The sequence below is a fragment of the Spinacia oleracea genome, chromosome 3, assembly GCF_020520425.1.
Source record: "Spinacia oleracea cultivar Varoflay chromosome 3, BTI_SOV_V1, whole genome shotgun sequence".
Classification (NCBI taxonomy): Eukaryota; Viridiplantae; Streptophyta; class Magnoliopsida; order Caryophyllales; family Amaranthaceae; genus Spinacia; species Spinacia oleracea.
In genome coordinates this window covers 124,701,339-124,764,891 of record NC_079489.1, presented here as the reverse complement: position 1 = coordinate 124,764,891, position 63,553 = coordinate 124,701,339, and the positions used below count along the sequence as shown (strand labels likewise).

Below are 63,553 nucleotides of genomic sequence, written 5' to 3'. Positions count from 1 at the left end.
TGTGAACACAATTTCATGTTTGATGGTTTTTATCCTTAAAACAAACTTGCAACCAATAGGTGTGAAACTATTCTTGCAAATCAACTAAATTTCAATTTTGTCATCAAAACATTGGGTATGTTTTATGGCCTCTAACCATTTAAAACATTTGAGTCTATATATGGCGTCTAACCATTTTAGGGAATCTGGGTTTCGTCATAGTTTTCTTACAGGTCACAAACTCATTAATCTACATGATAATAGTTTGACTGCAAGTTGTAGGTTTCTTCGCTATCTAATAGAAGAATTGCATAGTTTCAGTGACTTGAACTCTATGCCTACTTGGGTATAGAACATCAAACAATAGAATATCAATAGCCACTTAAAAGTCCTTTGAATATTCTGTTCTCCTTGAAGCACTTGTAAAGTCTTCTAAGAGATGTCTATTCTTTAAAGCCACTTCTAAAGTCCTTAAAGAATACGTGTTCGGATTTTCTAAAGAACTTCGAAAAGCCTCCGGAATGTCCGTTTATGTTTGTTGTTCGCCTCGAAGACTTTCGAGGTCTATTTTCTCCCACTTGTCATTTTGGAAACGAATCTCCAAAAGGACATTATTTCGAGCAAACAAACATTATGTTCTCAAAAATTCGTGGTAGAAACAATACCCTTGAGCCTCATTTGAATAAATCACAATGAAACATATATCTATACTTGGGCCTTAGTTTGTTGAATAACAAACACTAAGCTCCCACTGAGTTTAGAAACTCTTTAGATATATTATGAAAAGATATTCTGAAATTACTTTTCAATGGTTTTGACGAATTTGGTTTAGTTTGGTGGTAGTTGAGCATTTTGTTTTAGAAATTATAGGAAAAGTCTTTATGATCCATCATTGATCGAATCAAGTATTAATCGACTTCGATCATTCCAACTTAGATATGCCATATCTTATGGAGCTAGATTGTGAATTTTACTACACACAATCATTGATGATCATTCTTGACTTAAGTAATCATCAACATGATCTAACCTAGATCTTTGTGATTTCTTGCCAAGTGGGATTTATACTTCTGAATCTTTAAACTAGCCAAACAGATTCAAACTTATATCACTTTGAGTAAATAAATCTATATTCACTCAAATCCATGTGAAATAATAAAGTCATAAAATCTTTCTTTAGCTTTGAACTCTATTGTCTAGGCGTTCTAACAATAGTTCATATCTTTTGTTACTTTCAACAAGTAAGACTAGCTTGTCTTGAATGATCTAGAAATCAATCAACTTTCAAAAGTCCATCAAAATAGAGCTTTTGAATGTTAACTTGTTGATATGGTCTAAGAAACAATGCCAAAGATTAGTGGAACTCAAATCAAGGGGTTGATTTGAACCTAATAAAGTTCTTTAAAGAGTTGTTTGTTTTAATCAAGCATATTGACTCAACCCGTAATTGACCATTTCATTCAAATAAACAAACAAACATTGTTTTTGTTTTTCTTGAATGTGAGTCTTTCTGTGTTTGAAAACAGAAATTTAGGTATGCTGATTATGGAACAAAATAGCCATTAAGTTCCAGCCTTTGAAAGGACTTAAAACAAACTAGATGACCCTACAACTAATGTAGCATTGCCATGCTTCATTTCCCACTTGTAGGCCATTAGTGTAGCCTAGCTTCCATTGTTTGAGTTATTACCGAAGTAAGAACCTCAAGCGGTATATGATACCAAGGAAGTTTGATTGCTAGGTCACTTCTCTTTAAACATAAACTTATAGGTAGAAACGGAATCGTAAATTCCTTTCATTTGTTCCTTGTTTTCCTATTTCTTGTACCCTTTCTTATAGTCTTAAGAATTGAATTCTCTAGTGTTGACTTTTATACTTTGTTAGACATGTCCAATGTCATTTTATCAAAGTTCTTACCATTTATGTTGAATATTCTGTTTCAACTAGATGATCTTACCAGAAGCTTCTAAAGTTCTCTAAGCATCGATCTATTCGAATGTCCAGGGACTAGACTCATTCGAGAATTAAATGGAAAAAGGATTTTAGGTTGTTAACCATTGGTAAAGCTGAGCTTTTAAACTCAATGCTTTATGATCTCAAAACTACATTGTATTTTGAATTCACAAGCACCAATCGGTTCGCCATTCGACTTTGATACTCGAAAACAACCATAAAAGTCGCTAAAAGAAACGTACATTTTAAATTGCTCATTTTCTCTCATTTCCGTGAATCGTTCTTGGATTCACTACCAATCGAGGAAATTTACTGTTACCTTTCTAAAAGGATTTATTGCAGTGCAAGATATTTAATTATAAACAATAATTAAAACATACATTGAAGCATGCAAAGTCTAAACGTTTATCATGAGTAATAACTTGAAAAGCAATCATGCAAATTAGATAAGTTATTAGCATTTTATTCGAATTTATTGTTCCGGCAGGTGTGAATAAAATGATTCCAAGACCCTAAAATCATTGAAGAATTAAGCACAGTTTGTCGACTCAATCCTAAAACATTTTAGGTAAGCAAAAACCTTTTGCTAATAGTCTAGAAACTATTCTTGGTTGATAGGTACGTCTAAGAACTTATTAGGTAAACCTATCGATTTTGCCACGACATAAAATGACTCCTTACTTATATCGTTGAGTTTCACCAAAACTAACATGTACTCACAATTATTTGTGTACCTTGCCCCTTTAGGACCAATAAGTAACACCTACCTGAGCGAAAACTATTACTAGATTGATGTAAAGGATATCCAAGCAAGTGTATATTTTGGCATGACACCTTTTAACTCAATTTTTAAGTTTGGAACTTAAGGCTCTTACTATGTTGGTTAGATTTTAAGTGAACTAAAATCCTTAATCATGAAACATAATCAAGCCACAATCTCATGCATAATTAAGACATATTTAAAGCAATAAATAACTTAAAACATGCATAAGATAAATGTGATCTAGTATGGCCCGACTTCATCTTGAAGCTTCAACTTCAAAGTCCGTATCGAAAATCTCCGTGGGAGGCACCATTTTCTTCAAATAGGATAAGCTATAATTAAACTAATTACAACTATTTGATGGTACGCATACCATATTTGAATTGAAAAACAATTTTGGTACTTTAGACCAATTACATTCAAATTAATGGTACGCAGACCATATTTTCTATCCTATTTGGGCCATACTAGTCACTTCATAACCTGCAAAACAGTACATATACAATATATACCATTCACCCATTCATTATCATGAATGGCCCACATAGCTGGTTAGTAAAACACGTTATGCATCACATAAATATTTGCAGCAATTAATCAAGGGCACCAATAATCTACAAATTATTCAGTCCTTATTAATTCTAATCAAGTTGTTTTAACCTTAAGGATTTGTAGACCTAATCAAGAGTTTATGACTAAAAGGGCTCCCACTTAAACCAATAAATTCATATGCTTTACTAATTTTAAACATAAAAATGTATTTCTAGTCTAACCGGAAACATACAAATTTAATTAAAATTTAAAGCTCATATAAATTTATAATTGAATCCACAAATTTAATTTTATTTTCAGTCGTATTTAAATTAATTCATGAGTTTAATTTTAGTAAAATAATTAGAATAAATGAAATTTATTATAATTACAATATTCAAAATTAAAATCCAAGAAAATAATTTAAATTATTAATCTTAAAATTAATTTAAAATTACGTAAACTGAAAATTTCAAATTAAAATTTTAAGAACGATCTAATCGTGACGCAACATCACCACGCAACGCACAGCCATAGGCCACACGCACGCAGCCATCGCTGGCCATGTGCGCGCAGCCCATGCGCTGCGTCGCATCTGCTACTGCATTCCATCGCAAGGCATTCGAGGCACGCTTGGCCTCTGGCTCGCTGCGCGCCTGCCCTCGTCGCACGCGAGCTTGCGCTCAACGCACGAGGCAGTAGCATGCGAGCAGGCGCTCGCTGCGCGCGAGCGATCGATGCTGGGCGTAGCGCTCGTGGCACGCGAGCTTGCGCTCGCTGCGCGCGAGGCTTCGCACGCTTGCGCGAGGCAGTGCGTGCTGTGGTGCAGCTCGCTTGCTGCCCACACGCGACTGCTCGTGCCTTGCTTTCGCCCTTTCCCATTCGCCCATCGCACACAGCCCACGACACAAGGCAGGGCTGCTGCCTTGTGCTCGTGCACCATGCCCTTGCTCGCTGCATTTGTACCGCATGGGCGACGAGCTCCCTTGCTCGTCGTCGCATGCCCACACTATACAACACCCCTTAAGGGTAACACGTAGCGTCCATTGCTTTGTGCGTGCAAGTTATATGAGCGAATCGCATAAAAATTAAAAATTTTATTTTCAAAATTAATGACAAATTAATAAATCATATTAATTTCATAATTTTAGGGCGAAAATCGAAAATTTATTAATTTATTGATTTCCGATTAACATGGATTCAAGTCTAGGTCATAAAAATTTAGAATTTAACATAAATTTACAATTTTATGGTGGTTTTTAATCATAGGTATCTAATTAAATTATAACTAATTATGAAAATCAAATTAATTCTAAATTATTCCAATTTTCAACAAATTAATCATAATTACAAATTAGATTGCATAATTAACAAGGCTAGGCATTCAAACTTGTTAAACATATACAGTAGGTCAATCAAAAATTCAAGATTTAACAACAAGAATCGCAAATATTTAATTTAACATCTTAAATTTACGAAATTTTGCGTTCGAAAAACTAAAACCTCCAAAACGTCATAGTTAGGCTTCGAATTTGAGAATTCTGGGTTCGGCCGAAAAATACTTTTTTGTCAAAATTTTAGAATGCCTTTTACATGCGGAATTGACACAAAAATCACTCGATTTGGATGAGTAACGAAGAAACTGCCGAAAAACTGCGTACATATAATTAAATAAACGCAATTTGCAATTAATTAACAATTACGAAAATTAATCACCCCTTTTAATTCTTGCAAATTTGTAATATTTAACCATGTTTATGCAATTTAGATTATGAAAATAGTAAGAGGCTCTGATACCACTGTTAGGTTATGATACATATGACAATTCATAAATCATGCGGAAAAACCATAAAGCCAGGAAAGCATATTATTTACACATAATCATTTAGCATAGAATAGATGCATACATGTTGTAGCGTGCCTTCCCTAGCTGCGCCCGAACCGAACAAGAACAAGTCTTTAGGACTCCAAATGTCGTCCCTCCGTAGATAGTCCACAGTACGTCCGGATCCGCCTCAAGTTAGACCAACTAGAATCGCCCTTAAGGTGCTTAGGAATTTCGGCTATGTGTTTGCAAGTGTATGGCTGATTTTTCTTTCAAAAACTTACCCTTTGAATACTTCAATCGTTCCCATAAATTGTGACCCTAGGCACCTATTTATAGGGGTATGGAAAAGGAATTGTAATCCTACTAGGATGTGGATTTGCTAGTTAGACTCTTATTAGGACTCTAAATAACAAAATCAATCTATTAGGATTAGGATTTAATCTTTGCACGAATTCTAATAGGATTAGGATTCCCGCACAAACGTTGCACGAGCCGTGCACCCGCGCAAGCCTTGCGGCCCACGACAGGCGCACAGCGCTCGACCCACGCTGATGTGCTCGCGCGCGCGCCCTTGGCTGGGCCTGGCCTTGCGCTGGGCCTGGTCGAGGCGTGCGTTGGTGCGTGCGGCTCGATGGGCGATGGCCTGGCTTCGTGCTGGGCCTTCGTCTAGCGGGCCTCGTCCGATGCTAATTCGTACGATACGCTTCCGATTAAATTCCTGATTCCGGAATTTATTTCCGATACGAACAATATTTAATATTTCCGATTCCGGAATTAATTTCCGTTTCGAACAAATATTTAATATTTCCGTTTCCGGAATTATTTTCCGATTCCGATAATATTTCCGATTCTGACAATATTTCCGTTTCCGGCAATATTTCCGATTCTGGCAATATTTCCATTTCCGATAATATTTTCCGATACGTACCATGTTTCCGTTTCCGGCAACATCTACGACTTGGATAATATTTATATTTCCGATACGATCCATATTTCCGTTTCCGGCAATATCATCGTTTCCGGAGTATTCATTTCTTGCTTGTGACGATCTTAGCTCCCACTGAAACCAAGATCCGTCGATTCCGAATATCCATAGATAGAGTATTTAATGCCATTAAATACTTGATCCGTTTACGTACTATTTGTGTGACCCTACGGGTTCAGTCAAGAGTAAGCTGTGGATTAATATCATTAATTCCACTTGAACTGAAGCGGCCTCTAGCTAGGCATTCAGCTCACTTGATCTCACTGAATTATTAACTTGTTAATTAATACTGAACCGCATTTATTAGACTTAACATAGAATGCATACTTGGACCAAGGGCATTATTTCCTTGAACATGTGTCCGCTATATTGGAGACTTGATTTAGACTTGGTGGGCTTCTTAAGCGTTTTGGCCTTTTCAGAGTATAGTTGCTCAGGACCTTCCTGAGCAAATGGGCCTCATGACCTACTGATGGGTTTTGGACATGGAGGTGTATGCGAGTTTATGAGGCGATTCGTGGTATGCCCGCTGGTGGGATTTTGGGCCTTCTTTCTGGGATTTCATAATACAACCAGGTGGCGCTCTCTAGGCCACATCAAATGACATGTTACTTCTATAAACTATTGCAATCCACTTAGGCCAAACTAATAGATTAACAAGAGTTAGAGTTATACCCTTAAGAGAGATCAAGAGGCAGAGAAGTGGAAACACAAGAGGCCAAGACTAGGATCAACAACAACCACAACAACAACAACAACAACTACTACTGCAGCCACGACTCCGCGAGCCACATAGCTCCGACAGGAAAAAGAGGAGAGTAAGCAGGGCAGGGGAGGTAGATGAGAGGGAAGCATAGGAGGAAGACGCCATCAACAAGAACAACATCAACGACAAGGAACCACCCGACGGTCGTCAGTGAGGGTGGCGAGCAAACAGAGGCGGCGGTACAACCTTTCGCCGGAGGGGAGTGGGAAAAAAATCAAATAAAAAGAGAAAATTAGGGTTTTATAATTTAGGAATTACAAAACTTCTAATTCAATATATCAATTGATAACAAGATTGAGAGATTACCAATTGAGTGGTGGAATGTCGACGGTGGCCATTCAAGGCCACCACCGGTGGCTGCATCGCATAAGAACGAGAGAGGGAAGAGAGACGAGAGAGAACGACATCAACAAAATCGGCATAACAACAACCAACATCATCAACAACAATACCAACACTGCCGACGAGAAGGGAAAGGTCGGCGAGGCCGGCGGTGCGGCGACGCAAGGAATCAGATAAGAGGAGAGAGAACTCGAAGATGAAGGGAGAGAGAGAGAGAGAGAGAGAGAGAGGTGTTGATGCGTGAGTGAGTGAAGGGCTTCCAATTTTTTTCCTTAGAAACTGACTTTTCCTAAAACAACTGTCTTGATTTTGTGATGACTCATCAACAAGCACTTGGCATGACATGCAACTTGCCACGTAGGACAAGGAGGGAAAGAAATAAGCATTGACTTCGGGTCAATGAGGGATTTTGGTCATCTTGAAAATGATAAAATAATTAGACTCTTATGTTTTAAATAATTACAATAGATTTAAGGATTTTTTGTCATTTAACACCTTAAAAAAACTAGTTTTTGTAATTTAACACCTTACTTACTTTTTATTGTTTTTAAACACCTTAAAAAACAAAAAAATTTAGAAATCAACACCACTTGACGATTTTTGTTAGAAAAAACATTAGTTTTTAACTATGCTAAAGTTCCCAAGGCATGATATGGTGGTAAACAACTCCTTCTACCATCAAATTATGCTTTGGAAGCTATAACATGGTTAAAATCAACGTTTTTTTCTTATGGAAATCGTTAAGCGGTGTTGATTTATAAATTTTTAGATTTTTAAGGTGTTTAAATATAATAAAAAATAAGTAAGGTGTTTAATTACAAAAACTAATTTTTTTAAGGTGTTAAATGACAAAAAAATCCTAGATTTAATCGATTAATTAAATCTTCATCAAATTCTAATTTTAGAAAATATTCATTTAAAGGAAAGAAATTAACGAAATCAATATATTGTCACCAATTCATTTATTAAAAACTTAGGCGCGTAATTTCATAATAATTCTCGAATTTAAACAAGTCTTTGGATAACAAAATCTCTTAACGAACGAATGCACAAAACATTAACTTGTAATAAAATCCAAGAAAAGTTTTTTTAAAGTCTAGTTTTAAGAGAGAAAATTTTAAATTACTCACCAATTGGTTTAATTCCCCATTAACAAATTTCAAATTTGTTTTAGCGGAATAAAATTTATGAACAAGTTTAAGACGACACTCACTCTTAACACCAAATTAAGAGCTTCTTTAAATCCGGGATATTACAAAACGAGTTCTAATTTTTCTTAGATGAATTTTGTGAATAGATTTGCTTGACAATTGTTTGTGGTGATTATTTGTAACAACCCAATTCCAATTTTTTATATATATATAATATCGCACGCATCACGTGTATATAAGACTAGTACAATATATGCATAGTATGTATTGTACTACATGTTTTTTAAAGGGGAATTTATGTTTTACCACCTAAACTAATAATAATTCAAATTCCTGTTTTACCACTTAAAAGTCTTAAACTTTTATCGAAAAATAACACGGAGTAATAAAATAACGTTTTACCATAGATTTGGATTTTGTTTAGGTGAAGAAAACAAGTCTCGCTCACTCAGAGCTCCGCACAACCAATCTCGCTTATTTGCAAGCAAAGACTATCAAGGAGTATTTTCGTAAATAAACTGTCAAAATATACTGTCTCAATACTAAATATATATACAATGTCTTTTATAATAAAATTATTTTTTTTTACTTTTTTTTTAAAAAAATATTAATATTTCTTCAATTCTTATTTACATGACACAATTGTATTTTGGACACTATTCACACAAGCTCCTCTGATTTTCTTTTGTGATTTATACTTAAGAAAAAACATAATTGTGCGGGGTCTTGTTAGATTCGTCCCAATAAATATTTTTAAATATTAACTTTTTAAAATATTTTCTTACCTATAATTGAAGGTATTAATGTCTGAAATCGTGCATTAGTAAACGTAATAAAATAATTGTGTCATAAAATTAAAAACATAATGTATATGCAATTTGTAGATTTATAATTTTATTTTATTTAATCCAAACTTATTTGACATATTTCGCCAATAAAGGGGATTGTTTTAGAAATTATCAATCATGCGTTAACTGATTTAGGTCAGAAGGAGAAAAACCAATTGGTAAATGGTACACCCGGTTGTATGTAGCTCTACATGCAACCGGGTATTATGATTTTTAACCCCTTAAAAAGCACAATTTTATAGTTTAAAGCACATTTTTACAGGTTAAAGTACATTTTTTATAGCTTAAAAGCAGATACATTTCAAAATAACACATTGTTAGTACAAAAGAACATACGAGCGCGAAGAATTTGAGAGGATATGTAAACTGATGTTGGTTGCTCACCTTTTAAGTTTAGGTTTTTTCCCAATTGGAAGAAATTCAAAATCATAATATTTGAAAAACAGATGTGCATTAAAATTGTAAAAATGTGATTTTAAACTGAAAAATGTGCTTTTAAACTGAAAATGTGTTTTTAAACTGAAAAATATGCTTTTTTTTTTGATGGATTAAAAAATACTAAACGATTCGGTTACATACAACCGGGTGTACCTAATAATTTGCGGAGAAAAACTAAACCACAAAGCGCGGGGTTTAGCTTCCTAAATTTAACCTACGAAATTTGAAGTTTGGAGAAGCTTCAAGAAGTGAATACCCGATAACAATGGAGGAATCACACCCCCATTTCGAAAACTTCGACGACCCTTTCTCTACCAAACATTCCCGTCTACCAGACGACACCGTATTCTACTCCATCTACCCCGACTTTTCTCTCTCCTCAACCTCTTCAGCCGCCGTCTCCGACCACCTCCAATCTCTGCACCTCCAAATCCTCACCACTCTCTCTCCTCTCACCGCCGACTACATTTGGCAACATGAACCTTTCTCCCTTTCTCTCTCCGCCGCAGACGAACTCCCTCACCTCCACGGCAAGCTTAGATATGGCGACAATCTGGACGATGAATGGTTCGTCGTCTTCCTCCTCTTCCATCTTTCTCTCTCCTTTCCTTCTCTATCTATCCGTGTTTGGGACTCCGACGGTGAGTTTCTTCTCATTGAAGCCGCCTTTCACCTCCCTCGCTGGATCAATCCCGAAAATTCCGCTAATCGCGTTTTTATTCGAAAAAATGAGGTTCATATTATCCCTAAAAAGAAGTTTCCCTCTCTCCCTTCTTTGAAAGATGCACTCAAGTTGTTAACTGAGCATTCCGAGCTTACTAGAGCTTCGGATTCAGTTCAATCGGCGATTAAGGGTCGGATTTCGGATTATCCCGAGAGAGCGCGGCGAAATGTTCATCGTGTTAGGGTTAGGGTTCCGGTTTCAGTTGCTCAGGTGCTTAATTAAACGTATCTTTGTTGTATTTATTTATTTATCTATTTATAATTGTTGATTTTATGTTAACCTATTGCATTTTTTTACTGTATTTTCAGTTTAATTTGAATTAGTGATTATTAGTGCGTTGGTAGTATAAATTTATATGGGGTATGTTAAAGAGTGAATAGATAGTTTGGAAGTCACCAAGTGTGTATTGTGCTCTAATGCTACCTAATTTAAGCTTGCAAGTCTAACCATGGCGCTTTGGCGATAATATTTTATGCTAATGATTTATGATGTGTTAGTATGTGATGAAGGTTTGATAGTACCTCAAATGATTGATGATACTATTATCAAGCGTAAATGATGGTTCAACTATTGAGTATACGTTAGGCTTTAAGTTGTTAAACTCATGTAATTACGGATGTATAATTAAATTATCGTCTTTACATTTGGCGAGAGAAGATGATGGTTTAACTTTGGAAGTAACTAGTTCAATAGGACGCGTTGTCTAAAAGAATTACTGAAAGAGGTTATAAGTATAAAATAGTAAAGAGATTGAAGTTGATGAGTAATTTTCGAACCATAGATGTTAAGTTAAGCCAAGGAAAGGCATAGGAGTGGACCATGATTTTTTCATTACTTATAGGCTGCATAAACGATTTATATGGGGAGTTTAATGTGTTTATGGTATTCACATTCAAATCAGTATAATCAACCCAAATTAATTAGGATTATTTTTGAAATATTAGAAGTTAACTACTTTCAAAGTAATGATGGATAGTGAACTGGTAACCTGTTTTTAGAATATCAAAAATATGCAAGGGAGTATTACAGGTCGAGGCATATGTCATAGAGTGACTGAGTGAGACTTGTTTGATATTTTTCATAGCGTTCGGTATTATACTCCATTTGGTTGCCTTGTGCAGGCTTAAGTTTTTTATAGGCCACTTTTCATATTGATAGGCTTCATTTCCCTGTATAAGAAAGCATGTGGCCTTTATGTTGCCAATTTTCTCTGAGTTATAATGTGTAAATTTTTCATGAAATTAACGTGGTATAGCTTTTAGCCTCTTGCTAAAGATAAACTGATGGAGAATAATGGTTAATATTGATAAAGATTGACCACAAAGTTCAATTGTGGCCTATTACTATGAATGACGGGGGTACAAAATGAAGGATTGGATATTACTTTTGCTTTTGAGAGTTGTTAGATAGGCAGAATTTTTTGTTTGCTTCCATGGTCAGATTGCTTACGTTTTGCATTTTCCTAGATCTCATCGGGTTGTTTTACTTTTTATTGTAGGTGTTGAGGCATGAGCCCTGTCTAATATCCTTGGCGGTTGAGGGGTTTTATGATCGTGATATTGATACCATGAAATATGCGGCAAACATGGAGAAGTTTTTGCCTAAGGGGCGTGAGGAGGAGCTGGTGCTGGTATCTCTGAAAACGTCCAGGGCAATGTATGCTCAATTGTTGCAGCAGAAGTTTCAGGCTCCTAAATGTTATCCAATGCCACCAATGCCACCCAGGACAGATCAGACTACATACATGGAGGCTGAGCTGGGGATGAAGATTGCTTGTGGGTTTGAGATGATGTATCAGCATAGGAAGAGAGAGGGAAAGGAAGGGAAAGGAAGTACTTGGGAGGCATTTAGGGAGAGCTTGGAGAGGAGTGGGTATTTTCAGGGACTGCTTCCAGGATCTAAAGAGCACAAGAGGTTGATGGAGAAGGCGGAGGAATACTACACAAAAAGTTCCTTGCATTATAAGGCCAGGTATTATAATGTTTATAACAAACGTTGACCTTTGTTGATGTCACTTTGCACTGCCTGTCTCTGTTTTTTAAGTTGGTTGTTGAATTTTGCTTCGGTAATTCTTGTTGAATATGTAAACATTTTCTCGTTTGAGTCGTATCTATTTTTTCTGAGAAACAGATGTTATATTACCACAAAACGACGCAGCTGATCGTGGCTAGATTGCCTTGTTTGTACCAATTTGCACGATTTCCTCCGTCTTAGTTAATTTTGATGCTCATGCTTTTGTTGTTTGAAAATGACAACAATAATTTTGTATTTGTATCTCAAGTTTTTCCCCCCTTCTTCAGCGAAATGCTAAGTGCTCCAGTGAAGCGCATAGACGAGATTCTGTCTTCATCACACTCCCCAGAGGATTTCAAGGATCAAGAAGTGCCTTTGTCTGATAATGATTCTTGGCTTTATGGCGGGGAAGAAGAGTTGAAATCTGTTCTTGAGGAGAGACAAAGGGAGATGGAAAATTACGAGCAACGCCAGAAAAGGAAACAGAAAGGAAAAGATAAGGTCAATGATGATGATTCATCCAACCAAAATAAGAATGATTTTGATTTAGGGGATGTAGCAAAGTCCATGAAGTCATTTGTACAAAAAGTATCAAGTTATCAAGGAGCAGAAGTACCTGAAGACAGGTTTTACATACTTCTCAACTATCTTTGATATTTCTTATAGAATCTGATTTCTATTATCTTCTATTTGCCATGTTTCGTGCTAGCTTTACTCTTTTTCTTTCTTTCAGCTGGATTGTTCATAATTTTACTCTGTACTTCGGTGTAGTTTAAGTATCCTGTTGATAGGTGTTCGGAAAGTGGAAACTGTAGACTTGATACTCTATCTGATTGTGCATTGTGTTCCCACTTTGCTCTGATCTTTACTTGTTCGGGCTTTTATGCTGGTTGATGCTGTAACAGAGTTTGTCAGTTCTGACGCTTTTTTTGGGCCACTTGATAACTCTTGATGCCTTATCTAAGTTAGTTAAACCTTAACTCTTAGAAGAGTGATCCCATGATATTTCAGTCTCCCCTCTGATTGCTAGTAAGTTCGATGTTAAGTCTCTGTTCATAATTCCCATCATACGGAGTATGAATACTGCCTCCATCCCAATTTTCATTTCTTCACTCTGTTTGGATCTCTTTTTGCATTTTTTTCGAGTATGGTATATATAATTGTGGCATATGTGTTTGGGCACTGTTATTGAACTTGACTTAATTCCATTGGTTTCAAGAAAAACATATCTTGCAAATTTTTAAAAATGATATAATATTTCACTTGGACTCTTAATCCCATCTCTTATGAGTACGGTCACTTAGCACTTATTGTGAACCAAAAACATGGAAACCTTTCATAAAATACTTGAGTCCGACACTTGGAAATGCATTTGAAGTGCCCAGGTCTGAGTAAAATTAAGTATGAAATTCCGGAATAGGAGGCATTTGTTTTGAAAAACGTCTTGAGTACAGTACTACAGTCACTGTCTTACAGTTTCTTTTTCTTTTTTACCGCTTTTACAAGAAGTTCAAAGTTATCTGAGTATGGAAGAGATTGATTAAACCTACATGGTTCAACTTCAGGAAGTGAAAATTTTGTGAGTTGAAGAAAGTGTTGGTTTTCTTGTGCATGGTTCCTCTTTAGATTAGCTTGATGAAATGCTGTTATGCGCTTGCATTTCTGAAATGTTAGACAATCAACATAACTAGTGTCATTAGTCTCATTGCTCGTTAGGGGAGGAATTGAAATATCATGTTTGATATAAATTCCCCTGGAAAAAGATGTTTATTCTAATTGTGTTACCGTAAGTTTGATTTATTTTGTTCTTTCTTGTCCCAGGGACCTAACTGATGTGGAATTTGACATGGACCGCTTCATGAAAGAGCTTGAATCCGCAACAAGGGCTCCTGGTGGCAAAGACGGTGGTAGTGATGTTGATGCCGAGGAGGGATCTTCCTCTGACATGGATTTCGGTATATTCTATCAGGATATTTATTTGTTAGCTAGGAGTATTTCTAATTCTGGTACCCCAAACTGCCCCCTCCGCTCATAACATGCCAGTCAGGCTATAGCCTAGCTTAATGTCAATTATTTAACCGTTGCACTCCCTCACTCCAAGACGACGTGGTCATAGGTTCAAATTAGAAGTGCCTGTAATGAATTTTTAGCTTGTTGACCTTTGGCAGCTTCAACGATTCCTGATGACATCAAAACCCTCTTTAAGTTAATAAGTTTTGAAGTATTCAACAGTTAGTAAGAGAATTTGTGGACGTCTATTGTTGTGTACTTGAATGGATTTACTACAGTATCCAAACATGGACGATTCTGTTCATCCTCACTGTAAATGGACGTCTAGCATTTAGACAGGCCAAATAGCAGTGTTTTGAATTAACTTTCTATAATCTACAATTCCCATTTGCTTGTTTTGACTGGCGATAAAATTGTGCAGATGAGTCTGAGGAAGAGGACGAGAGTGATATGGAAGAATCTGAGGAGCATAGTGAAGATAAGCAGAAGAATTTTATGAATGCTTATACAGAGGTTCTTAACGAAGAGCTGAAAAGCACCACTCTTAAGAAAAGCTTTGTGCGTGCAACTGATCAATCTCCAAAGGAAGATAAGGTGGTTTCTCCATTCTAGTTCAGGGTACTTCAGTTCTAGCTTTTGTTGTAAATATTTTCCTAGAGTTGATTTTGGTGCTTGACTTTGGTGTACAGGGCGCGCCAAATGTTACAGAAGAAGACATGGACGAAGAGTTAACTCCGGTGGATGTAGATCTGAACCTTGTGAAGAGCTTGCTCGAATCGTTTTCTTCTCAGCAAGGTCTCCCTGGTCCTGCTTCCAACTTGCTTGGTCTTATGGGAAAGCAACTCCCTCATGACGATGCTGGTGAAGGCAAAGGCAAAGACCGATGAAAAAACATCTTCATTTGCTGCTATTGAGTCTCTTGTTAAACATTTCAGGAGTTTAGCGGGTGAATGTTGTTTGTACAGTGAAAATTGTAATTCGTTGTATGTTGGTAATGTTGTATTACGGAGTATATCAACACCCTTCTATCTATGTACCTTACCTGAGTTGCTACAGTTTCCTAGTTGTTTCAACAGAAGCATCCTTGTGGTTCTGGTGTTTCAGAGGAGCTAGGGAAAACTAGATTTATGAAAGGACAGTGTTGGCTAATTTGCTACTGTATTCATGGGCTCTGCGCCGGCCATGGCTCATGACTTCATGAGTGACTCATGAGTCTCATGAATCAGAATATGTTATGATGATTGATGACTCATGAGTCATGAGATTTTGGTTGACAAAGAGGTTACCAAGTTTGCCGTTATACGGAGTAACCAACACATGAATGGAGAGTACTTTAATGGGGAAAAGTCAACCAAATTTGGGTAAAATTTGACGACTGTCCTTGAACGGAAGATTCGTGTCTTATTTTGATTTGTAGAGTCCATAGTTAGAAGTCCACAAAGTTTCAAGTAAATAACATTAACGACTGTAATTGAAGCAAATTACTCATCTGAATCTAATATGATTGTGACGATCTGATTAGAACAATTCATTTCCACCTCTAATACAAAACTACATTTGAAGAAAAAAATAATCTATCTTTAAAAGTGCTCTTAAGGATTTTGATTACGTGAAATATCTATCATTCTCATTTAAATTGTTATAAATAAAATATGTATTTTTTAAAGTATTACAACATTAATTGCATATAAACTAGATTTCTGAATGTTTGCACACATCAATACATTAAGAGCTACATACTTTTAACATGGCATATAAAATAAGGTATGTTATTGTTTTTAGACTTCTCAATCTTAGAGTATTTTTTTCTTTCAGATTTTTAATCTTAGAGCATGAACAATGGTAAATAACAACTTTAGTTGCTTTGATTTGCCACATCAACTTGTCAAACCAAGTTACAATCTCTCAGAGCATGAGTAGTGGTAAGTCACTACCCTACTTACTCACAACCATACATGATCTTATCTCTCTTCCATATCATCATCCACATCACTTCCCACTATCTTGAGTCACTATTATGAGTCACCTCATTTATTTTTCTACAATGGTGAGGTTCTCCACCACTCTCTCTCCTAATTATCAATACCCCACCATTTATTCTCTCTTATGTATTACTAATTATTTCTAGTTATTGGGCTTATATAATTAATTAATAAAACTAATAACATTGTTAATTATTATTTTTTAATTAAAGCATTTTATTTAATATTAATAATCAATACTATTCATAATTACGAAATATTTTTATATGTAAATACTATGCAAATTGATTTTACAATGAAAAAAAGAAGGGTAAAAAAGTATATCGATATTAGGCTCAATTTATAGATGAAATTATAAGAATGCCTTTGGTGTAATTATTTTTTTGAAAAAAAATTAAATGAATTGTCAATTTACGTAAGAAAATTAACAAAGAACAAAAAAAGGGTAACATTTTATCAACATCAAACCAACGTAATTTGTGTAAGAGGAAATAAAATGCAAGGACACATGTCAACATTTAAATGGATCTTTCTTACTTTCTGCCACCACGGGTCCCATAATTCAGTGACTCTTCAGTGGTTGCATCCCCTCCCCATGGTGAAGTTGTGAGTTACCACTTACAAGGGTGAGTTAACTCACAAGTAGGAGAGAGAGTGTTGTGAATTACTACTAACTCACCACTACTCATGCTCTCAAAATGGTAAACTATAACCTTTTTGGCTTTGGTGGATCCCACATGTCCAACTTTACTCTTTAATGAGGCTGGTTGGGACCACTTAAAATGTACAAATCTTGTACCTCCATAAAGCTACAAGCTTGCATCTCCAACTATTTAGAAATTGCAAACATACCGGTTGTTGACAACTAGTGTTGATGCTCTTGTGGTCTGTTTTTGTTTTGTTACATTTTTAAGTTAGGTTTGGTAAACATTAGCATGTGGTGTTTTACCCATTTAATTTTCTTCATTCTTACTTTTCAAAAAAAAAAAGATTGTGTGTCCAAAATAAGCAAATTAGAAGAAAACAAAGTGGAGCGCTAAAAGCCGCCCCATATTACTCAAAACTGTCACACTATTTTTCCTTATTTTCCATTAATACCCTTACTTAATCTTACTTTTCAATTCTCTCACACCACCCCACCACCTCCGGCCACCATCGTCGGCCACTACCTCTGGCCACCACCATCACGTCTTCACAAGAGTTTTTTTTTTGTCCGATTTTCTTTTTTAGAATCTTATGCATTTTTAGCTTGTGACATGGTACATGCTTATGAATTTTAAGCTTGTACCATGGTACAGACTTATGAGTTTTTAGCTTCGACCATGGTATTGGCTTATGCAATTTAAGCTTGTACCATGGAATGAGCTTAAAATTCATAAGTCTGTACCATGAAATGAGCTAAAAATTCATAAGTCTCTATTTTTTTTCCGATTACATTAAATCAAATGCAACAATAAATCAAAATCTTAAATAATATAGACTTATGAATATTTAGCTTGTACCATGGTACAAGCTTATGATTTTTTAGCTCCTTCCATGGTACAAGTTTAAACTGCATAAGTCAATACCATGGTCGAAGCTTAAAACTCATAAGTCTCTACCATGGTACAAGCTTAAAATTCATAAGCTTGTACCATGGTACAAGCTAAAAATACATAAGTTTCTAAAAAAAATCCGGACAAAAAAAAAACTCTTGTGAAGAGTCGACCATTTTGTCGCCTACGACGTGATGGTAGTGGCCGGCGGTGGTGGTTGGATTTGGGGCGGGTATATGCTTAAATATTGAAGGAGAGGGTAAATAAAAAAGGTTATATGGGTAAATGAATGGGGCGGTTTTGAGTAATATGGGGCGATAAATAGTACGCCCAAAACAAATGTAAAAATTAGGAAATTTTGTGAAAGACTACCTTAATGTTTGGACGTTTTGCGAATTACCACCTTATAAAAACTTTTTTATATTTTCCTACCTTATAAGTTTCATATGATTGAGTAACACTACCTTGTAACGGCAAACGTTAAATTTCTCCGTTTATGGGCCCCATCCCAACGGCTTTCTTCAACAATTTAACTCCATTTACCCCCTTCGCCTATTCAACCACATTCAGACATTTCAAAAAATTTGGGTAATCGTTCATGTAAGGAAGTTGCGGAATTTGTTAAGGATTCGAGTAATCAAAATGTAAATGAATTAATTTTGTTCTTCATCTTCAAATTCTGGGTTTTTAAAAAAAAAATTAGGGTTTTTTATTCTTGTTGGATTTAAGTAAATTCGAAGAAATTTGTTAAATTAACCTCTAGAAACCTTTGAATTCACATGGGAAAATAACTTAATTACAAAATTATGGTTATGTAATTGATAAAAAAAAATGTGTGGTTTCGTGTTTAGGAATTTTAATTTTGGTCTTTAATTGGAATTTGGGGGTTTTCGATTGGGAATTTGTACCCTGCCATTTGCTACGGAATTGGAAATGTGTACCCAATCAAAATTCCTATTCAAGTAGAGCAATCCACATGGACGAAGTGGACGCTAGTGGATCTCAAGGGACAAAACCTGATGCCAATGGTAGTACTCCCTCTGTCCCTTAATATTCGCACCGTTTTGACTTTTTGCACTATTCACATAATTCACTTTGACCCTATTTTATTTCTAGTACTAGTATATAAAAAAAATGTTAGTATATAATATAGTGTTGGCTTCATCTTAATATATATTTTCAAAATATTAATAATTTTATAAGTTTTAATAATATGTAGTTAAAGATATTGGTGGTCAAAGTTGTATATATCGGCATGCGTGTCCAGTCAAAACGGTGCGAGTATTAAGGGACGGAGGGAGTAATAGAGATGGACTCGGATCACGAGTGAGTTCAAATAAAATCATCTGATTAGTAATGTTGGAAATCATCACCATCACCAGCGACTCGGAACAATAACCAGGATCATACTCCAGTTGCTCTTGCCCACGCGAGTAAATGATCTTTTTTGGGAGCAATTTTTTTACTGAAGGCCAGGAGCCTCAGACACAGAAGAGGCTTTTTCGTGTTATTGCGAGGGGCACGAAGACAGAGGGTCAAGTAAGCTCACTCTATGAGCTGCAACATACCTCTATATAATGATTTATGAATAAGATTTGTACCGGACAGAGAAGAATGAATGAGATGAAAGAGATTGAGAAAGAGGAAAGAGGAAAAAGAAAGGAGAGGATATAAACTAGAGAGTGGTAGGGAAGTAAAGGGAGGATACAAGGGTAAATTCAAGTCAAAACTCAAAAGAGGGAGGGAACCCGTTGGAATGGGGCTCATAAACGGAGAAATTTAACGTTTGCCGTTACAAGGTAGTGTTACTCAATCATATGAAACTTATAAGGTAGAAAAATATAAAAAAGTTTTTATAAGGTAGTAATTCACAATACGTCCAAACAGTAGTGTTTCACAAAATTTCCTAAAAATTATCCGCATATGGCATACTACTCGTAGAAGTTTCGTTGACCGTATCAGGCGGCTTCTCCATACGACCATTCTGAACACTAGCAACGATTTTTCACTCAGAGTTCTTAATTCTCCGACTCCGAATTCTCTCTCTATTTTCTCTCTACTTTCTCTTAATTTCCAATCCAAAAAACAAAAATGGTGTCATCATCATCAAAAACCATTGATCGACTTCAGAAGGAACTTCCTGTGAAACAGGATACTCTGCTTTTGCCCGACAACAACTCCACCGGCCTTGTCCTTGTCGACCTCGTCAATGGATTCTGCACTGTCGGAGCCGGAAACCTCGTACATACTCCTCTCCTTCTCTATTCATTTGTATTGATTATGCAGATTGTTTTCTGAAGATTCCAATTGATTTTGTTTTTGATTAATGGTTAGGCTCCAAAAGTGCCGAATGGGCAAATTGCGCAAATGGTGGATGAAGCGACGAAATTAGCTAGGGTTTTTTGCGACAAAAAATGGCCAGTTTTCGCGTTCCTTGATTCTCATGATCCTGATGTTCCTGAACCTCCTTACCCCCCTCATTGTTTTGCCGGCACTTCTGAATCCAAATTTATTCCAGGTTCTTCTTTTCCCTTTTTTTCGTTTTTTTATCATGCTCATTTTGTGTTTACTTTTTTTAATACATTCTATAGGAATTCAGGTTATGTTCTTTTTCAACTTGAATTTTCTTGAATTTCACTTATTTTTGCTAAACTAAGAAATTTTTAATGTACTCGAAATTATAGTATTTGTGTGCTTTTAAGTAATTAGAACTTCCCCCTCCACACAAAAAAAGTTTAAACAAAAAGTAATTGCAATTTGTTTCTAAAAATATGGTCAAAATTGCACTTGATTTAAATACATTATCTAGAAATTGAAACGATTTATTTTATTGGTGAGCTGGTGCTGCATTGTCATATTGGAGCTAAGTTTTTCTTTTCATGCTTTTTGGTTTGTGAATTACTATAGAATTGGAATGGTTGGAAGGTGAAGCTAATGTAACAATGAGGCTCAAAGATTGCATTGACGGATTCCTTGGTTCAATGGAGGAAGATGGATCCAATGTGTTTGTTAATTGGGTGAAATCAAACGAGATTAAAGCTGTAAGTCAGTTCAACCCTCCTGCACAGCTTTATTATTTTCATGGGAAGACTTTGTTGATTTGATACCATAATTATTTTGATATTTTTGGTGAAGGTATTGGTTGTAGGTATATGTACAGATGTGTGCGTGTTCGATTTCGTATCCTCTGCACTTTCTGCCAGGAACCGGGGCATACTTACTCCTCTACAAGATGTGATTGTGTACTCTCAAGCCTGTGCCACATATGACCTTCCACTGCATGTTGCAGAAACCATCAAAGATACAATAGCACATCCGCAGGTAATCTAATCTGTCTGTGTTTGTCATGTATTTGTATTTCACAAAGTACTGAGTTGTGTGGATATAGTACTTGTAATATTGAGAGACAGAAAGGATCCCTCCAGTCTGACTGACTTGTTCAGTTTCACGACTTTCACCTAGGGAGTCAGGGACTAAGCTGATGTTTTAGTGGTGTACGGATATTTTCAGAAAATGTACTTGCAAGTGTGTAGCTTAATCTTGGTGGTTATGGAACTTATAATTGATGTATGTGTCTGTGTTTGGATGAGAAAATGTAGTGGCTAACTATTTTGGAAACATTCATCACTGTCAATGTAACAGGCGTAGTGCCGTAGTTAGAGAGTCTCATTGCTGGCTTGTAGTGTTTAATACTTTAATCAAACAGTTTTGCAAGAATTTTAACAAAATATTGATGTACTGTGATGGTGTGACCTTTATTCCTTCCTTTTTTTTGTGGGGTGGTGGTGGTGGGGTGCGGGGGGAGGTGGCTTTGTTGTTGTGAGAGACGTTGCTGACTTATGTTGTATTCTATCTTATTCTTATTTCAGGATTTGATGCATCATATAGGCCTGTATATGGCTCAGGGAAGAGGAGCCAAAGTGGTATCAAAGGTGTCCTTCACTACACAGCTGTGAGTCTTGGTGGCCAATTGCTGCAGGTCTGCAAACAGTATTTTTTATCTATACAGAACTCTTTCTGAGGGCTTATACGAATAATAATCTAATTCAACCTGGTTCATGTCTCTTAAAAGTTTAAACCACACAAAAAGTTAAAGAAAGGGCATAGGTTTTTTTTTTCTTTCGTTTTCTAAAGTTCCCTTTCCGTTCCCAAAAGAACTGTGTTGATTATGGTTTGCAACTTTGCGTTCTTAGCAGAGATCCTATCCCATTGTTTGTCTCCTCTTATATCCCATCACTTATGATTATGCTACATCATCTATGTTGGACGTATCTAATTTTAAGTTTGGTGATGTGTCCAAAGAAGAATAAGGTAGGACACAAGATGAAGCACTAGTTGGACATATGATCTCGGCTATTCTTTAAGAGGCTGTATAGGATATGCAGAAAATGTATGTCATTGTACTTAACTCTACGTCTATATCGATGTTGATACAAATGATGATGTAAAATAATTTACTATGAAATGAACACTGTCACTGAATTGGAAATTACTTGGGTAATATTGGAAATGGGTCTGGTCCACACTAAAGTTATCGTGGACCATGCCTAAAAAAGGTCAACAACTTGTTGCTAATTTATTTTGGCATGTTATTATGATTATTATGAAACAAATATCAAATTAGAGTCGTTGATACATGTTGTGCTCGAATAATGTGATTTAAGTCACAATCCACTTTTAAAAACGTAGGGTTGCTATGATTCCAAAAATGGTTACTATATCTAAGAGATTTGGTGTTTAATTTATTAGTCACTATATGAACAATAAAAGTCTCTAGGTACGTAAGAAGGGTGTTAGAGAAAATTATTGGTTTTGGGTCCACACTAATATTATTGTGGACCAGGTCCACGCAAGAATAATCCCATGACCCGGCAGATAGGAATTTTCTTAGGGTAAAATTCTGTAGTACGTGGTGGAACTTTGGTCTCAATTATGGTCTAGGAAGTGAAACCAAACGAGCACTTGATCATTAGAAGAGATGTAGAAAAGTGAGCATGAGTTTTCTAGGAGATTGTTAATGGGGCAAAACTTTGCTATTTCATGTTAATAATTACCAAACTCCACTTATAACTAAAGAATGCCTTTCGTGACATTATAAACAAGACACCTAATGACTATTGTACACAAACCAAAGGATCTCTCCTCAAAGCTGCAAAAAAATTGAACAGATGATCCTATAACCTCCATCTAGTATCATCACAAACACAAAACATAAATACAATTCTGTCAATAAACTGTATATGGTGAACAAAGAATATCTTTGTAATTCTAAGGCGACTTATCAGCTCTTAGGTGATGGTATCTTCGATTCATCATTCCTGGGTGCATGCAGGAAAATATTGATTGCTTTTTCTTCTGTGGTTTAACCCCAAAAATAAATGATCTTAATGGCACTCGAGCCCTGTTTCCAGACCTCTCATTTCCACTTGGATTTCGTGAGGTTGAAAACCCTAGCTCTTCATTCAACCTGGTTATGGTACGCTCTATTTCAAGTTGGAGACTGGTTATATAATCCATACCGGCTTGCAGTTCATCAGCAACCTTGTTATTCTCTTGTTGCATATTTGCTACCTCTCCTTGGAATTTTGCAGCTTGAAAACTGGTAAATTTCATGTCATCATCTTCGGCACCATCACTTAGAGCATGCTTTATTTCTTCTTGAATGTGGCACAACTGTGAAAATCTTCTCTGTAGCTCTTCTTTCAGACTTTCACTTTGCTCCAACCAGACAGTTAACTCTGTCTGTATCTCCCTCAGGTGCTTGTATATTGGCCTGACTTCTGATTTCAGAGACGAGTGAATATCCCCGTGGCTACTCCCTTCTTTCTTTTCGTGTTTCTTCTCAAGTTTTGCTAATTCGTCCTGCAAATCTTGAACTCCGTTCTGGAACTTTTGGATTTGCCCAAATGAAGCACTGAACCTCATCCAGAAATCCAGATTTTCCTCAAGAATCTGATCCATTTCTGTCCGTAGTTTCTGTTCAACTGGTGAGATCTCTTGTTCTTCACTACGAACTATAACCTTTATATCATCCTCATCTTCAAAGAGAGGTGATGGCTCTTCAGCAGGCTCCACGTATTTCCCTTTTGAACTATTATGTTCCTCCAACCTTCTTTGTAGAACACTCAATTTCTGACGTAACGAGTAGATCTCTTCATCCTTTGTAGCAAGAGAACTCTTCATCTCTGAGAAATTATGTTCATTTTTCTTCTCTACTTCGCAAAGCTTCTTCTTGATTTCCTTGTAGTTTCGAAGAGTGACGGTGTATTCTGCTAAAAGAACTTTTTCCTTTCCCTCTAAACCAGTGGTGAATAACTTGTGCCAATCTGGCTCATCTTCTTCTTTTCTTATCTCTTCTGATGGTTGCTCCAATAGAGGTTCATTTGGCTCATCTTTCGGCATGCTCACCAATTCTCTTGGTTCAACCCCTTGAGGAGTACTTGGAGAATCTGTTGGCTGAATGGCAGGCTGCTGCATTTGAGTTGCCTGAGCGTTAATTTCTACCTCTTCTTCCTTGTTTGAAGTTTCTTGTGGTTGATCACTATGAATGGTGCTTGGGTTAGATTCCTTTTGCTGTATATCATCTGTCTTGGAAGAAACTGAGGACTCATCCTTTGTCTCTAGTATACCAGTTTTACCGACTTGCTCTCCATCTTGAGTAAGATTGGAGGTACTTATATTACTCGACTCTTTCTCCACATTCAAGTTTTCTGTGGACTCTTTACTTTCTATGGACTTAATTGATTCCTCTCCCTCACCTTCATCTGGTTTTACCTCATGTGATTTCGAGATGATATCAAGATGAGAGCGTGTTTCAGTAAAATGACTTTCTAGGCTGTTATTTTGATCATCAAATCTGCCATTTAGATCCTGAAGTCCTCTCAACTTATTCTCCATCTGACCCAGCTTGTCACTCAAAGTGGTTTTCCCAGCAATCAGGTTTGCTTTGTCATCTTCAAGGTTCTTAATCTGCAACTGTAACTCGTCAGTCTCTGACCTTAGTTTGTCACTCAAACTGGTTTTACCAGCTATCAGGTTTGCTTTGTCATTTTCAAGGATCTTAATCTGTGACTGTAGCTCATCAGTCTCTGACCTTAGCTTGTCACTCAAAGTGGTTTTCCCAGCAATCAGGTTTGCTTTATCATCTTCAAGGCTCTTAATCTGCGACTGTAGCTCATCAGTCTCTGACCTTAGTCTGTGTATTAGAGCAGTCTGAGAAGACATTGAAGATTCAAGGTTGATTACTTTATTCACAAGCTCATCGATCTTTTCAGCCATTTCTAGCACTGTAAGTGGTGCAGTTTCACCTACATCAAAGTGTTCCTTAATCTTTTCCCGAATGATTTCTAGATCCTTCGATTCTTTGAAACCACCTGCTGCTTCGTTATCTAAGCTAGTTTTGTCTTCTCTGAAACCAGCTGCTGCTTCATCATCAATGCTAGCCCGGTCTTCTTCTGCTTTCAAGGGATTTCTGTTTTCAGAAGCATCAGTTTGGTTTCCAAGGAACTCACCCTTGAGAGACTTTAACTTGTCACGAGCATCCTTAATCCTCTGGTGCTCTTCTTTTGCTTCAACTGCAGTCCTCTCCTGCTTTTCCTGCAGCCGAGTCAAGGTGTCGTTACATGATTTAATAGCCGCTTCAGCCATTAAAGTCCGAGCTTCATCATCCTCGATAACTTGAGCTACTTCAAATTCATCTTGTAACTTTGAGACTTTTTCCTGTGTTGCACTTATCTGCTCCTCAATTTCCCAGTATTTAGCATACCCGTTTTCATAAGAACTCTTTGCAAATTCCTTCTCTGTTTGAAGAGTCAGAATCTGCTTCTGAAGCTTGTCAATCTCGTTAATGGCTTCAGTTATTGTGAGACCAGATTTCGGAAATCTGTTGGCATTAGCTCCTGATTTAGGCATATTCCTAGCAGGAGCAGAGTTCTTCAACTTGGATGTTAATGCAATGATAGCCTTAATATTTTTGGAAGGGAATTTTGATGGTGCTTGTGGGATGTTTGGGTTGGATACTCTGTCTTGGAATTTCCTAGGGATTTTTGAGGAACTATAATCATCATCATCATCCATAGGTAATTGGTACTGATCTGGGAATGCAGACGCGAGTGTGGTGTTTGCATTCTGTAGCTCTTTCGAAAGGTGGTCATATCTTTCTGCTAAGGATCTGTAAGCTCGGTAGGATTCCTCCACAAAGCTTATCAACTCTGGCCGTTTTTTGTAGTACATTTCCGCTCTCTTAGCAAAAGAGTCTCCATCTTCTTCAATGAGTTTAAGCACAACATCCACCTTTTCTCCCATATCTGCATCATGTCATAAAAATCTCAGTGAGCTCATCTCTCCCAAATACCAAGAACACAGGATTTCAACTGTAATGCAAGTCTATTCTCAAAGATTTGTTCTTCTTAAATTTTCATTATCTATTTCACCAAAAGTTTCATTATCTTTCGCTACTAGAAGATGAATGTGTATTACCATAGACTTTTTCAAGAGCTTTTTTTTAGCTAAATCACCCATATAATTTGTTTGTCATTAATATTATCGACATTATTATTGTCTACAAAACAAACCCCAAAGGGAAACTTCTCTTATTCTCTACAGGTTAGAAGAGAGAATGATTTTTGATGCTCAAAGTTTAATACAACCATGGTCCATGCATGATGCATGATGCATGATGCATGTGTGAAAGCCAAAAACAGCTTTTTCTTTTCATTTCCATAAAATTTAGATCTATCAAGCATCTGAGGCCATTTTTCATTTTAATTTCTGTTAAAGGTGTTTATTTTGATTCTGATAATCTACATTTTTTATACCATGACAGAAAACGAAACGGTACGTGTAAATCATGACAGAGAAATGATGAAATCATGACAGAAAACGAAGCGGTACGTGTAAACATACATACCTTGAAGGCTTTGTTCCAGCCATTTGGATTGTTTAGTCCTAACATGACTTGCATACCACCAAGAATATGCATTGCTTGCTGCCCTCTGCAACATTTCTGAATTCCGGTTTTGGTTTGATCTTTGAATACTTGTATGATGATTGCTGTAATGTTTTCGGATTCCTTAATCAACGAACGAAAAATGGCAGAAAATAGTTTATCTTTGTACATACATTTTCTTCCAAGTTGACTCGCTCTTCCTTCATCCCATCATTGTCTCAACATGAGCAGAACGTGGAAATTAATCAACCAACAAAAAATAAAAATTTGCTTCAAGAATACAGAATGTAAAACAGAATAAAATCTGAATAAGAAAAAAAATAAAATGAAGGGAATGTGCAAAAGACTACACCCCCTTTAATGTGGGGTTGTGGTATGGAGGAAACTTCGGTTGGAAATTGGAATGGTTGTCAAATATAGTACTACTCCATAACCCTTTATTTTTCTTTTGCTTTCTCCTTTAAACAATAAAAAACAAAAAAAATGTCCAAAAAAAAAAAGACAAATGAAAAAAATAAAAATAAAGGAAATCCAATGAAATGGTAGGAAATTTTTGCAATCATTTTCTCCATGTGTCACTTCTAAGTTTGCCTGCCAATTCCATGAGAGAGTTGCTTCTTTCTTTAGAAATCTTTTCAAATGGCTTTATTTTTATTTATTTTTCTACTACGACAAGTTTCTACCGCATTCAGCGAGTGGACTAATCTCCCACGGGAGTTTGTTTGGGTATCTCGATAGGCAGCATCCCTCACAATTGAGATTTTTTCTATTCCCAATGCTCGAACCCGAGACCTTGGTTAAGGAGCAAGAGGCCCTTAACCACTCATGCCAACCTCAATTGGTTCAAATGGCTTTATGGTAGACTTGTTTGTAGGGTAAATTATTTATCATGTTATTTCATTATACGCCCACTTAAAAGTAGGGTTGTTACATTAGTTCATCGGATCAATTTTAGATCAATTATAAACGGTTCTAATCACGTTGTAATTGGATAATGTCTGGTTAGTATTTCTATTCGAGTTCATCTGATTGGATCAAATGACTTTGAATTCGGATGAAGTCGAGTTATATGTTGTTTCTGTTTCGAGTAATTTCGATTCTAGTAATTTCGGTCTTGGTCAATCTTCGACTCGGTTTGAACGTACTGGTTATAGTTTAAGACGGTTTTGTGTCGGTGTCATTTGGTTCGGGAGTTTGTCGGATTTTTGACGGTTCACTGCGTGTACCTGTATTGTTTGGATCGGATAAGTCTTGGGTCAAGTGAAGTTTGGATCAGTGAGTCTCGGATTCGCGTCAAGTTCGGATTGGAAGTACCTCGAGTTCGGAAAAATTGTGAATTCAGTTTGCGGTTCACATTAGGTCGGTTACACTTGTTTGTGTTCTTGGATCGAGTGACTCTTGAATTCACGGTCAAATTCAGATCCCTTTATTATTCTAAAACTTCAAGCCAATTTTTTTGTTTAGATTTCTATTACTTTTTCCCAAGTCAATTAACACTCATAGAACATAGAAAAACTTTTCATATATCGAATTGGGTTTACATATGATAGCTCAGTTTTGCTTACTTGAATCAGATTAATAACTAGTAAATTGTAACTTGTTCAGGTTAAAATTCGAGATGTTTTTATCTCATGTGGTTTTCGGTTATCAGGTTAGTTTTGGATATCGGATGTAATCGAGTAGGACTGAAAACAATTCAGTTGAATTCGAATTGCTATTAGATCGGATGCGGGCTATGTTCGGTTAAAAAGTTATCGGATGTAAATCGGTCTTCGGATCTCCTCTAGTTGCTAGCGCTTGGGTTTTGATCTTGAATTCACGGGTTAAATCGGATTTCGGTTCAATATCGGATTCGTACGGGTCCATTTTGAGATCCCTATTTCACGGGTATATTCGATTCGCGTATCGGTTGGTTTCGGTCGCTTTATCCATTTTGACAACCTTACTTAAATGTTATAAAAACAACAAAATTCTTGTGTGCCCTGGATGTAAAATAAACTTATTATAAGTCGAAGTCTTTTAATCAGTTTTTGGTAATTTTTAACAAGTTTTAATTAACTTTGTATTTTATGAAGTGAATTTTTAAGGGTACATTTTTTTAAAGAGTTTAATGGTTACCTTTATACAAAGTATATTATTATGAGTCATTTTCAGGGTAACTTTCTTTTATGAGAAAAAATTTATCACTAAAAAAATAAACGACTTTTTTTTATTATATTGGGTAACTTTTAAACATTTTGAGATAACTTTACACTCGTCCTTATTTAAGAGTTACAAAAACTTATATATGATAGACTTCTGTATAAGACCAACTTGACTTATGAATCTATAACTTTCTACTAAAACTTTTACGCCAAAAACCTTTCCCCAAAAAAATATTTTACTTTATTTTTAGTTCTTTCTATCCTTATTTAAACTGCTTGTGACAATAATATATAGCACGTAATAATAATTTACAAACTTTTATGTAAGGCGGTCTTACACAAAAGACCACATTGATGTCATATAAGTTAAGCAATGAAATCAATTAGTTAAACACTTGAACTAATTAGTTAAACACGGAAACAAATTAGTTAAACAATGAAAATAATTAGTTAAGCACTAGAACTAATTAGTTAATCAATATAACCAATTAGTTAAACAATCAAAGTGGTCTTTCCGGTAAGACGGTCTTACACAAAAGTTGCCGATAATAATTTGCTAAAAATTATTTTTGGTAATACTTTAATTAAATCGGTAAATACTCAATATTTAGGCCAAATTAGCATATTAAATATTTTGGTTAAATGAAGATATTAAGCATATAAAATATGTAACACATAGTAGGAATAAAATCACATATTAGATGATGAAATGAGTATGTCCAAGTTTTATTAATTATGCAGTAGCTTTTGGGAGAGAAATATTTCAATTATACATGTTATAAAAAAAATGCACAAGTAATAGTTTTAGAATGTTCGTGCGTGCACCGGTCTTAATTCACACATTCTTATTTACAAATGGTGTACAATATTGTACGCCGGAGTAAAAGTTAACTCAAAATGCTTAAAAGTTACCCTTATGCATGTAAAAGTTATGTATTTTGCATTGATAAAAGTTTTCATTTTATTTGTTCAAAATCACTAATAATGTATAAAATTAATCGTTTAACCCTTTAAAAGGTTTATCTATCAACTTTTTTATAATAATATAAAAGTTAATTAAAACTATGTTAAAGTTACAAAAAACTGGTTAAAAGTTATCTTGGTGTACAATAAATTTATTGTACACCTTGTGCTCGCAAGACCTTTTGTTGATAATTTCATAACTCTTTCGTATAAAGTTACACAATGTGATTTTACTTTCTAATCAAATAGTTATACGTAGTGACCAAATAGTTATGTTCAAATAGTTAAACATTGTGACCAAATAGTTGTTTTCAAATACGAGTAATAGTTACGCTTTCTCCGCATAAAATTGTGGTTTTAATGTTGATATCAGCACTCTTAGGGCGTGTTCGGCAGTAGCGTTTGAGGTAGCGGGTAGCGTTTTGACCTAGTCAAGACGCTACTTGTAAAATTTGTGAGTGTTTGGCAAGGTAGCGGTTTAGGTAACGGTTAGCGGTTTAGGTAGCGTTTGGGTAGCTTTTGTCAAACGTTAAAATTAGTAGCTTTTAAGGTAGCGGGTAGCTTTTGATAAATTTATAATAAAGTTTTAAAAAATATTCTACCTTTTATTTTATTTTAGAATATCAACAGCTACTTTTACCGAACACACATAATGGTTAGCCGCTACTTTGACAGCTAACCGTTACCCGCTACCATTCACCGCTACCGGCTACTCAAACCGCTACCCGCTACTCAAACGCTAACCACTACCCGCTACCGCTAATTTTACCGAACATGGCCTTATTATTGATTATGAAGAGAGTTTGTTCGTTTGTTAGGAACTTATGTCTTCTGCTTCATCATACTGATACGATATTATAGCATCATCATTGGAGAACCTTCATTTGGGTATCAAAAATCTTTCATAATTGTATTTTTCCTATAATGGCGAGTCTTGCTTTTAAAACCTATTTTGAAACTCAAATATCCAATGGTAAGACTCTTAAAAATAATATTTTGTTTATTAATGAAGGAATATTTTTTCAAAATATTTATATATTTTAAATAAAGTTTTTTTTGTAGAGGAAAAAAAATCCTTTGAGAAGAGTTATAAAAAATGACAACATATAAAAAATGAGACTTGTTGTCATTTTTTATAACTCGACCAATGGAAGGCTCTTCTTTACCAATAGTTTTTCTCCTTTAGAGCCTCCATTGGAGATAATCTTATGGCCAATGTCAACTATGCTTTATCAATAGCTCAGAAAAGAAACTAATGAAAAAACAACTAGTCTTAATCATACAAATCAAATGTCAATAAGGGGGTTTATTGTTGTTAATTATACCATCATGGTTAATCTTATCTTATATAGTAATATCACACGTAACTAAGACACGGTTCATATCATGACATATGCATTTACCTACGACACAGTATAAGAATCGCATTAGCCAATAATTTATTACAAAGAAAAGCAAAGGCAATGATATGAATTACATAATGCACTTGTTATGATTTCACTAATTCAATAATTTACTACGTATAATACAAACTCCCTGATTGTTAAATTAATTAAGTTACTTGACCGAATCATCTAAACATAACAAGAAATTGTAATAGAGTGCACGTTATAAAGTTGACCTTCCAGTCTGAAACCAGAACAGCTGCACCAGCCTAAAGGAAACTTTGCAAATATGGTCCAAGTATCATAATACAGCCTCCATTGTGCTGGTGATGAACCCTAATTCTGCTGCAAAAATCCCTGGTTAAACTTATAAATCACGTTGTGGGTTGCGACCGTGATCTACAACCTTTCACGGTACACCACAAAGCATCAGAAATACTTGTACAAAAAGTATGCAAATTATCGTACTAATTATATATACATCATCATACAATAGGGTACGCGTATGTAACAGAAATATTTACAATCATATGCAAACTGCATGTTTTGCAACAGAGTACTACATGTTTCGCTTGTTAGTTAGAAGAGCAATGTTCTACAAAAAGCATAAATATTTACAAACTACTTCAGGACAAAGGGTGGGGAATCAGGCAGAGTTATATTACAAAATATTTACATTCTCTAATGGTCTTTACAATGATTGGAAGGAAAAGGTTCAGCAACCCATTTCGGATTGAGCTAACCTCGGTCAAGAACATGCTTATAGTAGCAGCATCATTTCTGCTCCTGGTTTTCTGGACATTTATTGATTCTTCTGTTTTTCCCCAAACCTTCATTTTTATCACAGATATACTCGTAATAGCCAATAGCTTCAAACTCCAAACACACAATAAGAACCATCAACTTATTTATTATCAAACATTTGATGGTGCGGCTTCAGAGCTTCAGAAGTTTTGCAGTGAAGAGAGCCACTGGTCCATCAGGTTCTTCCCTTCTTCAAGGTTTCATCACATAGTTTTATATTTTAAAAAAAGAATCAGTAAACATGAAAGCTTCAACGCCAAATGAAAACTAGATAAATCCAAACGACAATGAACATGCAAAGAGCCAAAGATGCAACAGTAACAAATTTATCAAACATTCATTAAAAATAAGCCATTTTTTTCATAATGTGGCAAACAATCAGTGATTCAGTTTCACTAGCAAGGCAGCTTATAACTGAGACAATTACATCTGTGTCACATGCTTTATGAATAAATCAGAGTCAAACAATTCAGATGGTAGCTTAAGCATCCACCATAGAATGCAAAAAATGCTGTTGAATAAAATTGCTGAAACATGACTAGGATTTTCTTTAGCTTTTTGTCTTGATAAGAAGTTTCACTAAAGGAGAAAGACAGACTTCAGCAGTTCATACTGTAGTAACTGCACCAGGTTGGTCACACAAAGCTAAAGGAAGTCAACACTTTTGAATAACACAAGGGTGAGAAGTATTGCTCTGTTTTATGTTTTGTTCCTCTTGGATGTGATAATCAGGATCAAGTCGGATGATATAATTGTTTGATTAGAAAACCGTTAATCCCTTGGATTCCATCATTGTCAATTTCACTATAAACCACATTAGAAACTTCCACAAAAAACGCCCTTCAGAACACACACTAACCTCTTCTCAACTCATGGTAACAATTAGCATCGGTATGTACTTGATCCTATATTGTCTGATCTAACCAGGGGCGGATCTTAGTTAGGTTTGGGGTGGGCCCGACCGTCCGGCCGACCCCCAGGCAGGAAATTCTGTAATGTATTTTTTTTAGTTAAGACCCCCCTAAAATTTGGGTATTTGTTCAAGATCCGCCACTGGAGCTAACGATGAGCAAAGATGAGAATATCCAATTTAAGTCATATCTAAGACTAGCCATTCAAACCCAACAGCCAGGATCTGATACCCAGATATAAAGTTACACGACACCTATGTTACTCAGACACGGGTGTCGGTGTCGTGTCCGACACGGGTGTCGGGGTGTCGGACACTTCGATCCAAATATTTGTAGACACTCCGACACGGTCAAAGGAGTGTCTTGACTTTTTTTTTAGACACTTCTCCCATACAAAGTGTCGGATAAAAAAAAAGAGACACTTTTAATAAAAATACATAAACAGTATAAATTAAAAAAAATAAAATATAAATTTTACTCAAAATATCCAAATGAAAAATTTAATCACTTAAACATAAAATAGATTGTCCGGAGAAGTTTCTCCTGTTGCACTTTTCCAACACCAAAGATAGATTGTCTCAAACATAAAAGCTTAAAAACTACTAAGAAATTCAAAGTCTCATAACATAACAACTACTAATCTTCTATGGCATTTCCAACACCAATAATAGCTCGTTCCAACTCCGGTTCATTGAGGGAGAGTTGAGCAATCTCGCAAACATCAACATCCACATCAAATGTATCTCCACCTGATAAAAATAACATCAAAATAACATCAGTAATTTACTTACTAAGTTGTTAAGATTAGCATAAAATACTAAAAAAGGGTTAGAAATTTACAAATTACCTACGTCCCAATAACGGCTAGGACCAGATTTGTAGCTCTCTTCCTTCCTTGCCATTACACGAAGGTTGTTGTGGCAATAAACCAAGTCCTTCGCCCTTTCAGATGTGAGCCTATTTCTCTTGATTGTTTGAATGTTGTCATAATGGCTCCAATTACGTTCGCAACATGAAGATGATGCTGGTTGCGACAATAATTTAAATGCCAAAGATTGAAGGTGGGGAAGTGATGAACCGTAATTTGCCCACCAGACAATCGGTTCTTCATCATCCCGGGCAGCAATTATATGAGCTTGATTGAAAGGAGGGGTTTCGCTAGAAAATGCCCCGTACTCCAATCTGACATGTTTGAAATCGTCTGAGTTTGGAAAGAGGCGCCTAAAACAGTCATTTCTGTTGTTGGAAACCTCTTCATCTTCATTGGGGGAAACCCTTGCAAATCCCGATGTGCTACCCTTAAGCCATCGGGTGCTATAGAATCTCGGCACAAGTGAATGTGCCAAACAATGCAAAGGGGTAGAACTTTTGTTCCACCTGCTTTCTAACACTTTATGAATGGCATCAAAAAATTCAGATGTGTCAGCCAAAATATCTTTCCCTTCGTGGTGGAAAACATGAACCTTGACCCTTTCGATCATTGTATCCCACATGTCGTATACAAGATGCAAGACGGGCGCATCTTTGTCACCCACACGTATCATCTCATATATAGGTTCAGCAAACTTCAAGAAGTAGTCAAGGTTGTCCCACCAACTGTCATTCAAAATCCTCTCTTTATACTCACGAGCTTTAATGTCGATTGGATTCTTGGTAGTTCTAAATAGAACTCTAAAGTCGGAATCCATAACCATTTTTTCAAGACCTTCCTTGACTTCCTTCATTCGCTCCGCAACAACATAATGGCTTGCAAACCTTGTCTCAGCCACTGACAAAAGTTGCAAATTAGTATGTTTAGTGAATATGCTCTTTACAATGTCATGTGTAGTCACGAATTTCTGAATTTCCTTTACATTTGTACATAGGTTCTTCAGCCATATACACTGATCAAAATGGTCAGATTTCTCAGGAGGCTCACAAATACTTTTGAAGGCCAGATTGACACAATGCACCACACACGGTGTCCAAAATATACGAGGATATTTAGCTTCAACAATGGAACCTACCAAAGATGGGGAACACATAATTAAGGGTGGGGATTTCTTAGAGGATGACTATGTGGAAACAAATAAGAACAGGGAAAAGATGAATGAAAAGACAAAATAGAAAAGAGAAAAGACAGAAAAGTAGAAAACTATACCTGCTGCTTTGAAATTAGGTTCATTATCAGTAACAACCTGGACAACATTCTCTGCTCCCACTTCTTCAATGGCCTTAATGAAGACCTCAGACACAAAAGCAGCATCCTTGCGCTTTCCAGATGCATCAACCGAATCAATAAACACAGCTGATGTTCCAGATGCACCCATAATGTTTACTATAGGCCTACTAACCACATCCGACCAACCATCAGAGCATATAGAAACCCCCTTTTTTACCCAAGTATCCCTTATAGGCTGCAATAATGTACTAATATGTGATTTCTCTTGGGCAAGCAAGGTTGTTCTAAGTCGATTATAAGTGGGGGGAACATATCCATCAAGGCCACTGTTGGCTAAATTTGTACAATAACTTCTAAAGTATGGATTTCTTGCAAAATTAAATGGAAGAGCAGCTGAAATAAACATCCTAGCACATTGTTTATCAAGATCTTCCCTATCTTTGGCTTTGAAAGCCTTTTCAATAGAAGATCCAGCAGCACCTTTTCTTTTTTTAGGTTGTTTCAAATCAAATATTCTGACCTTTGTTGTTCTTCTACCTTTGAAGTCAACTTGTTGAGTAAAGCCCCATCCTCTTCATGATTCAGCTCTTCCTTAAGTTCGTTGTTGACCTTTGTACAAGCAGTGGTTCCTCTCCCCGACAAATGAAGCAAATGGCCCTTCACCTTATAATAGGAGCCAATTACTTGTTTGCTGCAAAAGTTGCACTTCCAAACTTTGTTTCCACCACCATCAACACTATCTCGTATAATTGTTACATACTTCCACAATGGAGTTGTGGTTATATTAACAGGACGACGCCCATCTTCCTTTTCATTGTTGTTCTCCATTGAAATTGTGTTTGAATTTGTGTATGAGAAATTTGAACTGATTCGATTAAGAACAGATAAACATTATTTATACCCATTTTCTTATGACTGGAATTGAATGAGCCGTAGAAGATGAAGAGGAGCAAGTTTTCTAGAGCAAAAAGAGAAGATGAATCTTGGGAATTGATGTGAATTGATAAGCTTGAGTATTTCCAATACGGAGCTTTCAAGAAGAAGGAGTAGTACTGTAACTCTGTAACAAAATTAGAGCATCTTTGGGCTTTTTTAACAAAGAAAAGTCAAAGCTACCCCTAGCCTTTTTAAAAAAAACGTTACATACCACACTAATAATTAATGTGACATGCTAGTCTTTGTTACTTGTTTATTACTTAATTAATTATAGTTGTGTATTTTATTTTGTCAATCTTATTTATGGGATCATATTTTACTATACGGGTTTTTATTGATCGTTCAACGATAGTTTCTCATAATATTTAATTTCCGATTTTTCAATACTTCAATCTTACTCATTAGGGATTTAGGGATGACACTTTATTATATAAAGATTAGTATTTCAATCTTACTCATTAGAGATCATACTTTACTATATAGGTTTTCACTGATCGGCCGATCATAGTTTCTCATGATGTATACTTCAGTAGCTCAATAGTTCAATCTTACTCATTAGGGATCATACTTTATTATATAGGTTTTCATTGATCGGCCAATCATAGTTTCTTATGATGTATACTTTGGTATCTCAATAGTTCACTCTTACTCATTAGGGATCATACTTTACTATATAAGTTTTAACTGATCGACGGATCATAGTTTCTCATGATGTATACTTCGGTAGCTCAATAGTATAATCTTACTCATTAGGGATCATACTTTACTATATAGGTTTTCACTGATCGGCCGATCATAGTTTCTTATGATGTATACTTAGGTAGCTCAATAGTTCAATCTTACTCATTAGGGATCATACTTTACTATTTAGGTTTTCACTGATCGGCAGATCATAGTTTCTTATGATGTATACTTCGGTACCTCAATAGTTCAATCTTACTCACCAAGGATCATACTTTACTATATAAGTATATAGGTTTTCACTGATCGGCCGATCATAGTTTCTTATGATGTATACTTTGATAGCTCAATAGTTCAATCTTACTCATTAGGGATTACACTTTAGTAATTTACTATACGGGTCTTTATTGATAGGTCGGTCATAGTTTCTTATGATAAATACTTTGCAGTTTAGTACTTCAATCTTACTGTTAGGGATCACACTTTACTATACAAGTCTTTATTGATCGTCCAATCATAGTTTATCTCATTCGGGATCAGGGATCATATTTTATTATACGGGCCTCAATTTATTAATCGACCAATAATAGTTTCTCTTGATATTTGTACGTCGATAGTTCAACACTTCAATCTTATTCATTAGGGATCATGTGTTACTACACGTGTCTAATTGACCGGTAAATCATAGTTTCTTACCTTTTCATGATATGTTATATACAGATATACTTCGCATAATTTTTTTGAATTTATGGATTCAAAATTTTCAAGAATTTAGGCTTATCATATAATTATAATTGGAGTATTTTAAATGTTATTAGTTTGTATTTTTTTTTTCTTAATAAGGTAGATGTGTTATTTATGTTATGCATTGTACTAAATTAATGTTATTTGCCATCATCATATATAATAATAGTAGTAATATAAAGATAAATTAATAAATTATTATATAAAACTCTCATGAATTCATGATTACCAATGCAAATCTTCTTTTCTTAGGAGGCATAAGGAAATAAATCTAGAACAATAATGTACCGTTGTGTCCACTTGATAAAAAATTTCAATTAATTGATATCTTTTCAAGGCCTAAACTACAATATACATCACTGACTTTATAAAAAAAGAAATATTCATTTAATTAAAAAGAATATTTATTAAATATTTTATTAAACGGTTGTCTTTACAAGTCTATAATCTACCGTCTTTCTTCCTGTGCCATTAACGAATTTGAAGCTTCAAATAAAATTTAACCTGAAAAGAAAGAAAAAATAAATCAGTTTAAAATTAAAATTATAAATTTAGGGTCCTTCAAAAAAAAAAAAAATTTATAAATTTAGGGAACTAGTCATAGTTTTAGACACTATAAGAATGTACGAGTAACGAAAAAAATAACATGAAAAAATAACAAAAAAAAAAATCTTTACAAACGGTTTAAAAATATAGAATCGAAAAGTTAGCTAATTAATTAAAAGGAAAAAAATGAATAATGAGATTATTTGGCAGCTTAACATTACTTAATCAATAAAAATCTTTACTTACTATACGGGTAATCGGGTATACGGGAAAATTAATAAAACAGAAAAAATAACAAATGGCATGAAAAAAATAACAAATAAAATAAATTTTCTTTACAAACGGTTTAAAAATACAGAATTGAAAAGTTATCTCAAAAAGTAAATAAATACAGAATTGAAAAGTTATCTCAAGAAATAAATAAATACAGAATTGAAAAATTAGATAATTAATTAAGAAGGAAAAAAATCCGATAATGAGTATTTTATTTACGAAAAGGCAGCTAACCATTACTTAATCAATAAAAATCTATACTTAATTAATAAAAATCTTTTACGTGAGAAATGAGGGGGTGAATAATAATGATTAATGAGACTTTTTGAATTGTGTGAAAGATATCACGTGGGTTTGTCCCACTTCCTTCCCACACCTAATTAATTAAAGAAAATAGGTTAAAAAAAAAAGGTACAGTTTTAAAGCCCACCACCACCTATCCACCAACTCAACAAGGCACCAACAATACCCAGAAGTAAAGAACTAAACGAACGACGGGAAGGAAAGGACGCCGGAATCAATGGCTATGGCTGATTCTCAAGATTTAACTTCAACAAAAACCAGAATTAAAGAGTGCATTCAACTCGGATTTTCTTCCACAACAAAAGCCCCAACAGTATTTTTGTTCTCTCGCCTTCCCCCACCTTCAATTGCTAGAATTAGGGTTTCGAATTCTTCAAGATCTAATGCTTTTGGTTTTGGGTAAGACAACTTAGGGTCACCTACGAGGTATATTCTGCAAATTTTGAATTTTTTTTCTATTTTTTTCTCTCCTCCCGATCCCGACACTTCATTACGGACACTTTTCCGACATCGGTGTCGACACCTCCCCGGACACGTGTCGAGCGTCGTGTCGCGGGTCGGGTCGTGTCGACACCGACACCAGCCGTCCGATGGAGTGTCGGAGTAACATAGCACGACACACTTTCAAAATCAAGCTTGGACCATAAAGGCAGAAACACAACAAAAATTCAATCCTAGGAATCAAGCTCTAATTCATCCTCGTCTCTTATGTAAAAATGAAGGACCTTCATGGGCTTCACCCCACCGATAAACCTCCATTAGAATTTGGGTTTCTCTAGTATTTTTGTTCTGTGGCTGAAAAGTGCATATTCTCACTGCACGAATACATAATTGATCAAACCCTACTCATAAATTACACCTTAACATTGGTAAATGTCCAATTGATGGGCGATGCGGGACAAAGTAAGGATTATCTAACATGGTTTAAGATTGGACAGCAACAATTTGCTTCTTCCAGACAATCCAGAGTCAATCATACACAACAATCTGAATAGGGATCTGACCATCATGTATAATGTAAAATGATAACTCATAAGTAACATGGAGGGGCCAGAGTCCAGACAATGATATCCTTTGTCATTACAAGTAACTGCCATTGCATAAGTATAAAAAGCTGAAAATACCCCCAAATAAGCTATGTTACTCCGACACTCCATCGGACGGCTGGTGTCGGTGTCGACACGACCCGACCCGCGACACGACGCTCGACACGTGTCCGGGGAGGTGTCGACACCGATGTCGGAAAAGTGTCCGTAATGAAGTGTCGGGATCGGGAGGAGAGAAAAAAATAGAAAAAAAATTCAAAATTTGCAGAATATACCTCGTAGGTGACCCTAAGTTGTCTTACCCAAAACCAAAAGCATTAGATCTTGAAGAATTCGAAACCCTAATTCTAGCAATTGAAGGTGGGGGAAGGCGAGAGAACAAAAATACTGTTGGGGCTTTTGTTGTGGAAGAAAATCCGAGTTGAATGCACTCTTTAATTCTGGTTTTTGTTGAAGTTAAATCTTGAGAATCAGCCATAGCCATTGATTCCGGCGTCCTTTCCTTCCCGTCGTTCGTTTAGTTCTTTACTTCTGGGTATTGTTGGTGCCTTGTTGAGTTGGTGGATAGGTGGTGGTGGGCTTTAAAACTGTACCTTTTTTTTTAACCTATTTTCTTTAATTAATTAGGTGTGGGAAGGAAGTGGGACAAACCCACGTGATATCTTTCACACAATTCAAAAAGTCTCATTAATCATTATTATTCACCCCCTCATTTCTCACGTAAAAGATTTTTATTAATTAAGTATAGATTTTTATTGATTAAGTAATGGTTAGCTGCCTTTTCGTAAATAAAATACTCATTATCGGATTTTTTTCCTTCTTAATTAATTATCTAATTTTTCAATTCTGTATTTATTTATTTCTTGAGATAACTTTTCAATTCTGTATTTATTTACTTTTTGAGATAACTTTTCAATTCTGTATTTTTAAACCGTTTGTAAAGAAAATTTATTTTATTTGTTATTTTTTTCATGCCATTTGTTATTTTTTCTGTTTTATTAATTTTCCCGTATACCCGATTACCCGTATAGTAAGTAAAGATTTTTATTGATTAAGTAATGTTAAGCTGCCAAATAATCTCATTATTCATTTTTTTCCTTTTAATTAATTAGCTAACTTTTCGATTCTATATTTTTAAACCGTTTGTAAAGATTTTTTTTTTTGTTATTTTTTCATGTTATTTTTTTCGTTACTCGTACATTCTTATAGTGTCTAAAACTATGACTAGTTCCCTAAATTTATAAATTTTTTTTTTTTTTGAAGGACCCTAAATTTATAATTTTAATTTTAAACTGATTTATTTTTTCTTTCTTTTCAGGTTAAATTTTATTTGAAGCTTCAAATTCGTTAATGGCACAGGAAGAAAGACGGTAGATTATAGACTTGTAAAGACAACCGTTTAATAAAATATTTAATAAATATTCTTTTTAATTAAATGAATATTTCTTTTTTTATAAAGTCAGTGATGTATATTGTAGTTTAGGCCTTGAAAAGATATCAATTAATTGAAATTTTTTATCAAGTGGACACAACGGTACATTATTGTTCTAGATTTATTTCCTTATGCCTCCTAAGAAAAGAAGATTTGCATTGGTAATCATGAATTCATGAGAGTTTTATATAATAATTTATTAATTTATCTTTATATTACTACTATTATTATATATGATGATGGCAAATAACATTAATTTAGTACAATGCATAACATAAATAACACATCTACCTTATTAAGAAAAAAAAAATACAAACTAATAACATTTAAAATACTCCAATTATAATTATATGATAAGCCTAAATTCTTGAAAATTTTGAATCCATAAATTCAAAAAAATTATGCGAAGTATATCTGTATATAACATATCATGAAAAGGTAAGAAACTATGATTTACCGGTCAATTAGACACGTGTAGTAACACATGATCCCTAATGAATAAGATTGAAGTGTTGAACTATCGACGTACAAATATCAAGAGAAACTATTATTGGTCGATTAATAAATTGAGGCCCGTATAATAAAATATGATCCCTGATCCCGAATGAGATAAACTATGATTGGACGATCAATAAAGACTTGTATAGTAAAGTGTGATCCCTAACAGTAAGATTGAAGTACTAAACTGCAAAGTATTTATCATAAGAAACTATGACCGACCTATCAATAAAGACCCGTATAGTAAATTACTAAAGTGTAATCCCTAATGAGTAAGATTGAACTATTGAGCTATCAAAGTATACATCATAAGAAACTATGATCGGCCGATCAGTGAAAACCTATATACTTATATAGTAAAGTATGATCCTTGGTGAGTAAGATTGAACTATTGAGGTACCGAAGTATACATCATAAGAAACTATGATCTGCCGATCAGTGAAAACCTAAATAGTAAAGTATGATCCCTAATGAGTAAGATTGAACTATTGAGCTACCTAAGTATACATCATAAGAAACTATGATCGGCCGATCAGTGAAAACCTATATAGTAAAGTATGATCCCTAATGAGTAAGATTATACTATTGAGCTACCGAAGTATACATCATGAGAAACTATGATCCGTCGATCAGTTAAAACTTATATAGTAAAGTATGATCCCTAATGAGTAAGAGTGAACTATTGAGATACCAAAGTATACATCATAAGAAACTATGATTGGCCGATCAATGAAAACCTATATAATAAAGTATGATCCCTAATGAGTAAGATTGAACTATTGAGCTACTGAAGTATACATCATGAGAAACTATGATCGGCCGATCAGTGAAAACCTATATAGTAAAGTATGATCTCTAATGAGTAAGATTGAAATACTAATCTTTATATAATAAAGTGTCATCCCTAAATCCCTAATGAGTAAGATTGAAGTATTGAAAAATCGGAAATTAAATATTATGAGAAACTATCGTTGAACGATCAATAAAAACCCGTATAGTAAAATATGATCCCATAAATAAGATTGACAAAATAAAATACACAACTATAATTAATTAAGTAATAAACAAGTAACAAAGACTAGCATGTCACATTAATTATTAGTGTGGTATGTAACGTTTTTTTTAAAAAGGCTAGGGGTAGCTTTGACTTTTCTTTGTTAAAAAAGCCCAAAGATGCTCTAATTTTGTTACAGAGTTACAGTACTACTCCTTCTTCTTGAAAGCTCCGTATTGGAAATACTCAAGCTTATCAATTCACATCAATTCCCAAGATTCATCTTCTCTTTTTGCTCTAGAAAACTTGCTCCTCTTCATCTTCTACGGCTCATTCAATTCCAGTCATAAGAAAATGGGTATAAATAATGTTTATCTGTTCTTAATCGAATCAGTTCAAATTTCTCATACACAAATTCAAACACAATTTCAATGGAGAACAACAATGAAAAGGAAGATGGGCGTCGTCCTGTTAATATAACCACAACTCCATTGTGGAAGTATGTAACAATTATACGAGATAGTGTTGATGGTGGTGGAAACAAAGTTTGGAAGTGCAACTTTTGCAGCAAACAAGTAATTGGCTCCTATTATAAGGTGAAGGGCCATTTGCTTCATTTGTCGGGGAGAGGAACCACTGCTTGTACAAAGGTCAACAACGAACTTAAGGAAGAGCTGAATCATGAAGAGGATGGGGCTTTACTCAACAAGTTGACTTCAAAGGTAGAAGAACAACAAAGGTCAGAATATTTGATTTGAAACAACCTAAAAAAAGAAAAGGTGCTGCTGGATCTTCTATTGAAAAGGCTTTCAAAGCCAAAGATAGGGAAGATCTTGATAAACAATGTGCTAGGATGTTTATTTCAGCTGCTCTTCCATTTAATTTTGCAAGAAATCCATACTTTAGAAGTTATTGTACAAATTTAGCCAACAGTGGCCTTGATGGATATGTTCCCCCCACTTATAATCGACTTAGAACAACCTTGCTTGCCCAAGAGAAATCACATATTAGTACATTATTGCAGCCTATAAGGGATACTTGGGTAAAAAAGGGGGTTTCTATATGCTCTGATGGTTGGTCGGATGTGGTTAGTAGGCCTATAGTAAACATTATGGGTGCATCTGGAACATCAGCTGTGTTTATTGATTCGGTTGATGCATCTGGAAAGCGCAAGGATGCTGCTTTTGTGTCTGAGGTCTTCATTAAGGCCATTGAAGAAGTGGGAGCAGAGAATGTTGTCCAGGTTGTTACTGATAATGAACCTAATTTCAAAGCAGCAGGTATAGTTTTCTACTTTTCTGTCTTTTCTCTTTTCTATTTTGTCTTTTCATTCATCTTTTCCCTGTTCTTATTTGTTTCCACATAGTCATCCTCTAAGAAATCCCCACCCTTAATTATGTGTTCCCCATCTTTGGTAGGTTCCATTGTTGAAGCTAAATATCCTCGTATATTTTGGACACCGTGTGTGGTGCATTGTGTCAATCTGGCCTTCAAAAGTATTTGTGAGCCTCCTGAGAAATCTGACCATTTTGATCAGTGTATATGGCTGAAGAACCTATGTACAAATGTAAAGGAAATTCAGAAATTCGTGACTACACATGACATTGTAAAGAGCATATTCACTAAACATACTAATTTGCAACTTTTGTCAGTGGCTGAGACAAGGTTTGCAAGCCATTATGTTGTTGCGGAGCGAATGAAGGAAGTCAAGGAAGGTCTTGAAAAAATGGTTATGGATTCCGACTTTAGAGTTCTATTTAGAACTACCAAGAATCCAATCGACATTAAAGCTCGTGAGTATAAAGAGAGGATTTTGAATGACAGTTGGTGGGACAACCTTGACTACTTCTTGAAGTTTGCTGAACCTATATATGAGATGATACGTGTGGGTGACAAAGATGCGCCCGTCTTGCATCTTGTATACGACATGTGGGATACAATGATCGAAAGGGTCAAGGTTCATGTTTTCCACCACGAAGGGAAAGATATTTTGGCTGACACATCTGAATTTTTTGATGCCATTCATAAAGTGTTAGAAAGCAGGTGGAACAAAAGTTCTACCCCTTTGCATTGTTTGGCACATTCACTTGTGCCGAGATTCTATAGCACCCGATGGCTTAAGGGTAGCACATCGGGATTTGCAAGGGTTTCCCCCAATGAAGATGAAGAGGTTTCCAACAACAGAAATGACTGTTTTAGGCGCCTCTTTCCAAACTCAGACGATTTCAAACATGTCAGATTGGAGTACGGGGCATTTTCTAGCGAAACCCCTCCTTTCAATCAAGCTCATATAATTGCTGCCCGGGATGATGAAGAACCGATTGTCTGGTGGGCAAATTACGGTTCATCACTTCCCCACCTTCAATCTTTGGCATTTAAATTATTGTCGCAACCAGCATCATCTTCATGTTGCGAACGTAATTGGAGCCATTATGACAACATTCAAACAATCAAGAGAAATAGGCTCACATCTGAAAGGGCGAAGGACTTGGTTTATTGCCACAACAACCTTCGTGTAATGGCAAGGAAGGAAGAGAGCTACAAATCTGGTCCTAGCCGTTATTGGGACGTAGGTAATTTGTAAATTTCTAACCCTTTTTTAGTATTTTATGCTAATCTTAACAACTTAGTAAGTAAATTACTGATGTTATTTTGATGTTATTTTTATCAGGTGGAGATACATTTGATGTGGATGTTGATGTTTGCGAGATTGCTCAACTCTCCCTCAATGAACCGGAGTTGGAACGAGCTATTATTGGTGTTGGAAATGCCATAGAAGATTAGTAGTTGTTATGTTATGAGACTTTGAATTTCTTAGTAGTTTTTAAGCTTTTATGTTTGAGACAATCTATCTTTGGTGTTGGAAAAGTGCAACAGGAGAAACTTCTCCGGACAATCTATTTTATGTTTAAGTGATTAAATTTTTCATTTGGATATTTTGAGTAAAATTTATATTTTATTTTTTTTAATTTATACTGTTTATGTATTTTTATTAAAAGTGTCTCTTTTTTTTTATCCGACACTTTGTATGGGAGAAGTGTCTAAAAAAAAAGTCAAGACACTCCTTTGACCGTGTCGGAGTGTCTACAAATATTTGGATCGAAGTGTCCGACACCCCGACACCCGTGTCGGACACGACACCGACACCCGTGTCTGAGTAACATAGCAAATAAGTAATAATTCAAGCCACCAGCAACATTTCGGCACTACCTATTTACGCAATATACTGCAAATTTTCACAACATGAACCCAAAAAGAGGAATTGGCCCATGGATAATCATAATTAGGTACATTAAAGTCTTGCAGACACTTTGAGAGCCTAAGAACCATTGGGCTGTGAAAATCCTGTGATTAGCAATCACCAAAAAGAAAACACTAACCAAATATTTCCACGGCAATTCATTCATGAACCCGCAAAATGAAACCAGTGACAGTAGCAACAACCAATAAGATTCAAGCAGGCACAATATATCGACGATATATCCATATAAACAAGTAGAATTATCTATGTCCTGTATTATCCACACCACAAAGTGGTAAGCCTTCGAATTGAAGCAAACAAACACAAACAAGCAGTTGCCATTATGCTAATTCTAATCATGTCAACAGGTTTCGCCAACGGTAAGAAACATTCAAACATTATCTAAAGTTCTAAACCAATAATTCAAACTCCATACTACTACTCCATTCAAACAGAAACATTAACCAGTAACAATTAACAGTAAAGAATAAAACAGGAGTTTCTGGAAGAAGAATTGTTACCAGAGAAGGGCTCACTGCTGAGATTCTTGATAGTATTCAGAAATTGGGTATTAGGCCTCTCAACTGGCCCCTTTCTATAACAAGGAACCAAGACTGCAAAACTATCATCATTTTCATCATCACTTAAGAAATCAGGGCCATGAGGCTCCAACCACCCAATGGACCAATCAGAATCCTCAGATTCAGACCCTGATAAACAAACCCCATCACTTGGAACCATAACTACATCATGCTCTCTCTCAATCTTCCTCTCTTCTCTGCTATGCCATTTCTTCTTAATCTTCCTAGGTGAAGAAGATGAAGAAGACGAGGTCATCCTAGCCCCCTTCTTCAATGGGAATTTCACACTCTCAATCTCCCTTAGGCCAAAACCACAATCGGACAAGGAATTTAAAGAACTGATTTTCGAGATGTTTTCGGTATCATCCTTTCCACCCCACAAGGGTAATCCCCACAATTGAAACCTAGGAAACGCCATTAAAGTTGAAAGATGGTTGAATTTTGTAATATGGGCAAGCCTAAAATTGAAGATGATACATCAAAGCTTAGAGCTTTCACCTGGAATTTCATACAGATTCTCACAAATGGGAAACCAATCACTTCAAAATCAAAAAATACATAAATATTTCGACCACAGAAAAAAGTGAAAACCCATTAACTCCAAGTCATAAAATCATATGATCTCAACTGAAAACAAGAAGGTGGTTTCAATCATTCATATACCACTTACCCACTGTTTCTTTCTTTTCCTAACGGACAAAATATTCTAATTATGGCAACACCATGGCAATAGTTTAAAACACATGAGTGTACCCAGAAGGCAAAAGTTACCAAATTCAGAAAACAGATAAGGAATAAAGCTGTAGAAGAAAACGGGAAAAAAAAAAATCACATTAGAATACGAAATTAAAATTAAACTGGGAAATTTCCCACGACAATAAATTCCTTATAAAATCAAAGAATGAAATTGAGGAGTTTTAATTTAAGAAGGGGTTCGTTTAAAAATGAGAGAAACCAAGAAATTTGGCAACATCAAATGGTGAAGAACACCGAAAAACAAAACCCCAGAAATTGAAGAGGAATTGCTATGAGTTAGTAAGAGAGAAGTAGTCCGAATAAACCGAATTCAAAATTCGAGAACCCTACTTCCCATCTCTCTCTCTTTCTCTCTCCCAAACAAAGGATGTCAACAGAAATTCTGGTAGAGAGAGGGAGCAAGTTATGGCCTTATTATACCCTAAAAGAGTGATAGGGCCCCCATTTTGTTTCCTGTTGACACAAGATTTTCTTATTTTAACGGGTAACTTCTTCTTCCCTGATTTGGGGATGATTCGGATGAACTAGCTTTCAATCTCACCAACATACTGTTTTTAGGTTTTGGGTTTTTGGTATCGGGTTGTAGAACGAATTGTCAAGGGCATATTTAGGTTTTTTGGTTCGTTTTGGATTGTAAAACGAATCGTCAAGGGTTTGTTCGATATTACCGATTCACCGGCATTATTAGGTTTTGCGGTTCGTTTTGATGTCACTAGTATAATATTTTGTTTTTTTAGGTTTTTATTCCCTCCAGCTACTTGCTCATTCATGTACCAAATACAACTAGTATTTTGGCCCGTACATTGCATAACATAAGGTAACGTAAGACACCAATAAATGATAAAAATGTAATTTTTGATAATTTATTTTATATATATTAGCGTTAACAATGGTATACAATACGTACATACATTTGCAATCTTTTTTTTTTATAAAGGTAAGGAAAAAGAGACTTAGGTTCCCCTTCGCACAAGGGTGAAACCTAAGCTATCAGTTTGTACAATATTATCTAGATTGGGGCTGGAGTTCGGGGTGATACACATGGGATCTATGATAAGATGACCAATATTAGCTATCCAATCTGCTGCCCTATTTGCCTCTCTGAAAATATGCTTGATATGCGTGGTGCTGAAGTGTTGAAGGAGCAACTTGCTATCTTGAATGATGTTCTGGAGTTTCCAAGGGGGCTTCCAGGTTCCTGACAGGGAGTTGATAACCAGTAAATTGTCACCCTCAATGTGAATATCTTTGATGCCGCGGCTGATAGCCTCTTGAAGGCCCTTGTGAAGTGCAAGGGCTTCTGCCATGTAGACTTGAGAGTCACCGAAATTGAAGGATTTTGCAATGATTGCTTTTCCTGTGCTGTCTCTGATGATGATGCCGCCAGCTGCTGACGAATCTTTACGTGAGCCGTCGAAATTGAGTTTGAAGGCGCCCGGAGGGGGCGGAAACCACCTCACAAGAATGGGTTGCGGGGTGGTAGGAGGAGAGGAAGGGGAAGGAAGTGAACCTTTAAGTTGTTGATCATCTATCCGGAGCCTGAGCTCCCATTCTTTAAAGGTGTGCAGGGCTCGGTAGTAGCAGCGACAAGGGGAAACTTTGGTATTTGAAAAAACCATAGCGTTCCTTTCCTTCCAGATTGTCCAGCATAAGGTGATAAACTTCCGCAGAGCTACCTGGTTGCGTCTGAGATAATCTAAAGTTTTGAAAAAGTCTGTCATTGGGAAGGAAAAACCCATCCAGTTTTTAGTTAATCTATGAGACCAAACTTCTTTTGAGTGCTCGCAGGTAAGAAATAAGTGGTCAATAGATTCGCCGGCTAACTGGCATCTGGGGCAGCAGCTTGACGGAACAATCTTCCTATGGTAGAGAATTTCTTTAGTTGGGATACTGTAGTGACAAATTTGCCATAGAAAGATTTTGATCTTTGGTGCTATATTGAGTTTCCAGATCCAACGAAACTTCCATTTTTCATTGGTAGTGTTTAGGTCGTGCGCTAGCCAGGTTGCCGATTTAACAGAGAATTCGCCCGAGTTTGTGCATCCCCATATTGGTTTGTCAGCCATATCATTCACTGGGATAGGAATGCGTTTAATTTTATTAACAATCATTGGGGAGAGGAGCGACGTAAGTTTCTCTAGATCCCAATTTTTGGTTTCATCTGTGACCGAGTTAACCTTTAAATTTTCCATACTAATATTGGGAGAGATTCCTGGTAGGTCAGCTAAAGCGTATTGACCTACCCAGTTATCTCTCCAAAAGTCAATGGAGTTCCCATTCCCTAGTTTCCATCTTATACCTTTCCTAAGTAGGTTGCGTTGGTTTAAAATACTAGTCCAAATAGGTGAGTCTCTGGGTTTTTTCTTAGTGGTGAAGAAATTGTTGTTCTGAAAATATTTCTTCCTCATAATATTTGCCCACAGATTATTGTTATCTGTTAGGATTTTCCATCCTAGCTTAGCAATGAAGGCTCTATTTAAAGGGTAAGTTCTTCTTAGCCCAAGTCCACCTTGATCTTTAGGTGTAAAAACTTTCTTCCAGGCGATGAGGGGGAGCGCTTTACCTATTTTGGCTTGGTTCCAGAAAAATTGCCGATGTATACCGTCCATTTGTTGGCAGGTTTTTTGAGGCAAAAGGAAGGAGGAGCAGATGTAAGAGGGGAGAGCCTCTAGGTTACTTTGGATAAGCGTTGTTCTGCCTTCTTTGGAGAGGAAGTTGGCCTGCCAAGAGTTGATACGATTTTCGTTTTTCTGCATGATACGTAAGTAATCCGCTCTTGTGGGTGAATAATTCGAGAAGTGGGCGCCCAGGTATCTACCTAAGGCACTTGATTTAGTCATATTGAAAATGCTGGCCAAAGAGTCCCTTTTGGGTTGGCTGATATTTTTCGAGAAGATAATTGCCGACTTATGAAAATTCACAAGTTGTCCTGACAACTTACAGAAGTCTGAGATGACTTTCAGCAGGTTGTGGCAAGCGGAATTAGTGGCTTTACACAATAGTAGACTATCGTCTGCGAACATGAGACAGGGGATTCTTGTTGTTTGAGGTGCTATTTTGAACCCCAGCCCCAAGCTGGGCCTGTTGCTGACATTATTAAGCATTATGATGAAAACCTCCATGCATAAAATAAACAGGTAAGGAGACAGAGGGTCTCCTTGTCTTAAACCTCTAGACGGGGTGAAAACTTCTGTAGTTGAGTTGTTGACTTTAATGGAGTAAGATACTGTTGTTAAAGTAGCTTTCACCCATTTAATCCAGGTCTCGGGAAAGCCCATTTTTGCAAGCGCTGCCCAAAGGAAATCCCATTCTATCCTGTCATAGGCTTTTTCCATGTCCAGCTTAAGGGCGCACCATCCCGTCTTAGATTTAGATTTCTTAAAAACATTGAGAATCTCTTGAACTAAAAGGAGGTTATCATGTATGGATTGTTAGGTTATGATACATATGACAATTCATAAATCATGCGGAAAAACCATAAAGCCAGGAAAACATATTATTTACACATAATCATTTAGCATAGTTTAGATGCATACTCTTTGTTGCGTGCCTTCCCTAGCTGCGCCCGAACCGAACAAGAACAAGTCTTTAGGACTCCAAGTGTCGTCCCTCCGTAGATAGTCCACAGCACGTCCGGATCCGCCTTAAGATTGACCAACTAGAATCGCCCTTAAGGTACTATTATTTTCGGCACTTTATAGGCAAATGTGTGACTGAATTTTTCTCTCAAAAACTCACTTTGAATACTTGAATAATCTCTGTAAATATGTGACCCTAGGCACTTATTTATAGAGTTATGGAAAAGGATTTGGAATCCTATTAGGATACTAATTTATTTAATTATAACCCTACTAGGACTCTAATTAAATAATCATTATCTAATAGTTTTAGGATTTAATCATATTTCGAATCTCGATTGCTTTAGGATTCCCGCACAAGCATTGCACGAGCACCGTACACCCGCGCAAGCCTTGCGGCCCACGCTAGGCGCACAGCGCTCGGCCCACTGCTGCTGTGCTCTCGCGCGCACGCCCCAGGCCTTGGCTGGACCTGGCCTTGCGCTGGGCCTGGTCGAGGCTTGGCACGCGATGGTGCGTGTTGGCTCGCTGGGCGATGGCCTGGCTTCGTGCTGGGCCTTCGTCTAGCGGGCCTCGTCCGATGCTAATTCGTACGATACGCTTCCGATTAAATTCCTGATTCCGGAATTCATTTCCAATACGAACAATATTTAATATTTCCGATTCCGGAATCAATTTCCGTTTCGAACAAATATTTAATATTTCCGTTTCCGGAATTATTTTCCCATTCCGATAATATTTCCGATTCTGACAATATAACCGTTTCCGGCAATATTTCCGATTCCGGCAATATTTCCATTTCCGATAATATTTTCCGATACGTACCATGTTTCCGTTTCCGGCAACATCTACGACTTGGATAATGTTTATATTTCCGATACGATCCATATTTCCGTTTCCGGCAATATCATCGTTTCCGGAGTATTCATTTCTTGCCTGTGACGATCTCAGCTCCCACTGAAACCAAGATCCGTCGATTCCGAATATCCATAGATGGAGTATTTAATGCCATTAAATACTTGATCCGTTTACGTACTATTTGTGTGACCCTACGGGTTCAGTCAAGAGTAAGCTGTGGATTAATATCATTAATTCCACTTGAACTGAAGCGGCCTCTAGCTAGGCATTCAGCTCACTTGATCTCACTGAATTATTAACTTGTTAATTAATACTGAACCGCATTTATTAGACTTAACATTGAATGCATACTTGGACCAAGGGCATTATTTCCTTCAGTCTCCCACTTGTCCTTAGGGACAAGTGTGCATTTCCTAATTCCTTTGTCGCTCGATGCTTGCTCTTGAACATAAGGTAAGAGTTGTCATCCTTATTATGTCCAGAGGTGTTTCTCGGTTTCAGAGTTCAACTGATCAAATAAACAGATAATCATAGCCTATGATTCATCCGAGCATGGCCATGCATTTCACAGTTTCTAGCTCTCCGAGTGGCCTTGTACAACTTTTAAGCATCTCATCCCGATTTATGGGAGGACAATCCCAATCTTGCGATCTTGAGATTAGACTTCGTTTGATAGGTGATTACCTGAGCGTTGCCTTTATAGCCTCCTTTTACGGTGCGACGGTTGGTCAACGTCAAAGCAACCAGTTCACAAACAAGTAATCTCAAATCACTCAGGTATTGAGGATTTAGTGTCTAATAATTTTAATGAAATTTACTTATGACAGATTTTCATCTCTTACAGTAAAGTTTCATAGGTCTTGTCCGATACTAGTCTTCCCAAAGTAAGTATCTATGCAAATGATTATGACATTGCCATGTCCACATAGTTCAAGAAACAGAACTACTAGTCATCTTGCATTCTAATCGTCTAACGTTTTCTATGCGTCCAATTTTATAGAAAACTCCGACTAGGGACCATTTTCAACCTTTGACATTCAAGTTCACTTGATAGACATTTCTTAGTCACAGGACTGGTCCTGACAGTCTATCTTGAATATATCGTCAAATTGAAGGGACTCATCATTTAATACTAAACCAAGATTAAATGGAATATGAAAATTCATTTCATATATGATAAATGTTCAACCCCAATGTTTTACCACCATGGGCCTCAAACCCATCTTCTAAAGCAGTTCATGGAATTCAAAGCTATGCTTGATTTCCAGTGCTACAATGTGAGTGTTGTTTCTCACTTGTTGCATAGGTTTAGTTATCATGCTTTGCCAATCTTAATATCCTTTTCATCGAATGTTCTTCGAGATAAATGATAAGATCTTTTGAGTATGTTTATTTTGTGATCTTGTCTTTTCTAGCTTCAAGAGTGGTTCTACGCATTTTTTTCAATGAAGAACCATCAAGCCAGCAGACATGTGATCTACCCAAGTTCAGTGAAGAACTCTTTAACATAAACAACCCTGTTTTATTGCTTCTTAGGCAATAAGTATTTTTACTTCAACTTTATAGGTTGCTAGTGATGCTTTGTTTGGAATTACTTATCCAAGCAGTTCACAGATATGTGGAATACTTTCCAGCTGTATCTTAGAACATAGAAATTAATATTTTAATATCCCACGCAACAACTCATGGTCTCCAATCCATGTTGCCATTTCAAAACACGATGCTCTATAGCTCGTCCTTATCAATGGTTAACTCCAAAGGGTCTTGCTTGATCCTTTGCCAGTGTTTATGCGTGTAGCATCAATATTTAGCATATCTTTATTTCCTTGAATCAAGAACTATTCCTATGTACCTTTTCAAGTACCATAAGTATTCTTGATCTCAATCTAGTTGATCTTCACTTAGATCAATAGAGATTGGTATATGTTCGTCATGCCTAAAGTCATACGATACGTTTTTTTTGGCGATCCTCATATTATATCATACATGATAAATTCTTTTGCAGAATAATTCCCAATTGAATTCTATTCATGTAACTTTAGCTTATCTAGTTTCAGTAGATACTAAATTCAGCTAAATTCTTTGACATATAATATAGGTTTAGAATCTCATTTAGACTCTTTGATGTTTAACTTAGTAAATGCTTATACATAGTTCAAACATCCTTTACTTAGATTTATTCACATGGGTCGAATATCTCCAATGGAGACTTTCATGTTTGATTTAGTAAATGCCATTACTTAATCCAAAACAATATCATAAGATCTTTGTAAATAGATCTTAATACCCAGTATGTACTAAGTTTCGCCATGGTCCATCATTGATGAATAATCTCAAATCTAAGTCATTAGCATTTGAATGTTATTTTACAATAGAGATATATGTGTGTGATACACATAGGACCAATTAAGTTTTACGTACTCCCACTAAACTTCTTATATATCTATAAGAATTATGTACGTTTTATGAAACTAAAATACTTATTAGTTTCACTAAAATACAGTTCCAATTCCCAATTGCTTGCTTAAATCTGTACTTAGATTTCATAAGCTAGCATTCCTTTTCAAGCATTTATTTGGATCCACAAATCCTATGACATACCCTGTACATAGTTTCTTCCAACATTTGACTGAGGAAGATGTTTTGTCATCCAATTGTCATATGTACCAATATGCAATCATTGCTTGAATCATAGACTTGAGCATTACGATTATGCATGAGGTTTCAACACAATCCACGCCGTGAATTTGCTTGCAACCTTTAGCAACTAATCTAGCTTTGTGTGTGAACACAATTTCATGTTTGATGATTTTTATCCTTAAAACAAACTTGCAACCAATAGGTGTGAAACTATTCTTACAGATCAACAAAATTTCAATTTTGTCATCAAAACACTGAGTATGTTTTATGGCCTCTAACCATTTAAAACATTTGAGTCTATATATGGCCTCTAACCATTTTAGGGAATCTGGGTTTCGTCATAGCTTTCTTACAGGTCACAAACTCATTAATCTATATGATAATAGTTTGACTGCAAGTTGTAGGTTTCTTCACTATCAAATAGAAGAATCTCATAGTTTCAGTGACTTAAACTCTATGCCTACTTGGGTATAGAACATCGATCAAACAATAGAATACCAACAGCCACTTGAAAGTCCTTTGAATATTCTGTTCTCCTTGAAGCACTTGTAAAGTCTTCTAAGAGATGTCTATTCTTTAAAGCCACTTGTAAAGTCCTTACAGAATAAGTTCGGATTTTCTGAAGCACTTCGAAAAGCCTCTGGAATGTCCGTTTATGTTTGTTGTTCGCCTCGAAGACTTTCGAGGTCTATTTTCTCCCACTTGTCATTTTGGAAACGAATCTCCAAAAGGACATCATTTCGAGCAAACAAACATTTTGTTCTCAAAAATTCGTGGTAGAAACAATACCCTTGTGTCTCATTTGAATAAATCACAATGAAACATATATCTATACTTGGGCCTTAGTTTGTCGAATGACAAACACTAAGCTCCCACTGAGTTTTGCAACTCTCTAGATATATTTTATGAAAAGTTATTCTGAAATTACTTTTCAATAGCTTTGACGAATTTGGTTTAGTTTGGTGGTAGTTGAGCATTTTGTTTTAGAAATTATAGGAAAAGTCTTTATGATTCATCATTGATCGAATCAAGTACTAATTTGACTTCGATCATTCCAACGTAGATATGCCATATCTTATGGAGTTAGATTGTGAAATTACAACACACAATCATTGATGATCATATTTGGTCTCAAGTAATCATCAACATGATCTAACCTAGATCTTTATGATTTCTTGCCAAGTGGATTTTATACTTCTGAATCTTTGAACTAGCCAAACAGATTCAACTTATATCACATTTGAGTAAATAAACCTTATTCACTCAAATCCATGTGAAATAATAAAGTCATAAAATCTTTCTTTAGCTCTGAACTCTATTGTCTAGGTGTTCTAACAATAGTTCATATCTTTTGTTACTTTCAACAAGTAAGACTAGTTGTCTTAAATTGATTTAGAAATCAATGAACTTTCAAAAGTCCATCAAAATAGAGCTTTTGAATGTTAACTTGTTGATATGGTCTAAGCAACAATGCCAAAGATTAGTGGAACTCAAATCAAGGGGTTGATTTGAACCTAGTAAAGTTCCTTAAAGAGTTGTTTGTTTTAATCAAGCATATTGACTCAACCCGTAAATGACCATTTTATTCAAATAAACAAACAAACAAACAAGAATTGTTTTTGTTCTTCTGAATGTGAGTCTTTCTGTGTTTGAAGCAGAAATTTAGGTATGCTGATTATGGAACAAAATAGCCATTAAGTTCCAGCCTTGAAAGGACTTAAAACAAACTATATGACCCTACAACTAATGTAGCATTGCCATGCTTCATTTCCCACTTGTAGGCCATTAGTGTAGCCTAGCTTCCATTGTTTGAGTTATTACCGAAGTAAGAACCTCAAGCGGTATATGATACCAAGGAAGTTTGATTGCTAGGTCACTACTCTTTAAACATAAACTTATAGGTAGAACCGGAATCGTAAATTCCTTTCATTTGTTCCTTTGTTTTCCTATTTCTTGTACCCTTTCTTATAGTCTTACGAATTGAATTCTATAGTGTTGACTTTTATACTTTGTTAGACATGTCCGATGTCATTCCAACAGAGTTCTTACCATTTTATTTATGTTGAATATTCTGTTTCAACTAGATGATCTTACCAGAAGCTTCTAAAGTTCTCTAAGCATCAATCTATTCGAATGTCTAGGGACTAGACTCATTCGAGAATTAAATGGACAAAGATATTAGGTTGTTAACCATTGGTAAAGCTGAGTGTTTAAACTCAATGCTTTATGATCTCAAAACTACATTATATTTTGAATTCACAAGCACCAATTGGTTTGCCATTCGATTTTGATATTTGAAAACAACCATAAAAGTCGCTAAAAGAAACGTACATTTTAAATTGCTCATTTTCTCTCATTTCCGTGAATCGTTCTTGGATTTACTACCAATCGAGGAAATTTTCTGTTACCTTTCTAAAAGGATTTATTGCAGTGCAGGATATTTAATTATAAACAATAATTAAAACATACATTGAAGCATGCAAAGTCTAAACATTTATCATGAATAATAACTTGAAAATGAAAGCAATCATGCAATTTAAACAAGTCATTAGCATTTTATTCGAATTATGTGTTCCGGCAGGTGTGAATAAAATGATTCCAAGACCCTAAAACCATTGAAGAATTAAGCACAGTTTGTCGACTCAATTCTAAAACATTTTAGGTAAGCAAAAGCCTTTTGCTAATAGTCTAGAAACTACTCTTGGTTGATAGGTACGTCTAAGAACTTATTAGGTAAACCTATCGATTTTGCCACGACATAAAAGGACTCCTTACTTATATCGTTGAGTTTCACCAAAACTAACATGTACTCACAATTATTTGTGTACCTTGCCCCTTTAGGACCAATAAGTAACACCTCGCTGAGCGAAAACTATTACTAGATTGATGTAAAGGATATCCAAGCAAGTGTATATTTTGGCATGGCACCTTTTAACTCAATTTTTAAGTTTGGAACTTAAGGCTCTTACTATGTTGGTTAGATTTTAAGTGAACTAAAATCCTTAATCATGCAACATAATCAAGCTTTTGATCTCATGCATTTTAAGACATATTTAAAAGCAATAAATAACTTAAAACATGCATAAGATAAATGTGATCTAGTATGGCCCGACTTCATCTTGAAGCTTTTACTTCAAAGTCCGTCTTGAAAATCTCCGTGGGAGGCACCATTTTCTTCAAATAGGATAAGCTATAATTAAAACTAATTACAACTATTTGATGGTACGCAGACCATATTTGAATTAAAAAAAAACAACTTTGGTACTTTAGACCAATTACATTCAAATTAATGGTACGCAAACCATATTTTCTATCCTATTTGGGCCATACTAGTCACTTCATAACCTGCAAAACAGTACATATACAATATATACCATTCACGCATTCATTATCATGAATGGCCCACATAGCTGGTTAGTAAAACACATTATGCATCACGTAAACATTTGCAGCAATTAATCAAGAGCACCAATAATCTACCAATTATTCAGTCCTTATTAATTCTAATCAAGTTGTTTTAACCTTAAGGATTTGTAGACCTAATCAAGAGTTTATGACTAAAAGGGCTCCCACTTAAACCAATAAATTCATATGCTTTACTAATTTTAAACATAAAAATGTATTTCTAGTCTAACCGGAAACATACAAATTTAATTAAAATTTAAAGCTCATATAAATTTATAATTGAATCCAAAAAGTTTAATTTAATTTCAGTCGTATTTAAATTAATTCATGATTTTAATTTTAGTAAAATAATTAGAATAAATAAAATTTATTATAATTACAATATTCAAAATTAAAATCCAAGAAAACAATTTAAATTATTAATTTTAAAATTAATTAAAATTACGTAAACTGAAAATTTCAAATTAAAATTTCAAAACGATCTAATCGCAACGCAAACACCCTACGCAACGTACGCCCATGGGCCACACGCACACAGCCATCGCTGACCATGTGCGCGCAGCCCATGCGCTGCGTCGCATCGCTGCTGCTGCCATCCTTCGCAAGGCACCACGCGAGCTGGTGCTCGCTGCGTGCGCGCCAGCGCTCGATGCACGCGAGCCATTGCTCGCTGCGTTCGCTCGCCAGCGCTCGCTGCGCGCGCTCGCCAGCGCTCGCTTTATGCGGGCCAGCGCTCGCTGCGCGCTCTTGCCAGCGCTCGCTTTGTGCGGGCCAGCGCTCGCTGCGCGAGGCATCGACGCTGGGCATAGCACTCGTGGCACGCGAGCTTGCGCTCGCTGCGCGCGAGGATTCGCACACTTGCGCGAGGCAGTGCGCGCTGTGGCGCAGCTCGCTTGCTGCCCACACGCGACTGCTGTGCCTTGCTTTCGCCCTCGCCCATTCGTCCATTGCTCATGGCCCACGACACAAGGCAGGGCTGTTGCCTTGTGCTCGTGCACCATGGCCTTGCTCATTGCATTCGTGCCGCATGGGCGACGAGCTCCCTTGCTCGTCGTCACATGCCCGCACTATACAACACTCCTTACGGGTAACACGTAGAGTCCATTGCTTTGTGCGTGCAAGTTATATGAGCGAATCGCATAAAATTTAAAAAATTTATATTTAAGATTAATGACAAATTAATAAATAATATTAATTTCATAATTTTAGGGTGAAAAATCGAAAATTTATTATTCAATTGATTTCCGATTAACATGGATTCAAGTCTAGGTCATAAAAATTTAAAATTTAACATAAATTTACAATTTTTATGGTGGTTTTTAATCATAGGTATCTAATTAAATTATAATTAATTATGAAAATCAAATTAATTCTAAATTATTCTAATTTTCAACAAATTAATCATAATTACAAATTAGATTGCATAATTAACAAGGCTAGGCATTCAAACTTGTTAAACATATACAGTAGGTCAATCAAAAATTCAAGATTTATCAACAAGAATCGCAAATATTTAATTTAACATCTTAAATTTACGAAATTTTGCATTCGAAAAACTAAAACCTCCGAAAAGTCATAGTTAGGCTTCGAATTTGAGAATTCTGGGTTCGGCAGAAAAGTACTATTTTTGTCAAAATTTTAGAATGCCTTTTACATGCGGAATTGACACAAAAATCACTCGATTTGGATGAGTAACGAAGAAACTGCCGAAAAGCTGCGTACGTATAATTAAATAAACGCAATTTGCAATTAATTAACAATTACGAATATTAATCACCCCTTTTAATTCTTGCAAATTTGTAATATTTAACCATGTTCATGCAATTTAGATTATGAAAATAATAAGAGGCTCGTGATACCACTGTTAGGTTATGATACATATGACAATTCATAAATCATGCGGAAAAACCATAAAGCCAGGAAAACATATTATTTACACATAATCATTTAGCATAGTTTAGATGCATACTCTTTGTTGCGTGCCTTCCCTAGCTGCGCCCGAACCGAACAAGAACAAGTCTTTAGGACTCCAAGTGTCGTCCCTCCGTAGATAGTCCACAGCACGTCCGGATCCGCCTTAAGATTGACCAACTAGAATCGCCCTTAAGGTACTATTATTTTCGGCACTTTATAGGCAAATGTGTGACTGAATTTTTCTCTCAAAAACTCACTTTGAATACTTGAATAATCTCTGTAAATATGTGACCCTAGGCACTTATTTATAGAGTTATAGAAAAGGATTTGGAATCCTATTAGGATACTAATTTATTTAATTATAACCCTACTAGGACTCTAATTAAATAATCATTATCTAATAGTTTTAGGATTTAATCATATTTCGAATCTCGATTGCTTTAGGATTCCCGCACAAGCATTGCACGAGCACCGTACACCCGCGCAAGCCTTGCGGCCCACGCTAGGCGCACAGCGCTCGGCCCACTGCTGCTGTGCTCTCGCGCGCACGCCCCAGGCCTTGGCTGGACCTGGCCTTGCGCTGGGCCTGGTCGAGGCTTGGCACGCGATGGTGCGTGTTGGCTCGCTGGGCGATGGCCTGGCTTCGTGCTGGGCCTTCGTCTAGCGGGCCTCGTCCGATGCTAATTCGTACGATACGCTTCCGATTAAATTCCTGATTCCGGAATTCATTTCCAATACGAACAATATTTAATATTTCCGATTCCGGAATCAATTTCCGTTTCGAACAAATATTTAATATTTCCGTTTCCGGAATTATTTTCCCATTCCGATAATATTTCCGATTCTGACAATATAACCGTTTCCGGCAATATTTCCGATTCCGGCAATATTTCCATTTCCGATAATATTTTCCGATACGTACCATGTTTCCGTTTCCGGCAACATCTACGACTTGGATAATGTTTATATTTCCGATACGATCCATATTTCCGTTTCCGGCAATATCATCGTTTCCGGAGTATTCATTTCTTGCCTGTGACGATCTCAGCTCCCACTGAAACCAAGATCCGTCGATTCCGAATATCCATAGATGGAGTATTTAATGCCATTAAATACTTGATCCGTTTACGTACTATTTGTGTGACCCTACGGGTTCAGTCAAGAGTAAGCTGTGGATTAATATCATTAATTCCACTTGAACTGAAGCGGCCTCTAGCTAGGCATTCAGCTCACTTGATCTCACTGAATTATTAACTTGTTAATTAATACTGAACCGCATTTATTAGACTTAACATTGAATGCATACTTGGACCAAGGGCATTATTTCCTTCATGGATCGACCAGGTGTGAAAGCATTTTGAAAAGGGCTTATATGCTTTTGAAGAACGGGGCTTAGTCTTGAGACTAGAAGTTTGGAGATAGCCTTATAGATCGTGTTGCAGAGACTAATTGGTCTAAAGTGATTTGGATTTTCAGGGTTATCATTTTTCGGGATAAGAGCTATAAGCGTATGATTTAAGAACGGCGGGAGCTTTCCATGTGAGAAAAAGCTCTTAATTGCTAGCGTGATTTTAGGCTCGATTGTATTCCAGTAAGTTTGGAAAAATTTGGGTCCAAAACCATCTGAGCCTGGGGCCTTAAGCGGATTCATACTAAAGAAGCTAAATTTAATCTCCTCGTCGGAGAAGGGGGCTAAAAGGCTATCGATTTCATCATTAGAAATTAACTGGGGGAGGAAGTCCAGGTTAACCGAGTGGCCAGAATGGACGGTCGATTTGAATCTATCTTTAAACGAATCAAAAAGAATTCTTTGCATATTCTCTTGTCCTTCCTCCCATTGGTTGTCAGAGTTTTTTAGTCTATATATGTGGTTCTTAGCAGCTCTGTGTTTCATAAGCTGGTGAAAAAATCTAGTATTCCTATCTCCTTGATTTAACCATGTTTTCTTTGCTACGTTTTTCCAGCGATACTGCTTTTGTAGAAGTATTCTCTCTCTCTGTTTAAGCATTCTAAGAAGGTGATTTCTCCATATAGGGTTGAAGGGTTGTCTTATTAGCTTGTCTTCTAATTCTTGTATTTTATTCGCATTGGCCTTCAACTGCATGGATTTGTGCGAGAATTTATCTTTTGCCCAAATTTTTAGGTTGTCCTTAATGCTGCTTAATTTGGAACGGATCCTAAAAAATCTTGAGCCTTGAATATTGGCATTCCATTTTGATTTAACAATTTTAGTTGGTTCTTCATCCAGGGTCCAAGAGTTTTGGAACCTGAAAAGTCTATTCCCCACAATTACGTCTGTATTTGTATCGAAGAACATAGGTGCGTGATCAGAGCTAGTGAAGGTACCATATTTTACTGATGCTTTGGGGAATTTGTCTGTGAAAGTGAGGCTTGCGATAGCCCTATCAAGACGTTGATACAATCCTGGGTGGGATTGAGATTTCCAGGAAAAAGAGTGTTGCATGCAGTCTATATCTGTAGCGTTTGTGCGTGTTAAAAAACGTGGCAATCTTTGGCATTGTCTTTGAGTGATTGGGTTACCACCATTTTTGTCTGAGGGGTGTAGGAGTTCATTGAAATCTCCTACAAGGATCCAGGGGATATGAATGTTTTCATAAAACGTGGACATTGACTCCCAAAAGGGAGGTTTATCTTCATTCTGGGCTGGGAAATACGCCCCTGAAACTAGAAATTACTCGTTGGTTGGTTTATATAAAACGTTCAGATGAGCGCATCTATTGACTAGAGTGTAATTTTGTACAAGTAAAGAGTCATTATTCCAACATACCCATATACCACCACTATGGTTGATTGGGTCTATGATTATGTGTTTTTGGAAACGAAATCCTTTGACCGCATTTCTGCTTGTGGCATTAGTTGTCATTGTTTCGAGGACAAAAAGGATATCAGGCTTAAAAGTAGTGATACAGTGAGTTATATCACCAATTGCTTGGAGTTTTTTACCTCCTTGTATATTCCATGTATGAATTCTCATAAGAAAGTGCAGAAATAAACGCAGGCCTTTAGCCCATAAATTTCCATGCGGATCAAAGTCCGATTCCAGTTATCACAGATAAAAACTAAGGAAATAGAAAGAGACCAAGGTAAAAAAGACCAATTAAAGTATAAGAGGAGAAGAATGCAATAACTTAAGAAAACAACACAGTGTTGAACAATAGAATGGCTTTGCTTGCACATTTTCCATAAGAGCGAAGTAGTGGACTGAGTAATGCAAGGACTAGTCCCCTCCCAGCTGCGAGCAATAGATGCAACAAGCTTAGTGAATCCAGTATAGTGGAGCATAGTTAATTAGTTAAGGAAACAATTAGTGCAGAGAATAGTAGGGAGTAAGCAGAGGTGTAAAATGGACATAAAAGAGTGATCCTCAGGTAGGGACCAAGAGATGGTCCATACTGCATCATAGGATAGAGGCCCCAGGTCATCATTGAACACAATTAAGAGGTTCCAAACAAAGAGCATCCTGATTCTCAGGTTCCTCCATTTGTAATGGAGCCAATAAGAGATCCAAAGAGAGACCATAGGCTTAATCAAGGCAAGACATCTGTTCCACAGTTTACAATAAATGAAAACACAGGGCCAAGGCATCCAACAGCACAAGCAGTTACTAACAGGGCAAATAAGAACTAATTCCATGAATATATTGATATGACGATTAAGTATATTATATGATTGGGTAAGACTCAACACTACTACAGTAGTCATATGACTAGCTAACTTACTGTCAACAGGTTTACAAAAGATGTAAAAAAAGAACCTGTAGACTATCATTAAAGGAGAATGTAAGCTAAGCACATAACTACTAAGCCCTAAAGGCATACCAACCAGTAGCAACTGGTCAAAAAGGGGTAAGTGAGACACCATCCAAAAAACCATCCAAAAAATCCGCAGCCACCATAACAACCAGATCATCCAGCAGAGGGTGAGGGAGAGAGATCACCATCAT

At 36.1% G+C, this 63,553-nt stretch overlaps 6 protein-coding genes across 9 annotated transcripts; 3 read left to right on the top strand and 3 right to left on the bottom strand.

Annotated features, from left to right (window-relative positions):
- The first annotated feature begins 9,781 nt into the window (after positions 1-9,781).
- LOC110804662 (protein ecdysoneless homolog) lies at positions 9,782-15,386 on the top strand. Its single transcript, XM_022010265.2, has 6 exons — positions 9,782-10,518; positions 11,807-12,279; positions 12,609-12,947; positions 14,143-14,276; positions 14,753-14,925; positions 15,021-15,386. Exons 1-6 carry the CDS (start codon positions 9,850-9,852, stop codon positions 15,216-15,218), a joined length of 1,986 nt encoding a protein of 661 aa, XP_021865957.1. The 5' UTR covers positions 9,782-9,849; the 3' UTR covers positions 15,219-15,386.
- A 4,075-nt stretch (positions 15,387-19,461) lies between these two features.
- Positions 19,462-26,963, top strand: LOC110804658 (nicotinamidase 1). 2 transcript variants are annotated; one of them, XR_008930983.1, is made up of 7 exons: positions 19,766-20,089; positions 20,183-20,366; positions 20,756-20,889; positions 20,984-21,169; positions 21,718-21,827; positions 22,045-22,238; positions 26,673-26,963. XR_008930983.1 is itself a non-coding variant. In XM_022010261.2 (6 exons), the coding sequence occupies exons 1-5, from the start codon at positions 19,940-19,942 to the stop codon at positions 21,802-21,804; spliced, it is 741 nt and encodes a 246-aa protein (XP_021865953.2). In that variant the 5' UTR covers positions 19,462-19,939; the 3' UTR covers positions 21,805-21,827; positions 26,673-26,963. The 2 variants fall into 2 exon arrangements, 1 of the variants encoding a protein (XP_021865953.2); XM_022010261.2 differs by lacking the exon at positions 22,045-22,238 and having other exon boundaries at positions 19,462-20,089.
- LOC110804659 (protein NETWORKED 2D) lies at positions 22,913-26,894 on the bottom strand. The gene is made up of 2 exons (XM_022010263.2): positions 26,757-26,894; positions 22,913-26,154 (listed from the first exon to the last, which is right to left on the bottom strand). The coding sequence occupies exons 1-2, from the start codon at positions 26,848-26,850 to the stop codon at positions 23,117-23,119; spliced, it is 3,132 nt and encodes a 1,043-aa protein (XP_021865955.1). The 5' UTR covers positions 26,851-26,894; the 3' UTR covers positions 22,913-23,116.
- A 4,775-nt stretch (positions 26,964-31,738) lies between the features above and the next one.
- LOC110804663 (uncharacterized) lies at positions 31,739-47,688 on the bottom strand. Its single transcript, XM_022010266.2, has 2 exons — positions 46,379-47,688; positions 31,739-32,281 (listed from the first exon to the last, which is right to left on the bottom strand). The coding sequence occupies exons 1-2, from the start codon at positions 46,854-46,856 to the stop codon at positions 32,232-32,234; spliced, it is 528 nt and encodes a 175-aa protein (XP_021865958.1). The 5' UTR covers positions 46,857-47,688; the 3' UTR covers positions 31,739-32,231.
- On the bottom strand, positions 33,495-39,252 carry LOC130470505 (uncharacterized). 2 transcript variants are annotated; one of them, XM_056840743.1, is made up of 4 exons: positions 35,684-39,252; positions 35,143-35,327; positions 33,850-35,004; positions 33,495-33,751 (listed from the first exon to the last, which is right to left on the bottom strand). In XM_056840743.1, exons 1-4 carry the CDS (start codon positions 35,989-35,991, stop codon positions 33,639-33,641), a joined length of 1,761 nt encoding a protein of 586 aa, XP_056696721.1. In that variant the 5' UTR covers positions 35,992-39,252; the 3' UTR covers positions 33,495-33,638. The 2 variants fall into 2 exon arrangements, with proteins under 2 accessions (XP_056696721.1, XP_056696722.1); XM_056840744.1 differs by having other exon boundaries at positions 33,854-35,004.
- LOC110777522 (uncharacterized) lies at positions 43,048-45,544 on the top strand. 2 transcript variants are annotated; one of them, XM_056840742.1, is made up of 4 exons: positions 43,048-43,355; positions 43,712-43,896; positions 44,035-45,185; positions 45,288-45,544. In XM_056840742.1, exons 1-4 carry the CDS (start codon positions 43,048-43,050, stop codon positions 45,390-45,392), a joined length of 1,749 nt encoding a protein of 582 aa, XP_056696720.1. In that variant the 3' UTR covers positions 45,393-45,544. The 2 variants fall into 2 exon arrangements, with proteins under 2 accessions (XP_056696720.1, XP_056696719.1); XM_056840741.1 differs by having other exon boundaries at positions 44,035-45,189.
- Positions 47,689-63,553: the final 15,865 nt, after the last annotated feature.

Excerpts from the sequence above, each read along its gene's own strand:
- LOC110804662 (XM_022010265.2), top strand. The coding sequence starts at position 9,850 with ATGGAGGAATCACACCCCCATTTCGAAAACTTCGACGACCCTTTCTCT. Across the intron at positions 10,519-11,806 it reads TTCCGGTTTCAGTTGCTCAG|GTGTTGAGGCATGAGCCCTG; the intron begins GTGCTTAATTAA and ends TTTTTATTGTAG. Across the intron at positions 12,280-12,608 it reads TCCTTGCATTATAAGGCCAG|CGAAATGCTAAGTGCTCCAG; the intron begins GTATTATAATGT and ends CCCCTTCTTCAG.
- LOC110804658 (XM_022010261.2), top strand. The coding sequence starts at position 19,940 with ATGGTGTCATCATCATCAAAAACCATTGATCGACTTCAGAAGGAACTT. Across the intron at positions 20,367-20,755 it reads TGAATCCAAATTTATTCCAG|AATTGGAATGGTTGGAAGGT; the intron begins GTTCTTCTTTTC and ends GAATTACTATAG. Across the intron at positions 20,890-20,983 it reads AATCAAACGAGATTAAAGCT|GTATTGGTTGTAGGTATATG; the intron begins GTAAGTCAGTTC and ends TTTTTGGTGAAG.
- LOC110804659 (XM_022010263.2), bottom strand. The coding sequence starts at position 26,850 with ATGTTGCAGAGGGCAGCAAGCAATGCATATTCTTGGTGGTATGCAAGT. Across the intron at positions 26,155-26,756 it reads GCTGGAACAAAGCCTTCAAG|ATATGGGAGAAAAGGTGGAT; the intron begins GTATGTATGTTT and ends GACATGATGCAG.
- LOC130470505 (XM_056840743.1), bottom strand. The coding sequence starts at position 35,991 with ATGGAGAACAACAATGAAAAGGAAGATGGGCGTCGTCCTGTTAATATA. Across the intron at positions 35,328-35,683 it reads AAGGTAGAAGAACAACAAAG|GCCTATAGTAAACATTATGG; the intron begins GTCAGAATATTT and ends TGTGGTTAGTAG. Across the intron at positions 33,752-33,849 it reads TAGCCGTTATTGGGACGTAG|GTGGAGATACATTTGATGTG; the intron begins GTAATTTGTAAA and ends TATTTTTATCAG.
- LOC110777522 (XM_056840741.1), top strand. The coding sequence starts at position 43,048 with ATGGAGAACAACAATGAAAAGGAAGATGGGCGTCGTCCTGTTAATATA. Across the intron at positions 43,356-43,711 it reads AAGGTAGAAGAACAACAAAG|GCCTATAGTAAACATTATGG; the intron begins GTCAGAATATTT and ends TGTGGTTAGTAG. Across the intron at positions 43,897-44,034 it reads ACCTAATTTCAAAGCAGCAG|GTTCCATTGTTGAAGCTAAA; the intron begins GTATAGTTTTCT and ends CATCTTTGGTAG.
- LOC110804663 (XM_022010266.2), bottom strand. The coding sequence starts at position 46,856 with ATGGCGTTTCCTAGGTTTCAATTGTGGGGATTACCCTTGTGGGGTGGA. Across the intron at positions 32,282-46,378 it reads CAGCAGTGAGCCCTTCTCTG|AAGGGAAGAACCTGATGGAC; the intron begins GTAACAATTCTT and ends GAAACCTTGAAG.